Source organism: Silene latifolia, chromosome 4, assembly GCF_048544455.1.
Source record: "Silene latifolia isolate original U9 population chromosome 4, ASM4854445v1, whole genome shotgun sequence".
Lineage (NCBI taxonomy): Eukaryota > Viridiplantae > Streptophyta > Magnoliopsida > Caryophyllales > Caryophyllaceae > Silene > Silene latifolia.
Genome location: NC_133529.1, coordinates 58,693,775 through 58,765,863, shown reverse-complemented (window position 1 = coordinate 58,765,863; position 72,089 = coordinate 58,693,775). Strand labels below are relative to the sequence as shown.

Below are 72,089 nucleotides of genomic sequence, written 5' to 3'. Positions count from 1 at the left end.
CACTGCCGAGTCAAACGCTCGCCCAGGTACCACACAGGTCCCATGGACGTCCTCAGCAACAGCCGACTCAAGCTCCTAAGATGAAGGACCTCGGCCACGAAAGCTGGAGTGTCAGGGTAGTCCTCCTAAGGTCTAGGCACCCACTAAAATAAGGAAACAAGGGGTCATTCCTATGATCGGCTCTAAGTGGGAGGGGGATCACTCCTATGATCACTTCAAAATGAAAGATAGAAAAAGAAAAGCAATCAAATAAGGAACAAAGGCACTTACGTCCTCCAACTTCAGGGTATTCACGCCCCTCCGACAGACGTCGTAAGAAGAACGCTGGCTCTTCCTACGGCACACCACCCAGACCCTCACAACGGGGTACGCCCTCGGCTCGGGCTCCGTCCTCTTGGGTGAGAAGCTGGGAAAGTAGGAGTACACCCACGCCTGCAGACAAGATAATCATTTATTCTCTACGATAATGATCTTTTATAATTCAATAGAAATAAAGAAAGAAAGAAATAATGAATCTTTCATAAATTCAAAGGAGAGGTTCATACCTCCAACAAGAGTCCAAGACCGACAGTAGCAGAAGAAGTCCCCTTCTCCATCAGCTCTGGACGTACCATAGCCCTCATGTAACGAGTGAGGACCGCAAAGCCAGGAGTAACCCAGTCCCACCGACCCAGGCTACTCAAGTCAGACAGGAAAGGAAGAAGCTTCGTCGACAGCCTCTCCCCCTTGTCTCCGAGGTAAATCGAAGACAAGAACCACCACAACCATAAGCGGGCCCTCTGCTCCGCAGTGCAAGGAGGAGGAGGCACCTTCCTCCCATCCATCGTCACCGTCGCCGGGGTCCTACCCGCAAAGTAGTCCCTGACGTAAGATCTCGGCACCAACCCGGGAATGCTGGCAGCACCTGCCGCCAGGTTCCAGCCGATCAACCTCCTCGCCTCGGCCGAGTCCACTCTCAAGGCCGTCAACGGCCACACCAAAGTCTCCTCTCCACATGTCAGACCCGAGATCATGACGTAATCCTCCAAAGTGACCCCGACCTCTCCAAAAGGCATATGGAAAGTCGAGGTCATGTCCCAATACCGATCAAGGAAAGGAAAGATCGAATCAGGCAAAGGTTAGCCCGAATCTTCCTTTCCTTAATCGCCCTCCAAGCTCCGACCAAAGCCCCGAAGGCTCCTAGCTCGACGATGGCCTTCTCCTCCTCCGTCAGTCTCTCGAAAGCCTCCATCATCGTCGTGTAGCCGGAAAAGGACCTCATGTTCCCGGCATCCTGTATCAATTCAATTCAAAAGCTATCTTTAGAACAAGACGAATGAGAAATGAAACGGCAAGGAAATAGGAAAGGTAATAGGAAATGACAAGTTTGAAACTTACCAGACTCCTCGCCGTCCTGTAAGACAAGTGGCTCTCTGCCGCCCAAATGAGATGTTTACTATCCTATTTCTCGGCCCACTCGGGTGCACCCACAAGCTGGCGACCCCCTCGTCCCACGTTGGCCCTCATCGGGACCACCTCAACCTCCTCCTCGAGCACCTCCTCCTCTCTCTCTCTCCCCCTACAAGAGCAAGAGAAGGGTCGAAGTCTACGTCCATGGGAGCCCTCCTCAACGTAGAAGGTATATTACCTGCAAAATCAAGGTAAACCAGGTCGTGTCTAGCCACGACGAGCCTCGGTGAGGTCATTTGAAGCACTTTCAAGCCCTAAAAGTGGCTTTTCTCGCCATCTTTGGCCATTTCTTTCGAAACCCGACCACTCATGTGGTAGGTTGGGGCAAGTCAAGTCTAAATTCAAGCCTAGTTACGGGTTTGAGTCAAAAATTCGGCATCATTTCGCTATAATAGACATTGTGCCCTAGAAAAGTGCCTTGAAAGAGCTGTCACAAATCGAAAATTCGACATGATAGCAAGTTTACCCATTATATAAGGGTTCCAAAACACCAAGTTTCATCAAAAATGGACAATCCTAAGGGCATTTTCGAAGCAATTTTCGAAACAGCTGAGAAACCATCTCATTTTCACTCAAATGCTCAATACTTGACGAAAATGCAAAAAGAATACATGGTTATGTTCCTAATATTGCCAATTATCCATTTCTAATATCAATTTTATCAAACAAATCCATTAAAGGCAAAACCCCCCAATTTTTCGACATTAAAGGGGGGGCCTAATTTTTCGGCCCTAATTCAATCAAAAACGCAAATTAAAAGCAAGAATGTGATACATACCTCGATTAGTCATGATTAAAGGCATGAATTGATCAAGTTTTGACGGATTTTGGTTGGAATTTGAGAGAATTTGAAAGGAAATTGTGTTTTGTTATTATGAAATAAACACACGATTTATCGGGTTTTTACCCAGACAGGGACAAGCCCAAGAAATGACGCAGCAACTGCTGCGCCTTTTCCAAATGCCACAGCTCTTGCTGCGCCTATTCCCCAACGCCTTTCCAGCTCAATTGTGAAAGTTCGTTATAAGTTGGTTATTTGTGGGCCCAAGCTTTGTGCGCCTTTTCTCCAACACCTTATATCATATTTGTTTCTTTTGGGCATTCTGTTTTCGTCTAGACCCGTGTTTTCTAAACGGACCACAAACTGTCACGATGTTTTATCTCCCAGCAAGAATTCTTTTGGAACCTGTTTTGCAAGTTCGTCAGTTTATCGGGATTTCGCTTGCAACAACCGAGCGGATTTTCAGCGGTGCTTAGGAAGCGCCACTACCAGTCAAGCCTCTTTATTTCCCTCGACGGTGTTTAAGACACACCTTTATCGATACATTTATTATCCCCGCGAGAGTTCATGACAGCCGATTGCACTTCTCGAGAGATGGAGTTTGTTTGAAAGCAGATACAAGCAGATTTCCCCAGAAATGATTCAATCCAGACAGAATCATCGAGGTATTCCCCAACGAGAGTTCGCTTGAGACCGACGCAAGCAGATTCCCATAGCAGTTTCTACCGACGTCCTGATACCCTCAATTTTATTGTCTCCCCACGCAGTTCGGCAAAGGTGTCATTCTCCAGAAGTTCTCATACCAACCGTCTCTTTAGGTTCCCAAACTCCCCAAGTTCATACACCTAGCTTCTACCTATAGGATCATAATCCTTTAGGGTCACCTTTTCTTAGGATTCCTACACCCAAACCATGGTTACCCTTAGGCCGCCTTCTCATCGATGTTTTCCTTTAGGGCCCCACACCCTAGCACAACCCTTACATGTTTTTAGGTCTTAACCTTAGCTCTTACGCTTAACCCTCAGCTCCTACGCACCTCTGGAAACATCTCGGGAAAGGTGTCTCAGGTATGATTCCTTCTTATGGCTGGCGAGCTTCCTTACAAAGTCTAATGGACTTTAAACGACCCTCCCTGATAGTCGACAGACTCTAAAATGTTCCCGACGACAGGTCCTTGGTTCAGACCCCTTGAACCGCCTCGCGTCGCCATAGTCATCAGGTTGTAATCTTCGATTGACCTGATGGCTATACTTTGACTTTCACCTTGTCCAAGCCTCAGTCTAAGTGGGGGCTCTGTAGATACCTCATGTAACACCCTCATATACCAAGAAGCCTTAACAAGACCTTCACTAGCATATAAGGGCGTTACCATCTCGGTTGCCTGAGGACAATAATCATCAAAAGTCGATAAAAGAACAATTATAGTTTATTACAAGATTAACAACACAACTGGTGTAAAAGATACAACTCAAAACCACTATGTGAACTACTCTGTCGTGACCCGTGAAGGACTTATCCCGCCAAGACTCCAGCTACCGTCCAAGACATCACCTGCTAAGACTGACTGCTCACCATAAGGGATCACGGCAGACACAACAGAAACAAACAAGGAGACAAACCACACAAGGTCAGTAACTGAGAAAAGACACAACAAAAACAGCCAACACACTACCGACGCAACCAAGCACACACACATGCCACAACTACACCAACCAATCACCGTCACCGACTTTCCACTGGACCAGCCCTGCTAGTAGGGGACCGCAGCCGTACCCACCAAATCCCCGCTCACCAAACCGAGCGATAAACCCATGTCCATTAATGTGCACATCCTCTCCTGTGGCGGGTTCCATAGAGGGCGAACCAAGGGCGTGAAGCCACTCCCGCAAGTGACCTCACTCAGCCAGGGACGCGCCCCGGAGAACACGGACAGCTATACAACAAACACAATCACGTCAATCCAAGACAACACAACATCCACCGATTATCACAATCTACCAATCACACCGACACAACATTAACCAACTCAAATCAAAAGACACACTAGACACCCAACAGTACTGAGTAGGTGAACCTACCTTTAGCCAATCGCAGCGATTCCACGTTCAACCACATGACATCAACCAAGCAAGCAATACACCTATACAATCAGTACATTAACCCATCACAACCTCGACAACCCTAACTGAAAACAACAACGATAATGATGATGACGATGACATACATACGCATAGTTATCCGGCGTCAAGACCGCTACCCTACTCAAACAACCTATACCCAAGGCACAAGCATCCTCAAAGGCTCCAATGGAAGAGGTTATGGTGAAGGGAAAGAGAAAAGGTGACATCTAGGTTTGGAGGAAGGAGGCGGAAATGATTTGCGATTCTACCAAAACACGATTATAAATCGCCGCTGGAAAGACTCAACTCGATCGAGTAACTAACTTACTCGATCGAGTGGCCTCTGCTCGATCAAGCCTCCCCTTTACTCGATCGAGTGGCCTCGACTAGATCGAGTACCACACACCCAACGCTTACCATGACTCAAGATATCTCTCGTAAGGCTTCCCAAAGGCCAAGACATGTCGCTAAGGTCGGTCAACGTCAGTCAACGAGTCCCTAGAAGGACGGGTATTACAGTCTTCCCCCCTTAAAAAGAACTTCGTCTCCGAAGTTCGACTCATCCTCCCCCGAACCACATAACAAGGCACCAAAGTCGATACCACCTTTTACCCGACACCGGTCAACAAAACTGTTTAGAAATATTATCCCACTACGTATGTCTATCAAACATCATCATCGTCAACCACCTAACACACGTCACACACACAAACCTCAACAAACTACTAACTTCCTTTTGAATTACTTGGAACGCATACCATGCACCAATACGATCAACTCGACTATCACTTATACTACTACATCAAATTACTCAGACATGCATCAACACGATTACTAGACTATACTTTCATTCATCACCGGTCAACAATTACCACTTACAAACGGACAATATTATAATTGTAGTATTCGATTAAATCACGACAGATGGTACCCGCATGAAGATTACAAGGTGATACAAATACCACTAAAATGCGTGAAGTGATCAAAATCCATATCCGACTCATGACAGAAACAACATTCTCTTGACATTACTTAACCACGACTCACAGGAGATAGTTAAATATACAAATACGAACTTAAACAACATCACTTGCACACCAAGTTCTTGCAACAACATGTCTTATCGTTCCGACGCACCTATATCGCATACAAGCTCACTCATAACTCGACCACAAGCCAATTCATGACCAACGGTGAATCTAAAACATGTTATTAAACACCAACAACCATGACCAATGTAAAAACATCCAAAACTATGAGGATTCAAATAATTCAAACATCGAAATGTGCCTGTAACAGTGACACTCGATCGAGTTGGTCAGGCACTCGATCGAGCTGGCTCTACTCGATCGAGTTCATCAGCTACTCGATCGAGTAGCCCAAGATCAGAATACTCTTTAAATGACACACCTGCAACTACTCGATCTAGTGAGGGGCACTGAATCGAGTTGCCACAAGTCAAAAATTCCCCAGAACTCCACACAAGGAACATAATCATATAAATACGAGTCGGGATGCTAACCCGGCCCTCAAATCCTGCATAAAAGTGTAACAATATTCAAAATACGGCCTTATGGCCCAACATACAACCCAAGTCCGAAAAGTACCAACCGAAAACGAACTAATATCCACCATAAAATATAAAACATAAAAGAAAGAAATGGAGTATCATCACTCCTGCTACTGCTCATCCATCACTGCATCCTCATCACCACCGCCACCCGAAGTGCCTACTCCCGACGTGCCAAGATCCGCATCACCACCAGCTCTAGCATCTGCTCTCACGTGCCAACGGGTCAAACCACCATAGAGGTACGACTGAGGCTCTCCCCAAGTCGACATGTCCACACCAAAAGAGTGGAAAACTCCACTGCTGTCCCCGACTCCCCTCCACCAAACCGGCTGAGGTCCCGTGGTCCTTATACCCTGAACATAAGTCATCTCATGTAGGTTCCGGAGTATCAAAGTAGAAGACACTCTCTCAGCAAGGTAGCTCTCACGCTTCTCCGGGCTATAAAAAGGAGGGTAACCAGGGAACTGATACTATGGTAGAGCTGGCTGCTCTGGCTGAGTCTCAGCCATCCTCTCCCGCACTCGACGTGGCCCCCTCCCCACTCTAGGTTAGTCCTCCTCTGCTCCCACATTCTCCCCTTTCCTTGGCTCGGGCATAACCTGAAGAATCTCTGAGTCAATGAGGTACGTCTGCCTCGCAGGACGCCCCTCCCCCTCCTCATCCTCGTCAGAGTCGACAGATACCACGGTCGCGGGTAAAGGCTCTGTCACTGGGAGGTGCTCCGGGGCTGGTATCCGCATCCAACTCATACCCCACACCATCCATGCCAAACTACCATTCCCCAAGGTTCTCAACCATTTCTGGTCGAGGAAATAGTCGCGGTCCAAGGTAGGCACTGTGGTGGTCAAAGGAGTATAGGCCGAGGAGGCCTCAAAGGATGTCAGTCTCTCTGCCAACCGAGTGGCAATGGCCCCACAACTAAGGAAGCGGGTGTCGGAAGAAGCCATGAGCGCTAAACTGGCACACACCATGGCAAGGGCAATAAAGGTCACTCTCTGAGACCACTCGGGGTTAAGGTACGCCATCAAAAACATCAACTCATGTGAGTTCAACTTACTCACATCCTTTCTCTCGTAAAGAAGACATGTCAAAGCACGAAGGAAGATCTTCAAAGTGGCATTGTGACACCCCCATACTCCAAGTGCCTTACCAGGACCACTCAGGTATAGGAACGTCACCATCTCGGTTACCCGAGGCAATGATAATCATAAGACAATAAAGAACCATACTTTAAAAGTAAATATAATTTAAGTGATTACATGTCTCAAACCAAAACTGTCAAACGAAATACAACCAATCCAAAACTGTCTACTAACAAAATTGAATAACTAAAGGACATCGTCTGACACAGCGGAAGACTCTTCTAACTGCAAGTGATGACTCATCCCAGCTAGCCCATATGCATCATATCAAACCTGCTCAATAACTGCTCACCACCCCCGAATGGATCACCACAGTTTTTAAAACATTAAACGGGGTCAATACTAATTACACAACACAAAGCCACAACGAAACAAGTACACAACAGCTCCACAACACAACAATCCTCCAAACTCCATAATCAATCTCCACACAACTGACTACACACTAAAAGTGTGTAGTCCTGTCAGAGTACCCATCGCAACAGATACTCCACACCGCCAGTGGGGGACAGCAGCCGTTCCCAACTAAGCCCCGCTCATCTCCATCGAGCGATAAACCCATGTTCATTAATGTGCACATCCCTTCTGTGGCGGATTCCACAGAAGGCGAGTCTAGGGCGTGAAGCCACTCCCGCAAGTGACTCCACTCAGCCAGGGACGCACCCCGAAGATCACAGACAGTTAAACAGTAATCAGAACACAAAATCAACAATCGTCTGAATCAATCAACAATACGAAATCACAACCGTCAGAATCAATCAACAATACGAAATCACAACCGTCTGAATCAATCAACAATCACTAACTACAGTACAATCACCACACATTATGTAATTAATACCGAGTAGGGAAACCCTACCTGGAACAGCAATCACCAAGATCGTCACAATCAGCTAATCAACATCGTCCTTCACTGAAATTATTTCCTATCAAGCATACAATCATACAATCACAATCTAACATCAACAATACTCTCCAAAACCCCCAAATCACCCAATTAGGGTTTAACTAACTTTAACAAAACAGTATAAAAATTATATATAAAGCTTACCCTCGACACAAGGATCACAACGGTGTAAAGAACGATGAAATCCGACACCTCTAGCTCCGGGATTTGATAATAATGCGGCGAGGATGATTCAACGTAACTCCCAATCTTCTCTTGAAGGTTTAGGTTGTAAAAGTGTTTTGAGAAAAGTGACGAAAGCCTTATATACCATTCCCGCATTATTAACAAAACCCGTCAAACTCAGCCCGTAAAACTCATTTACTCGATCGAGTAAGGCACTTAATCGATCGAGTGCCCCCTACTCGATCGAGTACTTAACTTACTCGATCGAGTACCCTACAGGCAGACTACTGTTTTGCGTCAAAAACTACTTACTCGACAGAGTAAGCCCCACTCGATGGAGTACCCAAAAACTCATAAAACCGTAGTATTACAGTCTTCCCTCTTTAAAAAGAACTTCGTCCCCGAAGTTTAACCCATACCCAAAACAAACATACTAACTCGACCAAGACACAACAACGCAACTAAGAACTCAAAACGAAACCCCAACCTATAAAACATGAACTCTTAACATCAACCCCACCAACTATGTCTACTTCCACAACATGACTCACTATATCATATCCACCACATTATAGCCTCTCTCGACACTAACTCCATACACTACCAACTACCATCTACAAACGTCGCTAGCTCCGTTTCACTAACATATTATCCACTAGAAAAAAAAAATCCAATATCAAGACGCTCATAAACATCAAACGGAATGTAACATTCTACCACCCTTAAAAGGAACTTCATCCTCGAAGTTTACTCACACTTATAAACATCATCATCCAACTGCCAAACTATGGAACTTATAATCATCATCATCCAACTGTCAACACTATCAAAATATTCTCCCATTCTTAAACATCGAACTACTACAAGCACGGCCATGACCTTTTAACAAAATCAATCACAACAAAGATCCATCCTTTATGCTACACCAACACTCTACCTCCAAATATACTACAACATGCACAACCATGAAACTCTCTTTTATCGCATCCTACTCCTCTTAAGACAAATGTTACGTCCTCGTAGCTCCCTAATACTAAATCCTTAGCTATATCTTCTCATTATCCTCATCACCATCACATGTCAAAGATAACCGCCTATAATCTAAACACTCACCATTCCTATATCCAAGGCTCTCTTACATAAACAGTTCTCATACCTCAATTCATTCTGCACTCCATCTAACCAATACCACAAGATCCTTAGCATACCCAACACTCCAACTCTTCCACATTACCGCAACACAACATAACTCTCTATATAAAACACTTATCGCCAAAAGCCTAACTCATGATCCACACTTGTTACGTACACTCACACTAGATCCTCAAATTCTTTTCTTTCATTACTGCAAAACTCATACATAACTTAACATGACACTAATTCCCAACACCCTACACTCATTGTCTCAACAAAAGATTATAAATCACTTACAGCTCTCAGATCAGTATAACACATGTTCCATTATTCACTTGCCATTACTATGTTTACCAAAGCCTCATCTTAAAACAAGATCAAACTTACTGTAACAACCTCTCACAACTGTGTCGCATCAACAGAATATCACTATCCGTGACAACAACGGAAACATACACAACTCTCTTCCATATCATACTCTACCCTCACTTCCAAGCTGAAACTGGTAAGAAACATCAATAAACAAAACAACCGTCTATCTGTCCAAACTGAAACTCATAGGAAACAGCAACAGACAAAACAACAACTATGTATAACTGGTATACACTTTCGAAACTCGAATCGTAATCATCCCTCCTACTCTACCACAACCGGTGACGGCATCGCAACACCGCCACCAACAGCCGCACCGCAGCGCGAAAATACCCGCATCACAACATGAAATACCATGCCCGGATCACCACCCGAGGCACAACAACCACATTGATAGACATCACCACTTACACTATTCTCATACACACTTACTCAGGACAACTTTCCGGACAAGAAAACTTACTCAAAACCGCTTTACTAGATCACAACACAACATATTGTATAGAATAAATAGATAAGCACCTCATGAACATCATCCCTACCATTTCACGGAATACACATGTATTATCAATACACATACAATTATAACTAGCCATGCCAGATCAATCAAATTATTACCTTTGTGAATATCATTCAATTAGGTTACCGTACTCAACATATAGAACATTCAAATAACAACTTTATAACTATCACACCATACCACTTCTCATGAGGTCAAAACCTCACACAAACATTTATACACATCATAGACTCGTAATCACATCCAACTAGTCAATCCTGATCACGTAAGTTACCATCTGATAAAGGTTACCTCTCGCCCGAGCTTAACTCGTATGCCCCTCATACACATTCTTCCATTCGCATAACCAGCACCTTCTACCATATATAACCATACCATTACTACTCAACTACTAGGAACCACCTCCTATAGCCACATCTTATACTTCCTCACAACCATACCTATCAATCTGGTCTCTACAAAATCAACCTCTTTAGAATGGCTATCTTTCCTACTCATCATCGCCCTTAACCACTAGTGACAACACCTCAACACCACCATTGTTCGGACATCAAGCCTCCTACACTCATCTCTAAACATCACGGTTTCTTTCCTATCTTTGGTTAACATCCCAAATAACGAACATCAAATCCATCAACCAAAATTACCTCAACATTATTCTCAATACTATCCTTAATTGTATCGTCATCTAACTCTCCACCAAAAATCTCGTATCATGCAAATACTCCACCAACTTCATATGCCCTTAATTCCTCGAAACTCATGATTAATCATGTTGTCCTAAAACTTCTGTATAACCATTAACTCACTTACTCTTGATAGTATCATACATCTCGACGATTCCTTACTTTTATTTCACATAACTCCGGTGAACCTTTTTCTCAGCTTACTTTTATCCTTCTTCTCTCTTTGTACTCAACAATACCATTTAATAGCTCAACTCCGTATTACTTCTACCCAACACTTTAGTGCTCCAATTACCTTCTCATCGCTCCAAAACTCAAATCCCATTATTTCATATCGATATCATCTCACTCTTTCTTACCATGGATCTTCTCTTATTATGCTATCACTCACACTTGTCACTAATCTATCCATAAAATCAATGTTCACTGTTCAAACAATTGCACCTCCCTTGTACATCTCTAGAAATCAAAATTCATTTCATACCGTTAATTGCCCAAGGAAATCACACAGTAGTTTCACCTCTTAATAAACCAAATCTCCCAAACTCACTCACTGTCTACAAATCCACCTCGCGACATGTCTCCATCTAAGTTCACTATAGACCACTCTTCTCCATCCCTCTACAACGACCTTTTATTACATATATTCTTAACCAACACAATCTAACCATCTCCCTCCATAATTCTTACACATCTCAAGTTGCTACTATCCACATCCTTCCTTTCAATCTTTTCATTCTCACGTTCCTTAGACTCACATCATCCCTTCCTCACATTCACTTACTTTTACATTACTCAACACACAATCATATCACTCATCTCATCTCACAAAACATGTTCCATGCCTTAATACGCCTTACCAATCTTCATTTTCTTTTCCACTACCTATCACAACCACATATAACTCATGTCCTCCCCACCGAACTCATACTCACCACAGGTGCCCCTCCTTACATCACAAGATTGGGTAACTTACGCATCAGGACCAACACATACGTAAAACAATGCATAAGGAAGCAAAATAACACCTTTGAATTAAACATAATATGCAACGAAGTCAAAAGATAAGCATATGACCCAAAACAGGGGTCACTAGATCGAGTACGGGCCACTCGATCGAGTAAGGGACTTACTCAATCGAGTAGGTGAAGATCAGAGACACGTATAACAAATTACCAGGGTTACTCGATCGAGTAACAAGAGGTGCACCCGATCGAGTGAGGGCCACTTGATCGAGTACCCTACGCATTTCTCAACACTGTCCAATTTTCGTAAAATGGTCATAACTCACTCGTTTCTTGGTCGTTTTGGGCGTGTGACCTATCGTTAGACTCATAAAAGAACAAGCTATCACCTCCAATTGGAATCACATTAAAATCATATATACATCTCAAGTTATAACAGTTTAAAGACAACCTCTCTATAATCGGAAAAACACAACTACTTGATTTCTACTTCCAAACAACTTAAACGACAACAAGGTAAACAAAAACAGCTCCATACTCATAAAACCAGTATTCCTACTCACATGTTACTACCTTCAAAAGCCAAGCAACAACATTTATCAAGCACATAGATTATTTAACTTGTCAATCATGATTTACCCACATGCTTTTATTATATAACTTTACGTACAACAAAACATACTCATATGTTACAAATCCTATTTCCATGTTACTAATGCAACAATATTACAGATCCACTTCGTCACCTAAACATATTCATAATCAAAAAATTCATATTCTCATGCAATTGACACCCCATCTTTTCCAATCTATTCTTCCCATTTCAACCACATTCTTCATCTAACAAGTGCATATGACACAACAGTAGACAAGTATTTGAACTTATTATTTAATTTTACGCAAACAAAACTATGTAAAATCATATCACATCCCCTAATCACATGTTACTAGTATAGACGCATTATAAATCATTCATCCTGCAACATCATTTTTCATCATTCTCATATATTTTTCCAGCAATTCCAAACAACATTACAAACCAACTATCATGCAACATGCCAATTCACAACACTTTATCATTTACCACTTTCCTCATTCCACCAGAATCATTCTGCAACATTTCTATACAACACATCATTCAACATACGCAATAGAATATTAGCAAATACATAGCGATCCCATGACACCCCTAGTGACCGGTTCAAAATTGTGGGGCGAGTTCGCGACTTTAAGACGTCTCCCAAGTCTTTGCATTAGCTCCTACAACTTCTACCCGGGTTCATTTTAGTTTGACTCCCTATGTTCATTAGGTTCATTGGTTTCAGGTTTCGGGATCGTCGCTCTGATACCACTTTGTGACACCCCCATACTCCAAGTCCCTTACCAGGACCACCCAAGTATAGGAACGTCACCATCTCAGTTACCCGAGGCAATGATAATCTTAAGACAATAAAGAAACATTCTTTAAAAGTAAATATAATTTAAGTGATTACATGTCTCAAACCAAAACTGTCAAACGAAATACAACCAATCCAAAACTGTCTACTAACAAAACTGAATAACTAAAGGACATCGTCTGACACAGCGGAAGACTCTTCTAACTGCAAGTGATGACTCATCCCAGCTAGCCCATATGCATCATATCAAACCTGCTGAATAACTGCTCAATCTAATTCGTTCCTTCGTCATAATTAAACCTAACTCAATCTAATTCGTTCTTAATTCGTTTTAACTCGTTTTAATTAGTTTAAATCCGTGTTTATCGCCTTTATGACCATGTTGGATGTAATTAATATGCTAAATCACTTTCATTCGAGTTTAACATCAATAATCAATCGTAAAACATACCAAAAAGCATTAACTACCCGCTGTTCTGACTTCACAGCCACAGCTCAGCTCAAGAACATACCTAGGAATAGCTGCGCCTCTTCTAAGGGACGCAGCAGATGCTGCGCCTGTTCTGAGTTGATTTCTGTCCCTGAATTTCCGTTCTCGCTTTGACGTAGCCTCTAATTACATAATTAATTGACTATTAATCGTAATATCACCCTTTAATCTGTCCTATTTAGTAACTTTAATTTTTACCTTTTTTATTTTCCCTTCTTTTTCTTCAAATTTCCGTATTAAGTGTATTTTTGACGTAAATCAATTATCCATTGTAATTCATTGCAATTTCAGTTATCGTTATTTATTTATTATTCATTGTATGATTTATCTACTTGCTCTTCACATGCAATCAATCCTAAATCCCGCTTCGACATTAATAATTGTTAAATTGTTTGTCAACCGACGTAGTTTAATTCACATGCTAGGATTAATCTATTGTTTCTTGTATTGCATGCATATAATCGACAACATATCAAGTATGAATAACTTCCCTAATCATTAGTAGAGGCCGCTATCTAGGCGGGCGGGATTAGGTGTTCAGTAAAAAGGACTTCCTAATACGTACCCTCACCCCTTACTCCAGATCTCTATGAAAATCCGTGTGCATTGGCATCCGTGAGAGTCATTCTAGACATAGAATGCTAAGGGTAACGAGTTCTTAGTGTTCATATCACTACTTTGTGTCTTGACATGACACGAGGTATTCGAACGGTTCCAATTTCCCATAAAAATTGGTGGCGACTCCACAAATACACGCTTATTTCAAGCGCCTCTGCGTGCGTTGTGGTGTTGCCCATGTCCACAATAAGACAAAGAGGAAAGGGTGAGATTTCTACTTACAAAGGTAGATCGGGGCATAGGAGACATGTTCCACCATTAATCCGAGCTTGAAGGCCAAGGGAAAGTCATTTGAGAGTATTTTAGAGATAAGAGAGAGGGTTTTAGTGTAAGAATAAAGAAGGAGAAGAATGAATGGAATAGGGTTGGATAGAATGGAAATCCCGAAATATCATTTCTCAGGTACAGCTCAGCTCAATCGGCCGAGTGACCGGTTCACTCGACCGAGTGGCTCTCACTCAGTCGAGTGTGCCCTTACTCGACCGAGTGCCGACTCACTTGGTCCACTTGAGGTTCTACTCGGTCCACTGGTAGTCTACTATATCTAGTTTAGGTCTTACTTGGTCTCGTAAGAGGATCATCCTTTACTTCTGAGTGCACGTGGGTTCCCTCATGCGTCTCTAGGTCTAAGTACGGATCCCACGAATGGCGGGTATTACAATCTTCCCCCTTAAAATAAACTTTGTCCCCGAAGTTCACCACTCACTCCCTTTTCCAATTATTCCTCGGTCTTCTCTCAAGCCTCATTCTCGGTCCTCGTGTGTTTTCTTGCCCTTATCACTCTTATTGTTACACACGTGTGTCCTATCTATCCTAAGTTTCTTGTTAACTCTCATTACTCTCCTACGTACGTATTGCGCTCTTTCTTTCTAAATTTCTCAGAGGTCTTACATTCACTCCCCCTAAAACGAAACTTCGTCCCGAAGTTCGCTATAAGTCTCACATGACACTCTTCCGGTAACCTACCATTATTACCATAAGTTGTGTATGATTACTATATGTATGTGTGGGATTTATCTGTATGCATCCCTTTAATTTAAGGATTATAACGAATCATAAAGTGATGAATACTAGTCATAAAATTAAATTGCATAAACAAAAACATAAAGGATTAAGAAATAACCTTCGGTCCTAGCAAAAACGGCCTAAGAACAATATCAAAGTTGATATTCGCCTATCAGTTGCACCCAAGACGATATGAGAAATGCCCTTTGATTATGCTAGAATCGATCCAAAAATTAACTGATTAATTTTTAGGTTTTTTTGTGTTTTTTTGTAGAGATGAGAGGCAAGAGTGAGATAGAAAAATTAGGTTAAAAATTTACTCCTATCTCTCCCTTTAACCGTGTATGAGAGAGAGATTAGGGTAGAATTTTTTTACTAATTACTCGGCCCATAATCCGAAATTAGGAGAGTTATTTCTCTTATTTTCGGTTATTCCAAAAATGTATAAAATGTGTAAATTGTCATCTAGTGAGGATCGAACCCATGACCTCTTGGTTTGAGTACCCTCACTATTACCACTATGACACATTCATCTTGTTGATATTAAATATAACCGATTACATTTAATTACGAATTAACAGATTAATTCGTCCAAGCTAACATTACATACATTTAATTAAATATAACTTATTATATTCAATTTACGAATTTACAGTTAATTCGTCTCAACTAATATTATTTAATCTTCATTAAATAATTGTCTCATCAACACATTGACTAACTGTTTAGTCATATAAGGCATCAATGTGATTATATTTCTATAACCACATCTCTCAAACACATCCTATAGGTGTGACCTTTAGGGACCAGTTGATCACCACCATCTGTATGATAATAACGTCAAACTTTCTAGCAAGCCAATCGTTATTAGGTAATCGTTAATCAACTGATTAAAATACGAAGTATACCCTTGTGAACCTGTAAGAGATTTACAAATGTTATCACACTAATTAGTGGAGGACACAAGCTCCAACAAACTCCCACTTGTCCTCACAAGTGTATGTGCGATAACCGATTCTCATATCCTAAAATTTCTCCCACTCAATGTAAAACAATTTGCAAATCCGTATTCACAAAGGTCGTATTTTACAAGCGATCATCATCAAGAGTGGTTTCCTCGAATAGAGAGTAACTTAACTGATAAACGAATCATCATTCGAGCATGGCCATGCATTTCAGTTACAACTCCTCGAGTGGCCCTGAGAAATAACTATACCTGATAAGGGTTGAATGTTTTCCTCAACTCGAATCCTGCAGATGTAAGCACAGTATGAAATGACCCAGAAAAAATCTACTTAGCCTCCATTCTACAGCACCGTGAGAAAGAAACCAAAGTCACCCAAAAACTGCCTTAATCTCAAGAGACAGTCGATAGTCAAAAGAATCGACTCTAGGAACACAATGGATGTCCTATCCACGACCTGGCACCGAATGTTTTTAAACATTTAGGACTCCATTATGTTGTCACAAAAATTTGTCCTACGAGGTATCGTTATAATCTTGCATTTGTGATCGATCAGTCAACAGTTTGACTTATGGCTCGTTGAACCCACCATCAATCGACTGCACAATATAATAGCCGGAGTTATCAGCTCACATGGGCGATTACGGACCAAACAAATATAATGTAATTCAGTTCACTTTGTGGCATTCAATGTTGTCAGTACAATCCACATGAAAAACAAAATATTATAATAAAATGATGAAGTTATAAATAGTATATGAAAAAGATAATGTATCAAATCCATAATCAAGTACTACAACTCAGAAACACGTTTAATTCCCATGGAAATAACGTGCCCTACATGCTTATCATAATTCAACGGTTTAGCGAGAGGATCCGCGATGTTATCATCCGTCGCAATCTTGTCTATCACTATCTCCTCTTGCTCCACGTAATCACGGATCAGGTGAGCTTTCCGATGTACATGTCTAGATTTGTTGCTAGACTTTGGCTCCTTAGCCTGGAAGATGGCACCTCTATTGTCACAATAGATGGTGATCGGGTCATTCGAACTAGGAACTACCGTAAGTCCTTGTAAGAATTGACGCATCCATATCGCTTCCTTTGCTGCCTCCGAAGCGGCATAGTACTAGGATTCAGTAGTAGAATCTGCTACAACACTCTGTTTGGAACTCTTCCAGCTGACCGCAACACCATTAAGAGTGAAGACGAACCCGGACTGAGATTTTGAGTCATCTCGATCCGTTTGGAAGCTAGCATCTGCGTAACCGATTGCGCATAGCTTAGTATCGCCTCCATAAGTCAATACCCAATCCTTTGTCCTCCGTAGGTACTTGAGGATGTTTTTAACAGCTATCCAGTGTGTTTCACCTGGAGTCTTTTGGTACCGACTCGTTATACTCAATGCATATGCCACGTCTGGACGTGTGCATATCATGGCATACATGATCGATCCTATTGCAGATGCATAAGGAACACGACTCATGCGCTCAATCCCTTCAGGCGTCGTGGGTGACTGAGACTTGCTCAACTGCATCCCAGTCGTAATTGGAAGGTTCCCTTTCTTGGAGTTGGTCATGCTGAACTTCTCAAGAATCTTATCCAAATAAGACTCCTGACTAAGTGATAACGTCCGTCGTGATCTATCTCGGTAGATACGGATTCCCAAAATGCGCTGTGCCTCACCCAGATCTTTCATCTGGAAATGGTTCTTCAACCATTCTTTAACCGAAGATAGGAGAGGAATGTCATTCCCAATCAGGAGTATGTCATCAACATACAATATCAAGAATACAATCTTGCTCCCACTCGACTTGATATATAAGCATGGTTCTTCGACCGATCGAGTGAAACCATACTCTTTTATCACCTGGTCGAAACGATGATTCCAACTCCGAGAAGCTTGCTTAAGTCCATAAATGGAATGCTTAAGCTTGCATACTTTCTTAGGATGTTCAGGATTTATGAAACCTTCGGGTTGCACCATGTACAACTCTTCCTCCAAATAACCGTTTAAGAAGGCGGTTTTCACATCCATTTGCCAAATTTCATAATCATGAAAAGCGGCAATCGCTAAGATTATCCGAATGGAACGTAGCATGACTACAGGTGCAAAAATCTCATCATAATGCAATCCGTGCACTTGAGTGAAACCTTTTGCCACTAGTCGTGCCTTATAGGTATCTGGTTGCGCGTCTACAGAACGCTTTATTTTGTAAAGCCACTTGCACTGTAGAGGTTTTACCTTATTAGGTAAATCAACTAGATCCCATACGTCATTCTCATACATGGAGTCCATCTCGGATTGCATGGCTTTGAACCATAGCTTTGAGTTGGAACAGGCCATAGCACCTTTATAGGTAGCGGGTTCATTACTCTCTAGGAGTAAAACGTCATTCTCCTCAACCATACCAATGTATCTGTCCGGAGGATGAGAGACTCTACCCGACCTCCTAGGTTCCTAAGGAATATTAACCGTATCATCAGTTGGAGGAACAACTTCCTCCATCCGTTCCTCGGTTGTTGGTTCTTGAATCTCCGACAGCTCGAAGGTTCTATTACTCGTCTTGTTCTCGAGAAATTCTTTCTCTAAGAACGTCGCACTAGCCGCAACAAAAACTCGATGTTCGGTAGGCGAATAGAAGTAATGACCAAATGTTCCTTTTGGATAACCTATAAAGTATGTCTTGACCGATCGCGGGCCGAGCTTATCCTCGTGTCTCCACTTGACATAAGCCTCGCAGCCCCAAACCCGAATAAAGGACAAGTTAGGGACCGTTCCCTTCCACATTTCATATGGAGTCTTGTCGACAGCTTTAGTCGGACTTCGGTTAAGTATAAGAGCAGCTGACAAAAGAGCAAAATCCCATAATGAATCAGGCACTACCGTGTGACTCATCATGGATCGAACCATATCAAGTAAGATTCGATTTCTCCGTTCGGACACACCATTTAATTGAGGTGTTCCAGGTGGAGTTAACTGTAGAACGATTCCACAGTCTTTAAGGTGTTGATCAAACTCATTTGAAAGATATTCGCCACCCCGATCTGAACGGAGTGCTTTAACCTTTCTACCCAGTTGGTTATGTACCCTGTTCTGGTATTCCTTGAATTTCTCAAAGGACTCACTTTTATGCTTCATTAAGTAGACATATCCGTATCTACTTAAATCGTTCGTGAAAGTGATAAAATATCTATAGCCATCTCTAGCGGTAATTGACATAGGTCCACATACGTCAGTCTGTATGAATCCTAATAGGTCATTAGCGCGCATTCCAACACCTTTGAAGGAAATTCGAGTTATCTTGCCAATGAGACATGATTCACACGTGCCATATGTAGAAAAATCGAATGCGGGAATAGTCCCATTATCGACGAGTTTCTTCACGCGTTTCTCATTTATGTGTCCCATTCGACAATGCCATAGATAGGTTTGATCTTTGTCACCAACCTTTAACTTCTTATTATTCATGTGTAATACTTCCGTGGTTTGATATAAGATGTAAATTCCATTCATGGAAACTGCTTTACCATAAATCATTTCATTGAAAGAGAAAATACAGCTATTATCCTTTATTGAAAATGCAAAACCGTCTTTAGCAAGTACGGAAACAGAAATAATGTTCTTAGACAAACTGGGTACATAGTAACAATTATTTAAAAATAACTCAAAACCACTAGGGAGTTGGATTACATATGTTCCCTTCGAGACAAAGAAAGAACTCGTGCTCCATTCCCGACTCGCAAGTCCACATCACCTTTTTCGAGAGGTATGATGTTCTTTAGGCCCCGCAAATGATTACACGATGAGAAACACAACCAAGATATCAAGTACCCAAGTTCCGAAACTTGCATGGTTAATCTCAATCATATGAATATAAGATGACATACCAACAGAACGACGCGGCCGCTTTGATGTCCTCACGGTACACGGGACAGTTCCTCCTCCAATGTCCAGTCTTGTGACAATGGTGGCACTCAATGTCACCGCCCTTGCTCTTTGCCTTGCCCTGTGAGCCACTAGTCTCACCAGGCGCACTCTTACCGTTTCCTGGCTTTTTAAACTTTAGCTTACCTACAGCTAGGTAGCCATGAGCCTTGCCCTTACCTTTACCCTTGTTGGAAATCGTGAGAACATCCTGCTTCATGCTCCCACTCAATTTCATATCCTTCTCGGTCTGTACGAGAAGGGAGTGTAGCTCATGAGGACTCTTTTTCAAGTCATTCATATAGTAGTTCGCCCTGAAAAGGGCAAAACCATCGTGAAGAGAATGAAGCATTCGGTCAATGACAATGCTCTCACTGATTTTGCAATCAAGTGCCTCCAGCTTCTCGACATTCTCAATCATGTGAAGAATGTGTGGGCTAACCGGTTGGCCCTTCTGGAGTTTCGCATCAAAGAAGCGACATGTATGCTCATATGTAACGATTCTCGGTGCTTTAGAGAACTCGTTAGTGAGCGTGGTGAAAATCTTGTTCGCACCTTGGGCAATGAAGCGTCTCTGCAAATTGGTTTCCATTGCAAAGATGAGTACGTTCTTTATCGCACCCGCTTCCATAACGAAGTCACTATAAGCGAGTGACTCGTTGACTCTTGCATTGGGGCCTGGGTTGACCGGTATTGGCTCGATTAAGTACTTGAGCTTACCGTCGAATGGCGACATTCCGTAGTCTTGCCTCCCGATCCGCAAAGTTGGACCCGTCGTTTTTCGACGTGTGAACTGATTCATCTGGTCCATGAATATTTTCAGCCAGGACTCGCGTCCAAGTGTGGCACTAAGCATTTGGATTGCGTTATTTCCAGACATTTTGTTGTAACAGTGTTATCAAAATAAACGTGTTCTACACTGCGAGAAGAAGAATAAAAATAATAAGCATGTCCATCGTTTATATTTTTAAGTCTAATGAACTACTGTCATAACGCGAAGACTCAAAACATTTATACAATTGATCTCCCTCAATAATTATATAAATGATCCCAAGACTCAATTCTCTGTAAATTGATAAGCTAACCTTTTAGCTAATTCTACCGTTAGAATTCTTGGTCGATAAATTTCTGTAAATTCTATCTTTAGTCCATCATAATCACGAGAAACTCTTCGGACTATGATGTTGAGGTAAACTAAGTCAACACAACTACTTACCCAACGTAGAAGGGGTCATATTATGCCTACCGACGAAGAAGGGATTCATAGTTGTTTGCCCTTATAAAGACTAATCTCAATTTCCGTTTTAGAGGAAGATCCCATCAACTTTATTTTAATTCATTTTAAGTGAACTAATATCTAGCATGCGAGAATGAATAAACTAAGGTGATGGCTTAATAAGTCTGTGACATCTGTATGTCCATGAAAACTAACATACAACCTATATGAGTCAATTTTCATGCATTTTAGTAGTAGATGGTTTGGTTTTAGGCGGAATATGATGCATAAACTATCATGTGAATGAAAAACAATAGGAATGAAAAACGTAAAAGCAATAATAAAGTCCTAGTGTGGCCTATCCTATCAAAATGAACATTAAATACAAGTTTGGAATCCATCCTTGGACCCGAGAAGCTTGTCTCGATGTTCCATCTTGATCCATGTAGCGGGAGTGAGCTCCAATCTCCATCTTTAGTCCTCTTCGAAAATTACAATAAATAAATTTACATAATAAACCTATTTATTACATTCTAATTTCAAAACCCAAAAACTAAAGAAAAATAAAAGAGATTCGAGATCTCATAATTACATAAAAAATCATGTTTCCTTCATTACGAAAACATAATTTGACTAAGGTCACACTAAGTATTACAAATTACAACCGATTGCAAAAAAAATACGTAAATAAATTCATTCAACGATTCATTCAACAAAAATAAAATGCATCAACTAAAAATAAATTAAACATACATGACACAATTCCTTAATTATGTTGATTAATTTATCCAAACCACCTATTTAAATTAAATTAAGTGACAATTCCTCAATTAATCACATTAATTTCAATCTTAATTCATATTAAACTTGTAATATGAATTTAATCCATCAATATTTTAAACTGCTTTAAAATAATTAGGTATCTATTAATTATGAACCGCTTCACAATAATCAATTGGCCAAAATCAAAACAAAAAAAACAAAATCCTTTTTTTTATAAGTCTCGGCTAAAACAAGGAAAAATAAAACAAGCCTTTTTTTGGCAATAACAGCAAGAACCAAAAGAAAACAGCCTGTTTCATATATTGTACACGGTTTTATCTGTAAAAACCGAAACAAGACAAAAAAAAAATTAAATCTGTCCTCTGTGAACAGTAACCACGTGAACAATAACAGGAAAAAAAAATTTTCTTTTCTCGGATGCTTTTCAAATCGGCATAAACAAAAACAGCCACAAAGAAAACTTTAATCGGTTTTTCAGGAGAAACCGAAAGAAAAAAAAACAGAAAATAATTTTTTTTTTTTTAATAATACTATTCATCCGTGAACAGTGACGGAAACGAAAAAAAAAATTCCACGGCTCAAAAAAAAATCCAGCCGATTATATTTTTTTTCTCGCAAACCCTAATTATTGTTTACAAACAATTTTATGAAAATCATCAAAATTAAAATTCGTGGCCTTGGCTCTGATACCACTTGTGGGATTTATCTGTATGCATCCCTTTAATTAAAGGATTATAACGAATCATAAAGTGACGAATACTAGTCATAAAATTAAATTGCATAAACAAAAACATAAAGGATTATAACGAATCATAAAGTGATGAATACTAGTCATAAAATTAAATTGCATAAACAAAAACATAAAGGATTAAGAAATAACCTTCGGTCCTAGCAAAAACGGCCTAAGAACAATATTAAAGTTGATATTCGCCTATCAGTTGCACCCAAGACGATATGAGAAATGCCCTTTGATTATGCTAGAATCGATCCAAAAATTAACTGATTAATTTTTAGGTTTTTTTGTGTTTTTTTGTAGAGATGAGAGGCAAGAGTGAGATAGAAAAATTAGGTTAAAAATTTACTCCTATCTCTCCCTTTAACCGTGTATGAGAGAGAGATTAGGGTAGAATTTTTTTACTAATTACTCGGCCCATAATCCGAAATTAGGAGAGTTATTTCTCTTATCTTCGGTTATTCCAAAAATGTATAAAATGTGTAAATTGTCATCTAGTGAGGATCGAACCCATGACCTCTTGGTTTGAGTACCCTCACTATTACCACTATGACACATTCATCTTGTTGATATTAAATATAACCGATTATATTTAATTACGAATTAACAGATTAATTCGTCCAAGCTAACATTACATACATTTAATTAAATATAACTTATTATATTCAATTTACGAATTTACAGTTAATTCGTCTCAACTAATATTATTTAATCTTCATTAAATAATTGTCTCATCAACACATTGACTAACTGTTTAGTCATATAATGCATCAATGTGATTATATTTCTATAACCACATCTCTCAAACACATCCTATAGGTGTGACCTTTAGGGACCAGTTGATCACCGTCATCTGTATGATAATAACGTCAAACTTTCTAGCAAGCCAACCGTTATTAGGTAATCGTTAATCAACTGATTAAAATACGAAGTATACCCTTGTGAACCTGTAAGAGATTTACAAATGTTATCACACTAATTTGTGGAGGACACAAGCTCCAACAGTATGTATATATGTATATGAGTGCTCTTTATGACTGGACACAACCACTTTTAATATTCAACATATCATTCACATATCATATTGGACCGCCACAACACGTACTAGTGTTACCAACTCGTCACGTGGTGTGTACTCACTACTATTATTTACTTTTTCACTATTATTACGGAATGTCTACATATTTTCATGTACTTTATGCCATCGTATAATCATTTGTAGTTCGATTATTTTTTTATACCGTTCAAACAACTGACAAGGTCAAGAGTAAACAATTCATAAGGGTCTATCGTGTGGGTTTTCTATGGTCAATCGACTCTTAGTAGGTCGGAATAGTTCAAAATCAAGGTCAAATGCATCGTAGGTGGTCTAAAATTCCCAAAAAGGGTGAAATTCCACTGTACTCGGTCGAATTCAGAAGTTACTAGACCGAGTCAGAGTCACTCGGTTGAGTGGTCATGCCACTCGGTCAAGTGGGGGTATTTACAGGAGGTTTTTTAGGCCTGTCTTTCGGCTTACTCGGTTGAGTGAAGCTGTCCTTTGGTCGAGTGGACCGCCACTCAGTCGAGTAAGTAGGGTACTCGGCCGAGTGTTACTGGGTAGTCCAAATTTTCGGCCACTAATGGCCTCCAAGTTCCCTTATGGTCGAGTATACATGCAATGGAGTCCAAGCGGTGTTTACCACACCATTCAATCATACAAGGTCTACTAGTATTGGCCTTATGGCCGGCTTACAACGCGAGAATTAAAGTGTTCAACGTTCCAAATGATAATTAAAAGTCTCAAGGGATCCCGAATTATAAGGTCACTAGTACTTGGAGGACTTCCTCTTCTTGCCAATGCTAGGCATCCACCTTGCCCATGTGGAGCGACTCTTCACCGTCTTGCTTCCTCCATCTGCTTGTTCCTCCTCCTGCTTGTTCTTCCTCCTCTTCTTCATTTTCCTCTTCCTCTTTCGGTCCCTTGCGAGTCGCCGCCTCCCACACTTCATCAAGGACTATGGCCTCCACCGCCGCGGATGTTCCCGCCTCACTTCCACTCCCTTGGTAGATATAGATAGGATAGATCCCGGCATCACCCATGTATGGGTCACGCAAGTGTCCTACGCCGAAAGGAAAGTTGATCTCCCAATCCGATGGTTGGATACCATAGGCCTTGAAGACTCCGGAAGTGTCTCCGTGTCCGGACCAAAAGCTAGGGCGGTGGGCGGGGCGTACTCCTTGATTATAGGCTGCCTCGTGCATGTCTCTCAACACAAGGTTGGTGTTCACTCGGTGTATGAGGTACGACATGGGATAGTTGGAGTCAAAGGTGGGTGGGGCTTGGCCAAAATTCCCGGCATAAGGTTGGGGCATCATAGTTGTAGGCATGGAGTGGGGAAAAGATGTGGGAGCTTGCTCGACGGGAGCACGAGGTGAGGGAGGCAACGGGGGTGCCTCCCGTTTCTCGGTGGCATCCTCAAGGTCAAAGGTGAGGCTACTAGGGATGGTATACGTTTGGGCCTCGGGGCGGGGTGATCTCGCTCTCTCTAAAGGGGAAGTCGGGGGTAGGTCCTCACCGGCGGGAAGCTTCATATACCACTCATCATCAACCCTCCAAGAATAGGTGTCGTCCTCCTCTCCATCTACTACCCAAGACTTAGCTTTCAACCAATCAAGATCAAAATAAACCACTTCTTTAGACATGGGTGCATCCACTGCCCCCGGTTCGTAAGCTAACAAGTTCTTGGCCAATCGAGTCACCAAGGCTCCACAATCTAAGGAGCATTGGTCCACCTCAGCCATCCTCGCAAGGGCAAGACACGCCAAAGACACGGCATTGAAGTGGAGACGGTTTCGTGGCGGGGGTTAAGGTAGGAGCTCAAGATCAATACCTACATGGAGTTAAGCTTGCTCGGGTCCCTCCTCTCATAGAGGAGGTTGGTCAAGGAGCGCAAGAAAATCTTTAGGACGGGGTGCTCAATGTCACTAGTCTTCATGTTACTTACACTAACCTTTTCCTTGCTTGTGTAAAGTTGGTAATACTTTGAAGCTTTCATGTCCTTCTAAATCTTGTCATGGTGACCTACAACTCGCTTACCCACCCCTAGATGGTCGGCAAAAGTATCACTACTTAGGTTGAAAAGGGCATTTTTGATCGTAAAACTCACCTTATGGGTCCCCTTGTCATAGGTGAAGGAGCTCAAAAACTCGAGGGTGAGGTTGTGGCAATTTATCTCCTCCAAGGTGTACAAACCCTCCAATCCAAGAACCTTGAAGATGTTATGCACCTCCTTCTCTATTCCTAGGGCTTCCAAGGCACTTACCGACATGCACTTGGTCGGGGCCATCCTCCTAGTGGCTAGGACCTCACACTTGTCCCGGTGCTCCTCACTCTCAAAAGCTATGGACGGGTAGTCCGGGAGGGTGATAGCGGGCGGTGCTTCTTGTTGAGGTTGGCGAGCATTCCTTCCACGACCGGTTCTAGCGTTCCTTGCCATGCTACAAGAGGAGATCGCACAAGATATGGAATGAGAAAGGTAAGAATTTGGAGCAAATTTTGAATATGGATAGAATTTTCGCAACTTCTCAATTTTATAGACACCAAATAAAAGGGGATTTATATTATAGTTTTCTTGTAATTTAATTGACCTCTCCAAAAAAATTTTATGTTAAAAAAATTATTTTCCGGAATTTAAAGATCCTTGTGACATAACACGAGTTAAGCATGACCTTAATTACATGTATTATCCCAACTCATCACCCGACTTGTCAAATTTCGACTCAACTATGACACACTACACTTTAAATTTTCACTTAAGAAATTACATGACATCACCATCAACAATTCTTTTTTTTTTTTTTTGAAGTTGGTGGAAATAAAAATTTTGCTTGTCGAAATTTAAAAGGAATTCGGGTGACTAAAATGCTTCTTTGTCATAAGAAATTCTTCAAGTTGAACAAATACGTAATAACACAAGTAGTGAGTATAAATTAGAATTTGATATGGTTAGTGTCGACTTTTCAAGACTTTGAGACAAAATTTCTTTTAATCCCTCTTATAAGGTGGCAGTAACCACAAAATCCTCAATACTACAACATAGGAAAATCATCATTAAGGCACAAAAATGCATTATTCATGGGAATTTTAGAAAAACTTAGAAGAGTTTTCACCCAAGTTTTAAGACAAAATTGATTTCATCTTGGTTTACATAATACATTATCAACCAAGATAGTAGTCCTACAAAGTAATTAAACTAAGTTATGCTCATGAAAAATCAAAATTTGGGCATGACTTGTCTAAAATTCGAAAATTTAAGACGGAGTTTTAAGACGAAATTTACACATATTACACAAGATCCATTCATGACAACAAAAGTTAAGCCTTTGTTGTCCAACTATACACAATAACAATCACCAAAAATCCAACCATTGACTCAAGAACACCCAATTCGAGTTCTACAATGGTGAACGAAAATTTTCTACAAAAATTTGATTTTTATCCACAACAATGGTATTAAAAGCTTACTAGTACCATGAATTAAGCAAAAGGAACAATTAATTAACAAAACTTGAAGGATTTAGAAGTAGATCTAAGAAATTCAAATTTGGGGAAAAAGATGGAAGAAGATGAATAAGCTTACCTTGACCAAATTAGTGAGATTAGATGAGAAAGGTGGAGAAATAGGATGAATTCCAAGCAAGTTAGAGCAACAATAGAGATTTTTGGGAGAATTTGGTGATGGAAGGGATGAAGATATGAAGGTATGAAGATGAGAATGGGGAATTGGGGAAAATAAGGGCTTTAAGCCGAGTAACTCAACCCGTGTGAACCCACTCGGTCGAGTGCCGAGTGCACTCGGTTGAGTATAAGCCCACTCGGTCAAGTGGATGACCCACTCGGTCGAGTTACGAGTTTTCCAGAGCCCCATGGAACCAAGTCCACTCGGTCGAGTGCTCGCTTACTCGGCCGAGTTGGCACTCGCACTTGGTCAAGTGACCCCGTTGGGTTTCAAATTCTCACTAAGAGCTAATCGACGGATTTCCTGCAAGACAATACAAGGTTCAGAAATCCGCCACTTATCAGTGACTCGTCCCGAGTTAGCTCATGCGACACCAAGGTTGTCGATCCTTACTCCCTACATCCACACTCACACTTACTTTGCCGAAATGTTGCCATTTATATACTAACAATAACTCTATCAAGCATTAGATAATCAAATGATATGCATCAAGGAAATGGGATTATCACTTTCCAAGAGATGTCAAGACATATAAATTCATCCCTACACATGTGAAATTTCATAGAAGAGTCTAGAACCAACCATATCATTCATGCCATCATACCACATTGTCAATATCGTTCACCCTTACTTGTAACCACCCACGTAGTGACCAACCGAGGCAATATGCACTAGTTTTGATATGAGGTCGCCCTCTCATACAAAACCGATCTCCCATTGGACTCATGTCGGGTTCATTTTTAATAGACACACCTAGTTCATTTTGGTTCATTCGTTTAGGTTCCAAAATCGTCGCTCTAATACCACTTTGTAACACCCCAACTATCCGGCCAAGATAATTGAGGCGTTACCGTCTCGGTTTCCCGGGGTAGTGAAATTGGAGATACGATCTAAGAAAAATATTATAAATAGCATGTTTAATGGTTTACAACGAATAAATGAATAATGAAGAATTACAAGTCACGACCTCTAAGCTAATCTAATCAAACAAGTCCGACTCGGAGATCACCCAGCCTCATCCCTTCTCCCGCATGCTACCAAAGCTAACCTGTAAACAACTGCTCCCCATATGATCGGAAATATCATATGGATCAACACAGGCTACCCCGAAAATAGGTGACATTTACACGGACACAACAAACGTTAGTTTCAATGATAAATGCAAGACATGACATAATAAGGGAATATGCAACATATTGATTATATGAATGAGACACGGATAAATCAACATCAAACCGGTACTGGGACACGCCCAGACATACTCCTAACCTCTACTCCGGTACCGGTATACGCCCAGGCATAGCGATCCTCACACTAGGTACCGGGACACGCCCAGGCGTACCTGTAACACCCCAATACTCCAAGTGCCTTACCAGGACCACTTAAGGCATGGAAGTGCTACCATCTCGGTTTCCCGAGGCAATGATAATCAAAGGACAATAAGGAAACATACTTAAAAGTAAATAATGTTTAAAGTGATTACATGCTAACTCCAAAACTGTTAAAACGAAATACAAGGTTCTCAAAACTGTCTACTATTAAAACTATAAAATGACTGACACAGCGGAAGACTTCTAAACTGCAACGTGGTGACTCATCCCAGCTATCCCATACGCATCGTCTCATACCTGCTCAATAACTGCTCACCAACCCCGAAAAACGGGGTTAATACTAATTACACAAAATCAACAGCTGCAATAAAACGATAATACAAAAAACTCAATTCCAACATCTCAGTCACCACAACTCCACCCTATCTCCACATATCTGACTACACACTGAAGTGTGTAGTCCTGCCAGAGTACGCGTCGCAACAAGAACTCCTCCCGCCAGTGGGGGACCGCAGCCGTTCCCGCCTAAGCCCCGCTCATCTTATCCAAGCGATAAACCCATGTCCATTAATGTGCACATCCCTTCTGTGGCGGGTTCCACAGAAGGCAAATCAAGGGCGTGAAGCCACTCCCGCAAGTGACTCTACTCAGCCAAGGACGCACCCCAAAGATCACAGACAAATATACGATAATCACAATACTTCTACTAACAATCACCAAATCAGAATCCAATACGATAATTACTCAATCAACAACAACAACATTACCAACATCAACACCACAAGCCATGTAACTAATACTGAGTAGGGAAACCCTACCTGAAATGCAACACCACAGACGGTCTTAGCACCTAATCAGAATCTTTCCTCTATGAAACCTCCTCCTATAACAAACATACATACAATTACCACCACATGCATACTAATCACCCAAAACCCCCCAAAATCACCCAATTAGGGTTTTAAAGAAACTCAACGAAACCCAACATAAAAGGTACAAGGAACTTACCCTCGACACGACGATCGCAACGATATAAAGAACAAGATGATCCGACACTCCTAGCCTTGGGGATTTGCTAATAATGAGATGAAAGCAACTTACGTAATTCCTTTCTTCTCAAGTAGGTTTTTAGAATGTTAAAAAGATTAAGAAAAGTGACGGTCATCATTATATATTAATCTCGCATCATTAACAAAACCCGTCAAAACTCAGCCCGTAAACTCACTTACTCGATCGAGTAAGGCACTTACACGATCGAGCGCCCCTTACTCGATCGAGTACCCTACAGGCAGTCTACTTTTTTGCGTCAAAAACTACTTACTCGACAGAGTAAGCCCCACTCGATAAAGTACCCAAAGACTCATAAAACCGTAGTATTACAGTACCGGGTCTGGAAGCCAACCGGATCCCCTGCCAGACGTCGTGTCTCAACCATACGATGATCCCTCACATGACACTGGTATCTGCTCAACTGTCGCACTCTCCATACGATGATCCCTCACATGACACAAGATCAACGGACACCCCTTCCTCAGATAAGACTTCAAGGTCACTGCTGCAATCAACTTAACTTTGGGTTTGACAACAAACCCACGATAAGACACACTAATCCCCTTAGGACCTCTCAAAGAAACCCTCTTTTGATGATAATTTATCTTAGCCTTGTACTTTCCCAACCAATCCATCCCAACTATCATCTCAAAACCATCTAAAGGAAACTCTAACAAGTCTACAGGTAGATCAACTTGCCCAACTATCATAGACACACCTCTATACAACCGCCCACAAGATACAGACTCACCCGACGGTAAAAAAAACTTCCTCTTTTACAGACTCATACTCTCTCAAACCCAACAGCTTAGCATGACTCGAAGATACAAGCGACTGTGACGCTCCCAAATCAAATAAAACAAAGGTAAAGACTCCATTAACAAAAAAAGTACCGGTGATAACGTGAGCATCATCCTCAGCTGCTTTCTTCTCCATCATAAACAGCTTACCACTGGTCTTCTGCCCACCTCCCTGAACAGTACTAGCTGAAGTAGTCGCTTAATCAGACCCCGGTTGTTGTTCGTTCACTCAAGTTTCGATATGAACTACCGCCATTGCGGTTAGCCCCACCATTGTTGTTACTGCGACCACCCCGGTTATTCCACGATCCAGCCGATCTGTTACTAGCATAACTCTGCGAAGGACCCCGAGAAAAACTCCCTGTGACGGTCTCTGGAAACTCCCACCCACAGCACTGGTGCACTCATGCCTCTTATGGCCCATACCGCCACAGTTAAAATAAGCTATCCCCCAATTGTTGCTACTACCCCCACGGCCACGCCCGTAAGAAGCTTCAGTACTAAACCCTGAACCTGAAGAGTACTCTCTCACCTCGTTATGACCACCCCTCTTATAACTGGAGTGACCACCACCCCCACTCTCAGCCTTTCTCTTTTCAGAAACTCTCTCCTTGGTCATCTTTACCATCCTCTCAGCCCTCCCAGCTCGCTCATATACCTCCTTAACATCTGTAAGGACCCCTACCGGTAACTTCTCCATAATCTTGGGTGTCAACCCCTTCTCAAACCTCAATGCCAAGTTCTCTTGGTTCAGCCCCATATCCTCAGCATACCTCGATTTCTCATTAAACTTATGGTAATACTCACCAACGGTCATGTCAGATGTCATTTTAAAATCATCGAATTCCTCCCTTTGCTTACTGCGCACATGCTTCGGTACAAACTCTCTCCTCATAGATTTCTTAGACTCATCCCACGGTATAGCAGAGAACCCCTGCTTCACATACAACTCCAAAGCACTCACCTTAACCTTATCCCACCACTCACCGGCAGCTTCCCTCAGGTAGAACGCAGCTTGTTCCACTTTCAACTCCTCCGGGCAATGAACTAGATTGAGAATATTCTCCATCTCTCTTTACCAATTATCCAGCAGAATCGGCGCCCCTGTTCCCAAGTACTCCTTAGGGTTAAACCTCGCAATATGCACATTGATCTTAGAGTGATCAGGTTTCTCTTCCTTATCCTTTCCAACCCTCTTCAAAGCCTCAGTGAGAGCATCTTGATGCTCCAACATCTTTACTATCTCATCAATGCTCATGTTTTCAACCCTAGCATACAAAGCGGTTCTTTTCGGCGGCATCTTGTAACTATATAAGAAAAGATAAACATAAACACACAGCCCATATCTCAAAACACGAATCTGACCTGTACAGCACCTACTCGATCGAGTGTCACCACCCACTCGATCGAGTTCCCTGCCTTACTCGATCGAGTGCCACAAAAACAGAATCTGACCAGAAAGCTCCCTAAGACGTACTCGATCGAGCCAATCACCCACTCGATCGAGCTGACCCCACTCGATCGAGTTGCCTATCGTACTCGATCGAGTGCCACAAAAACAAACTACTGTCCAAAAATCACAAAACCACCTACTCGATCGAATTGACCCCACTCGATCGAGTGCCCCACCTACTCGATCGAGTGCCCCACCTACTCGATCGAGTGCCCCCCCCCCCCCCCCTGATCGAGTCATGCAGACTCGTACACTACCCGCATGCTCTTACTCAAACTTTCAGCTATTATACTTTCATACAAACGACAACAAACAACACAGATATATATATATATATATATATATATACATAACTCTTTTTATACTCAAACAAGGACAACTTCCTTCCGTATTTCTAAAATGCCACATCATAAATCAGTTATCATGCTTTCATGCTTTCAACCAACAACATATAAAATCACATCATCACCATCTTTCTCTGCACATTCCCCATTCTCCTCACACATACCTCCACCGATTCATACCACACATTACTATATAGATACACAATTCACAAGATAAACACATAGCGATCCCGACTCATATCCCTTGGTGATCGGTTCAAAATTGTAGGGCGAGTTCGCGACTTTAGGACGTCTCCCAAGTCTTTGCATTAGCTCCTACAACCTCTACCCCGGGTTCATTTTAGTTTGAGTCTCTATGTTCATTAGGTTCATTGGTTACAGGTTTCAAGATCGTCGCTCTGATACCACTTTGTAACACCCTCATACTCCAAGTGCCTTACCATGACCACTTAAGGCATGAAAGTGCTACCATCTCGGTTTCCCGAGGCAATGATAATCAAAAGACAATAAGGAAACATACTTAAAAGTAAATAACGTTTAAAGTGATTACATGCCAACTCCAAAACTGTTAAAATGAAATACATGGTTCTTAAAACTGTCTACTATCAAAACTATAAAATGTCTGACACAGCGGAAGACTTCTAAACTGCAATGTGGTGACTCATCCCAGCTATCCCATACGCATCGTCTTATACCTGCTCAATAACTGCTCACCACCTCCGAATGGATCACCACAGTTTTTAAAACATTTAAACGGGGTCAGTACAAATTACACAAAATTAACAGCTGCAATAAAACGATAATACAAACAACTCAATTCCAACATCTCAGTCACCACAACTCCACCCTATCTCCACATATCTGACTACACACTGAAGTGTGTAGTCCTGCTAGAGTACCCGTTGCAACAAGTACTCCTCACCGCCAGTGGGGGACCGCAGCCGTTCCCACCTAAGCCCCGCTCATCTTATCCGAGCGATAAACCCATGTCCATTAATGTGCACATCCCTTCTGTGGCGGGTTCCACAGAAGGCGAATCAAGGGCGTGAAGTCACTCCCGCAAGTGACTCCACTCAGCCAAGGACGCACCCCAAAGATCACAGACAAATATACGATAATCACAATACTTCTACTAACAATCACCAAATCAGAATCCAATACGATAATTACTCAATCAACAACAACAACATTACCAACATCAACACCACAAGCCATGTAACTAATACTGAGTAGGGAAACCCTACCTGAAATGCAACACCACATACGGTCTTAGCACCTAATCAGAATCTTTCCTCTATGAAACCTCCTCCTATAACAAACATACATACAATTACCACCACATGCATACTAATCACCCAAAACCCCCCAAAATCACCCAATTAAGGTTTTAAAGAAACTCAACGAAACCCAACATAAAAGGTACAAGGAACTTACCCTCGACACGACGATCGCAACGATATAAAGAACAAGATGATCCGACACTCCTAGCCTTGGGGATTTGCTAATAATGAGATGAAAGCAACTTACGTAACTCCTTTCTTCTCAAGTAGGTTTTTAGAATGTTAAAAAGATTAAGAAAAGTGACGGTCATCATTATATATTAATCTCGCATCATTAACAAAACCCGTCAAAACTCAGCCCGTAAACTCACTTACTCGATCGAGTAAGGCACTTACTCGATCGAGTGCCCCTTACTCGATCGAGTACCCAACTTACTCGATCGAGTACCCTACAGGCAGTCTACTGTTTTGCGTCAAAAACTACTTACTCGACAGAGTAAGCCCCACTCGATAAAGTACCCAAAGACTCATAAAACCGTAGTATTACAGTACCGGGTCCGGAAGCCAACCGGATCCCCTGCCAGACGTCGTGTCTCAACCACACACGTCCCTCCGTCGTGTCTCAACCACACACGTCCCTCCGTACTCAAGCTCCAAGGGGCGACCCGAGCGTAAGACGGTTTCCCAACCGTCTTACGTCTCCTCAACAATCAAATACCACCATCAAAGATCTCCAACACAATTCATTCACCACTATACATAGAAAATGGAAGAGCCACATTAAGCATATGACCAATTCATGAATTACATCCCACATGTTATGAATAACAACCCTTCCAATACCCACATGACATACTAGCCAATTCATGAATGCATGTGACAAAGAAAGACATACAAACATGCTTATACAACATTGAAACCGAGTAGGATAACCTACCTTTAAGCATAATCTTCGAGTTAATCGAAATCACCAAGTATCCATCTCATAAAACCGTCTCATCCTACATAAACCATGTAATAACTATCACGATTCACTCTATACTAAATTACAACATAAAATCCTTCATTATAAGTTACTAATAATTCATTTTACCTAACTAAATACTAATTAACCTCTCTTAGTAAACCCAAACTCGAATTTACTCATAAGACAAAGAGGAAAGGGTGAGATTTCTACTTACAAAGGTAGATCAGGGCATAGGAGACATGTTCCGCCATTAATCCAAGCTTGAAGACCAAGGGAAATGCATTTGAGGGTATTTTAGAGAGAAGGGAGAAGGTTTTAGTGTAAGAAGGAAGAAGGAGAAGAATGAATGGAATAGGGTTGGATAGAATGGAAATCCCGAACTATCATTTCTCGGGTACAGCTCAGCTCACTCGGCCGAGTGACCGGTTCACTCGACCGAGTGGCTCCCACTCGGTCGAGTGTGCCCTTACTCGACCGAGTGCCGACTCACTTGGTCCACTTGAGGTTCCATTTGGTCCACTAGAAGTCTACTAGGTCTAGTTTAGGTCTTACTTGGTCTCGTAAGAGGATCATCCTTTACTTCCGAGTGCACGTGGGTTGCCTCACGCGTCTCGAAGTCTAAGTACGGGTCCTACGAATGGCGGGTATTACATCCTATATTTGTGGGATTTTGGTTTGTGTTTGAGATGAAAATAGATCTCACCATTTATATCTTCATTATCTCTCCATTTTACCTCATTTGTTAATAAAACTCGAAATAAGCAATGCAAGACACTATAGTTGCAATTTTTCTTAGTAACTTTTCTTAGTACGACCTTCAGATAAATATACTTATTTACCTGTTCTAATATTACGTCACCATATCAATTTTTCACGTGCATTCACCCTTCATACCCAACCAACCAACCTAACCCTTCCTACCGAACCCCATCTTTATCCACGAACAATTCCCCCTATCGATATCTACTTATATTCCCTAAATTACACTCTTAAACGTGAGATTAACCCTACCCCTCGAGAAACTCACCCCCTCCCCCAAAACCCGCCATTCCCCTACCCCTACCTCTCACAAAATATACACGCACAGTGAAGTCATCTCTCGCCGTATAAGATTCATGTCCTACCCATAATGAACAAGACAATTTTAAATAGGTTTATATTTAATTGATTGATATTGATCTTAGATTAAACTTTAGAAATTATAATTTTTAAAATTTTCTTTTGTCATTCCGTACTTGTCTCATTTAGTTAAAAGCCTAAAGAAAGAGAGAATAATAATTATTGTGTGCAACTGTATGTGCAAAAGATTAAAAAAAAAATGATTATTTTATGATAGACAGTTATAGTTATATGTTAAAATGAGGTAATTTTATAATAATTTAGAAGTGGTAACTTTATAATAATGAAAAGTGGTTAATTTTTAACATAAATTAATATATATTTTTTTTTAATAAAATGGGTTTTAATTGAAAAAATTATAAATAATTAATTTATGTTTTTTTAATTTATGTTAATAATAAGTGTATGATTTTATAATTTTATTAGGAAAATTTTTAAATATTTAATTATTTCCTAATTTTTTATAAAGTAGAAACTTTTCGAGCGATATTAGAGAGTCCAATTTTTTTAAAAATCTTATAATTTAAAGAAAAATTTAATAAATTATCCTAATAAGAGTAGATTTCTAAAAAAATATTAAATTTATAAAATTAAAAATTTTAATAAATTATCCTAATAAGAGTAGATTTCTAAAAAAAATATTAAATTTATAAAATTATCCTAATAAGACTAGATTTCTTAAAACAAAAATTAATTAGTTTTATATCCTAATATAAGTAGATTCAATTTATTAAATCACACACATATATATAGATTTTAGTGATTATAAATTTATATGTAATTGTGAGTAACAACTTCTCATTTTATCTTAAGTTGAAAATAAATTAAAATGCCATTCAATGTATCCTAATAAAAGTAGATTTATAAAAAAAACAAAAAAAACAAAAAAAAAATTATCCTTATAAAAGTAAATTTCTTAAGAACAAAGCAAATTTTATTTAATTTTATCCTAATATAAGTAGAAAACAAATTTCATTTAATTTTATCTTTATATAAGTAGATTAAATTTATTAAATCGCACACATATATATAGAGTTTAGTGAGTATAAAGTTATAAGTAATGGTAACTTTAACTTCTTTTTCTATCTTAAGTTGAAAATGAACTAAAGTGTTATAGGAGGCAGTTTAGTACTTTATATTCCACGAGTATTTGTGATATTGGCATAGTGTTTTCCGAGTGGATTTCTTTTGTAGGAGAAAATAATATATGGAGAGGATTTGTATGATTAACAATATTGAAAACACCTTTAAATTTTGAGTTTCTAAAACGTTTATTTGACTACTATACGTTGTTTTATGTTAAGACTGGTAAAGCAAGGACCAGTTGTTGTATCAATAGGACCCACATTATCATTATCATATACGGAGTACTATAAAATGCAATTGTTCCTTCAAAGTACCAAATATATATTGATGAAACAAGTGTGTAAATGAGTAATAAAGTATGCCGACAATTGTTCTTATTTAGAGTCTACAAAAATGAGTATTAGCTTGAAATAATTTTGTATATCTAGGTTATAGGTACAAGATTCATGTTAATAATTACATACTAAAGTTAGTTCATTTTAAAAATTACACAAATTCTCAATTAAGATGGACACTATCCATCTTAAGCTTAAAACGGGTCAAATATATACCAAATCACATGACAAATTGCCTAGAAAATGTCAAATTTTTTGTCTTTATTACCACTATGTGGTAGTCTTTGACCCGTTTTAAGATTTAAGACGGATATTTCATCTTAAACAAGATGTACTTTTTCAATCTTAAATATTCCGTAAGTAATCGTACAGTGACACAAATTTTTATCTGGTCTTGAACTACTATAATATGATGGCTTGAGCTTCAAAATTAATTTTCACTAGAACGTCCAAATCAAATAGTTACCTTATCTAAGCAATAAAAAATTAGAGTATACTTAGTGTAAAATAATAGTTTATTCATTCCATTTTTATTGTTTTATTTTTACTTTGAAAAATTTAAGAAATATAGGTGATATTACTACTCTATCCCTTAATTAAGAAGAAGGGGAAGAATGTCATCTTAATAGAATGAGTAATAGTATACGATTAGGGGTAATAGTAATAGTCCATCGATTTTATCGTTATCAGGGGATGGTTGATTTGGGATAAATTTTGGAGAAAAAAGGTCAATACAAATAGAATGAGTGGATTATTTAATGCTCCGTATGAGACTATAGTGACGTTTATGTGCATAACATCCCACTTTTGCCGACCATTTTCAAGTTATGTTAGGAAATCCAATATCTGCAAACTACTTAAACATAAATGACAGTATAAAACTATAAATAAATACCCCGTATATCTGTTTTGGGTAGAGGTATGATTTTTGAAGTGCCCTAACCATGTTAGACGTTGATCTGATCCTAATACTAAGTCGGGACTTATTACTACTACGTATATAATTTAGTTTAAGTGGACTATAATACAAATTTGACTCCTAATTATATAAATAATCTTTTATTACATTATTGATGTATACCAATAAGGTAATTATATTAGTGCATTAAAATAGTATACCAAATGCATAATTCGCTTAAAATTTCGAAAGATAAACTATTAAGTACGGTGCATATAATAGAAGAGGAGAACCAGAGTGAGTTCTAATGTTTAAAAGAATTGATACGATTCGATAATTTTTGGCCAACCTTAAATTTGTAACCAAAAATAATATATTCAGCAAGTCACAGAAAAAATAAATCAGCATTTGGCAGGGTATAACAAAATTTTGGTAAATAATTAAGATAGTAGGGGAAAAAATGTTTAAATACGAAGTACTTTAGTTTATTGGAAACGAGAGAAATGTTTAATAATTTTTGACAAAAAACGCTTATAAAAGCAAAGTCAAAATCAAAACCAATTAGACATTGTATATTTTCTAAAAAAAATGGGCATAATTATGGTGGTAAACATTATTAGTAGATTAATACAGAGGAACATATGTATATACTTCATAATTGTGATGAATATAATAAATAAGCAATTGGTTCATAATAAATGTTAACATTTATCGTAAATATAAGAATAGTTAGCACTACAATAAGAAAATCACTTTTATTAGAAAGTAAACTCTATTAAAAGTGTTCAATTATATCAGTGCATTTGTTTTGGTTGGAGTGAATGTAAATGACGATTTATTAAGCCGGTATTAAATTGTACATCGTGTCAACTATGGGCGTTAAGACATACATAAAGCTAATATTTACATCTTTATAACTCTTGAGGCAGTTATGGTTTCCACCATCGTTCATGCCCCTTCTCCATATGACATCCTTGCTTTTAAATGAGTCATTTTTTACTTTCATTATGCGCGACTTTGACTAGGTATTTGAGTTGGACTCGGCAAGATAAATTATTTACCAAAATGAACTTAAATCATATACCCGAGATGTGAGAACGACACCTTTAAAAATGCAATGCAAATCCTCTATGTCTCATTTTTTGTTTCATCTCATGTCCCATTACTTCTCCTTACAAGAGTTACAACATATCATCAATTTAATAAATCATCACTATTTTTAATACTTCAAACATGATGTGTCACTAGATTAAGATGGCGGGACATAAGATGAGACCAAATATAGGATAGGTGACCTCAGCGATAATCTTCAATTGTACATTTACAGGCCTTTTATTAGTATCAACTTTTCTATTTTCTTGAAAACATATTTCTTGGAAATATCCTACAATAAGAGTATAAGACCATCCCTTAAGAGATAGACAAATTATAAAATACCTATATTGTAAGATGGTCCATTTTTATACAATACCTATTCATTTATTGCTATAAATAAGAGTTGTCTTTTATACAATAGGATCGTATGACTTTCCGGGATACAAAGATCCCTTTCATGAGCGAAGACAATAACCATTAAGGCTAAGTCTAACCAAGTATGAGCAAACATCTGAGCCCAAGTCTTAAGACTTATACCTACATCATTTTATGGAAAACCCAAATGGACGGTAGCAAAATCTTAGCGTGGGTCCTATGTATTGTTGATAATTTTGATAGGTTTGAAGGATAAAGTGGAAAAAAGATTAGAGTATAAGTTAAGTCTTAATGATAAAATAATAATATTTTTACTATTGTTAGAACTTATATTTAATATATGGATAACTTAGTTTAAGCATATATGGATAACTTAGTTTAAACTTATGTTACGCCATGAGCAAAAATAAGAGTCCTGAATAGTCACTTAATCATGATGGAGTTTATTTGCCGAATGTAGTTTTTAGGAGTGGAGATAATCTGTCCCACTTTTGTGTTCCATCGCCCGTCCCATTGGCTTTATCCTACGACACAACATCGATCACATAATAAAAATGGCAATAATTTTTATTGAACTAATGATGTGTCACAAGTAGGGATAATTGGATAAATGATGGAACACAAAATGGGACAGAGAATCCTTTCTCAGTTTTTAGTCACGGTGAGCTTTAGGTGTTATATTATATGCTCCTTTTGTCCTTCATTCCATTTTTATTATCCACTTTCTATTTTGGAAAGTTTTAAGGAAAAGTGACGAACTACCAACTTTATTCCTTAAATTAAAGAAGACTGAAGACTTGAGATATTAATTCTATGGTGGTTATGGTGGTAGTTAGATATGTAGGGGCATTATTGGATAGTTAAAGTTGTTCTTACTAAATTTATAAAAGGGACAATTATTTTGGAATAAGTTTTAGAGAAAAGGGGACACAATAAAATTTAAATGGAGGGAGTATTTGCTAAAACTTTACAAAGAACAAGTAATCTTAATTGTAAATAGTTCTATTGTTAGATAAGTGACATTTTCTCTATAATAATAGTACGTTGTTTTACGTACAATCTTTCATGTTTTCCACCGTCGTATGGTTAGAGTTTTCAATATATTGATAGTTATTGTAGGTTAATCTAATTTGTAAATCTCATAAAGGCCTGTCTAGGTTATTAAGGGTTTATTTTTAAGAATACACCATGGTCACGAAAATAGCGTTTTATATTAATTACAAATTGTTAGTATGTGCAACAATGAAAAAACCAACTACTTAATACAGCTGTCACTGGATGTTATAAAATTGATATAATAAACACCGAATGACAAATCTTTTATGCTAAAATAGGCTCGCAATTCATCAGTCATCAACTACTGAAATACATCAATTACTGAACTACATCAACCCCTGAAATTTTGTTTCATCTCGAGTTCAACATAGTTGGACTACTTTTTTTATCCAAGTTAGGTATATATTGACATATTGTTACAAAGATCCTACTGGGAGCCCCGTGCATCGCACGGGCTTTCCATCTAGTTTACTTAATAATAAGTGTATAATTTTCTAATTCTAATCGGAAAACATAAAAAAAGCCTTTACTTAATAATAAGTGTATAATATTCTAATTCTAATAGAAAAACATCGAAAAACCTGAAATAGATACATATATTGATTGATTGATTTGTGAACTAGCAAAAACAAACATAAACCCCATAAATCAATACATATATATAAAGCGGAAACTTTTCGAACGATATTAGAGAGTCCAATTTTTTTAGAAATCCTATAATTTAAAGAAAAATTAAATAAATTATCCTAATAAGAGTAGATTTCTAAAAAAAAAATATTAAATTTATAAAATTTTCCTAATAAGACTAGATTTCTTAAAAAAAACAAATTTTATTTAATTTTATATCCTAATATAAGTAGATTGAATTTATTAAATCACACACATATATAGTGATTGAATTTATATGTAATTGTGAGTAACAACTTCTCATTTTATCTTAAGTTGAAAATAAACTAAAATGACATTCAATGTATCCTAATAAAAGTAGATTTATAAAAAGAACAAAAAAATTATCCATATAAAAGTAAATTTCTTAAGAACAAAGCAAATTTTATTTAATTTTATCTTAATATAAGTACAAAATAAATGAACTAAAGTGTTATAGGAGGCAGTTTAGTACTTTATATTCCACGAGTATTTGTGATATTGGCATAGTGTTTTCCGAGTGGTAAAGCAAGAACCAGTTGTTGTATCAATAGGACCCACGCGATCATTATCATATACGGAGTACTATAAAATGCAATTGTTCCTTCGAAGTACCAAATATATATTGATGAAACAAGCGTGTAAATGAGTAATAATGTATGCCGACAATTGTTCTTATTTAGAGTACAAAAATGAGTATTAGCTTGAAATAATTTCATATATCTAGGTTATAGGTACAAGATTCATGTTAATAATTACATACTAAAGTTTAGTTCATTTAAAAAATTACACAAATTCTCAATTAAGATGGACACTATCCATCTTAAGTTTAAAATGGGTCAAATATATACCAAATCACATGACAAATTGCCTAAAAAATGTCAAATTTTTTGTCTTTATTACCACTATGTGGTAGTCTTTGACCCGTTTTTAAGATTTAAGACTTGATATTCCATCTTAAACAAGACGTACTTTTTCAATCTTAAATATTCCGTAAGTAATCGTACGGTGACACAAATTTTTATCTGGTCTTGAACTGCTATAATATGATGGCTTGAGCTTCAAAATTAATTTTCACTAGAACGTCCAAAGAAAATCAAACAGTTACCTTATCTAAGCAATAAAAAATTAGAGTATACTTAGTGTAAGATAATAGTTATTCATTCCATTTTTATTGTTTTATTTCATTTTGAAAAATTTAAGAAATATAGGTGATATTACTACTCTATCCCTTAATTAAGAAGAAGGGGGAGAATGTCATCTTAATAGAATGAATAATAGTATAAGATTAGGGGTAATAGTAATAGTCCATCGATTTTATCATTATCAGAGGATGGTTGATTTGGGATAAATTTTGGAGAAAAAAGGTCAATAAAAATAGAATTAGTGGATTATTTAATGCTCCGTATGAGACTATAGTGACGTTTATGTGCATAACATCCCACTTTTGCCGACCATTTTCAAGTTATGTTAGCAAATTCAATATCTGCAAACTACTTAAACATAAACTAGGTTTGTGACCCGTGATATTCACATGTTTATCTGTTTTAGTTTTGATATTTTTATCGTATTGTTAATATTTGTTCGAGTAATTAGTTGTTGATCCATTTAAAAATATACAGTCTTGAAATACATAGAAATTAGTTAGTTGATACCTTATTTCTTTGAAAACTTTGGTTTATTTTTTTAAATCGAATCCTGCAAGTGACAATATGGTAGCTACTAATTTTGAGAAACTTGACAACGGAGCAATGACAAAGACGACTCATTATATATACGTGTGTTTTACTCCGCAATGTAATAGGGTGAGTTTTTTAAATATTAAAAGTTGAAACCATCCGTATATAATAAATTCCGTATGGAAAAATATGCAATGACGCCTTATAAGGTTGTAAACTCAATACCTCAGTATAGGCATCTCCAAATTATGTCCAGACCTCTTCATCAACCCTTCCATAGAAATATCTTTGTAGTCTTATCACCACGTGCATGCTTCAAATATTATTTACATCCGAAAAACATTTATTATCGATAGAAAAATATTAGATACGATTCAACGGTATGGTCGGTATCTACTTTATGTATTACGAATTAAATTTTCATTTCAATTGCTCAATAATCTAAAAAACAATATTCCCTAAATCCGAATTCTAAAAGGTTCATAAAATTTTCTAAGTTCCTTATTACTATTTCAAGAATTTGATCCATCTCTTGCTATACTTATGTCCACGATCCTATATAAAAATAAAAATAGTATTAAAGACTATAAAATAATCTATTCCGGTTTTGAAAAAAAACACATAAACTTAAAAATATACGGATTAGAATTTAGAAACCATGCATACTATTTAATATTTATCTGAAGGTTTACTTTCGCTTCCTTTTAGTACGCTTTCTTTTAGTACATGCCTTGATAATAGTTCCTATAAAATGAAAAAGAAAAATATATGTTAGAGATAATTATACTCATGAATACAAAAATACAAATTCAAATAGGTTGATCGATAAAGCATAATAGTAAAATTACACAACAATATACGCTTAATAACAAATTTAAAGAAATATTATAAGAACTCCATTTTGAGATCAACGATCATCTTATAATGGTTAAAAAAGAATAAACTACTTAAAAAAGTAAAGTAAATTTTATAGAAAAACAATCAAAAGGTGGGAGTTGGAGAAAACTTAAATTCGAAGAAGAAATGACATAATTAAAATGATTAATTATTGTCATGATGGTTCGAAAAGTAAATTGTGAAATTTTAAAGATTTTTCATTCAATTATTTGTACTTATTTATTTACCATTAATTATGTGAGTAGTTTTTTTTTAAAGAAATTATGAGAGTAAGTTTATGTATTATTCCTGTTTTGACAAAAAAAACACATAAACTTAACAACATACGAAGTAGAATTTAGAAATCATACTATATAATATTTATCCGATGGTTCACTTTCGCTTCTTTTTATTACATGCCTTGATAATAGTTCATATGAAATGAAAAAGAAAAATATATGTTAGAGATGATTATACTCGTGAATACAAAAATACAAAATCAAATAGGTTGATCGGGAAAGCATAATAGTAAAATTACACAATAATATACACTTAATAACAAATTTAAAGAAATATTATAAGATCTCAATTTTGAGATCAACAATCATCCATTACTTATCAGTCTCTACCTTACGTTTTTTTACCTTTAATTTTACCTCAGTTTCGTGCCTTTTGTATTTCTTCCCTCTTCAGATTACCCACGTGATGGTAACGTCTTATCTTCATCCGCATACGTTTCATGGTATTTTAAAGTTATATAAAAAAATACATTGACCAAAAGATAAAACATCAACCTCGCAAAAACTTGTCAAACGAATCAAAACATTGTCACATGTAAGTCACTTAAACTAAACCAACTGGAAAACATGAATTCAAATATAAAGCAAACGATTCATAAACCAACAACATAACAAATTAAAATACACAACAACAACAACACCACCACCACCACCACCACCAACAACAACAACAATACTCAACAATAATACTCAACAATAATACTCAGTATAATCAAATAAATAAATTAAATCATAAAATACAATCCACAACTTAGAAACTCTTGACAAATGGGCATATTTTAAATAAATAAAGTGAATAGAAACCACACATGTTTATTTTGGTAGAATTAAACCACATTTGGCAATACCGTTTTATGTTAACTAAAAACTGATGGTACTTACAACAATAAAAATAGGTAACTACATAAGTGAATAATACAACTGTCCATTTGGATGTTATACAACTGATATAATTAATACCAAAGAGAGTAACTTTTACGTTACTGGGGCCAAGATCCAAAGATAATCAACTAAATCAACCAGAAGTTTTATGCGTTCCAATTTTTAACATATTTGGACTTTTTTTTTTTATATATTTAGTTTAGTTGACTTATGCTACCAAACATGGCAATGTAAACCAACGTTTACAATATGTTGTTCAACAAATTCTTGGAACATTCAACATGCACATTGTTAAAGATAATTCTAATTGGAGTCCCGTGCATCGCACGGGCTTTCCAACTAGTAAAAGAGTAAATTACAAATAACTCTCTTATTTATTCATATTTTTTAAATAACTCCCTTTTATAATTTTTTATTCAAATAACTCCCTTATAAAACTTGTTTTTCAACAAATCAATGCCTCTTCACCGGAACTATAACGTAATACCTACTTCGCTAATATGTTTTCATAACTTATAACCAATTCCAAATCTCTCTCAAATATAATACACTCAAATCATGCACTCTGAACGAAGAAGAATTAAGTGTAAATTCATCATTGTCTTATTTTAAAGAATAACATAGTAAGAAAATGGGCAGAATAATAATTTAATATCTTATATAAGTGAAAAATGAAGGAAAGAATGAATTTTTGGCCGAAAAATTCAAAAATAAGTCTTATTCTGGTGAATAGGCATTGATTTCTATAAAAACATGTTTTAAAAGGGAGTTATTTGAATAAAAAATTATAAAAAAGGTTATTTCAAAAAAGTCGATTATATAAGGGAGTTATTTATAATTTATTCTAAATAAAAACACATAAAAAACCGGATTTATTATTTTTGTTAGAAAAATTTCGGCTAATATTTCTTCTTCGAGCACAATAATAACTCCTCTCTCTAGACTTTCTCTCTCTTGATGCGATCAAATTCTCCGCACAATTTCTGATCTGTAAGTTTCAATTTCATGCTTAATCAGTTGATGTATCAGTTAATTTCATCAGCTTAATTTCATGATTTTACTTGCATTTGTGTTATTTTCTGCATAAATTGATTTTCGTCAGTTTATGATTTCATCAGCTTGTGTTCGAAATTAGGGATTGAATTTGTTAATTGGGGGATTTTGGATCTCGGATTTTGGTGGAAGTTAGGTGATTGTAAGTTTGGGTATAGTTTTGTTAGGGTTTTGAGAGAATTTAGGTGTGGTGGTGATTTGGGTGGAATTTGCTATTTAGGGTTTGGTAATTGATGGCGTCGAATCCTCCGTTCGAGTTGGAGGATCAGACGGATGAGGATTTCTTTGATAAGCTTGTGGATGATGATGATGATGATGGCGTTGTTAGTGGCAGTGGTGTTGGGGTTGGTGTAGTGAAAGCATTCACGAATTTGAGTGTAAGTGTGGTTGATCTTGGAAATGTGGGTTTGGCGACGGAGGTGGGGTCAAGTGTTGAGGAGAATGGCGGTTTGGAGAGTGTGGATGCGGTAGAGGAACAGGTTTTTGATCGAGAGGTGAGTTCTTCATTGCCATTGTCGGGATCATTTTCTTTTGACAATGGATTGCTGGAGGAAGATAAGGTTAGGGTTTTAGAGGAAGAGAAGGGTGTAGCAGAGGAGAGTAGTGGCTCGCCTGGTGGTGTGAAGCAGGTTCAGTGGAGCGCTTTTGCTGGTTCAGATGATCATGATAGTGGTGGGTTTGGGTCGTTCAATGATTTTCTTACAGACTTTGGACAAGGGGAAGTAGAGAATGTTCAAAGCAATGGTAGTGGTATGTTTGGAAATGAAACAATTGTCAATGCAGCTACTGGAAACGTTCATGGTCATGCCGAACAAATCGCCAATGCAGCTACTGGAAATGCTCATGGTCATACCGAACAAATAGCCAATGGTATGGACCCTAATAGCGTGGGGTATTATGAAACGCAATACCCGGGGTGGAAATTTGATCCTAACGCTGGGCAATGGTATCAGTTAGATGTTAACGGTGGAAATGCTACTGGACAGGAGAGTTTGGGATCCAGTGACGGAAATATGCAGGGAAACTTTGGTACGACTAAAGAAAGTCAATGGGCTGTTTCCGATGTAAATTCATCACAGGGTATATATTCTCAGCAAAATGCCCAAACTACTGTCAAAACTGTAAGTCAGGTAAGTACTGGTACAACGGAGCATGTGTCTGATTGGAATAGTACTTCGCAGCAGAATTGGGGATATCAGTATCCAGCTCATATGGTTTTTGATCCCCAGTACCCTGGTTGGTATTATGATACATTAGCGCAAGAGTGGTGTTCGTTGGACGCATATCATTCATCAAGTCAGTCAAAAGAGCTGACATATAATCAGCAGAATCAAGATGGTGTGTCGGCAGCAACTTATTTTGATGGTGGTAATGGTCAGGTCATCAATGGTAGTAATGAGCTTCAAGTTCCTAGCAATGAAAGCCTGAATGTAAATCAGAATTATGCCACATTCGTAGGACAGTATAATCAACAGGGTTCAAATGATAGGCAGTCTAATAGTGAGTCTGATGGCAGTTATAGTGTGGGTCAGTCATGGCCTAATTGTGATTCTAATGTCTACAATAATAGCCAAGTGAGCCCACAGGCGTTTCCCAATTCTAGGGAAACCGTACCATCATACAATAAAACAAACCAAAGTTTGGATAGTTCAACCTGGGCTGGTTCTACCGGCAATGGTTTGCAGCCTCTTAGCCATGCTACACAGTTAATGCAAAATGGCGCAGTTCAGTATTCGACTGAATTTTATGGTAATCAAAACGCATTTAAGGTATCCCAACCCGTATATCCCAATGGCCATAATGCCTCTTATACACCGAGTGAGACAAGTTCACTTACAGGACGTCCTCCTCACGCTTTAGTCTCATTTGGGTTTGGAGGAAAGATTTTAGTAATGAAAGATACGACCACTGCTGGTTTCTCACTGCATGGAAGCAAGGTATAGCCACTTCCCAAATCTTTTGAACACGTAAAAACTACCTGTTTCTTTTTCCTTGATTGATAAGAAACTCGCACCTTTCCACGTCATTATTGTTATTTTTTTTTTATGTGTTGCCTTATCCTTTTTGCACAGGGTGATGAGGGAAACTCTATCTCGATTCTTAACTTGATGGAAGTTGTAGGTGTGAATCGCGGTCCATCAGATACCGCTGCATGTACTTCTAGCTATTTCCAATCTTTATGTCACCAATCGTTCCCTGGTCCTTTAGTTGGTGGAAATACGGGAAGTAGAGAGCTAAATAGATGGATCGATGAAAGGATCGCTAATTATGAATCAAGGAGTGGTAGTGATGGTAAAAGTGAAGCTCCTAAACTGCTTCTTTCCTTGCTAAAAATTTCGTGCCAACACTATGGAAAGCTTCGATCCTTTGGTGCAGATGCGGGATTAAAGGTAATTTTATGTTCTCATCTGGTATCTCTTATCCCTTAAAGTTTCGCACGTCTACTGATTGTGAGAATTTGAGCCTCTCCCTACAGTAGATGCGACTGTGTTAGGCTATTTGGCATTTCGGCCTCAGTTTAGATTAGCAGGGAACCTGGAGTACTTTGGATATAAGAACTCATACTAATGTTTCCTTCACAACTGTTTAATTTTGAAAATCATATGCTCCAGCTTTTTAAGTCACCCTGAGGATCAGCTTATGGATCCGTTTTTATTATATTTTGTATACGCACATGCGTGCATTGAGGGATGGATGTTGTTCATACATTGCTTAATTATGAATTTAAATGATAATGCTAAGTAGTTTTGGCCTGTCGCATTTACCGAATGTTACACTGACCATCCGTGATGATTATTGTTATAACTCAGAAGCAGATCTTCTAACTATTCGGTTGTCAGACTCACTGGTACTATCTAGACCTGGCAAACTGTCAATCAGGTCAGGTTTAGGTCGGGGTCAATTCAGGTTCAGGTTGTTCGGGTTTGCAAGAATGTGGGTCGGGTTGGGTCATTTTCAAGTTATTTGGGGATAACAATCAATTTGCGATAATAAACATTCAGGTCGGGTTGAATAGGGTTGGGTCGATTCGAGTTTTGGGTCTGATTCGGATCCTCAATTCAGGTTCGGGTCGGGGTTCAGTCCGGGTCATTTGGGTTGGGTCAGTTTTGCCAGGTGAAGACTACTACCATCATTGATACCATTTCTTACCTCGTCTCACATTTTTATTGTGTCTAGTTAGTAGTTACTGATGATTTTTAAAGCGCTACTCAAATTTCTATTATTAATGTTCCAGGACGATGACCTTCCAGAGTCAGCGGTTGCCAGTCTTTTTGCCTCTGCCAAGAGGAACAGTAACCAGTTTAGCCAGCACAGTGCCATCACAAGTTGTTTGATGACCTTGCCATCTGAAGCACACATTCAGGTATTTTAACCTTTCTATGATGGACATGTGGTAAACTGCAGGGTTTATGTGGAATACTGAGATTTCTTTGTCTTAGGCAACTGCTTCTGAGGTACAACACCTTCTCATTTCTGGTAAAAAGAGAGAGGCTTTACAGCGTGCTCAAGAAGGTCAATTCTGGGGATTTGCACTAATTCTTGCCCGAGAACTTGGCGACCAGGTTAATTCTCCTGCTTACTTTCATTTTTTCGCAATCAGAATTCAGTCTATGGTTATTTCTGACACATTTTTTTGTTGGTTTGTCTTTTGGATCTTTGCAGTTTTATGCTGATACTGTGAAGCAGATGGCAGTCAGCCAATTAGTGACCGGTTCTCCTTTGAGAACCTTGTGCCTTTTAATAGCAAAGAAACCGGAAGAGGTCTTTTCCATACCTGCTGGTAATCTTCCTGATGCAGCGGCCATGTCACAACAGACTGCGCAGGTAAATGACTTGTAAATATTATTGTTCTTTATTTTACCAAGGAAGAATCTCAATCCTGGATTTGTGTAGTCATAATCTTAGAAGCAAAAATTGGAGGAATTAGAGTTCTGTGTTCTTTATATGCTCTTAGAGTCTTAGTTTATGTTTAGCTGAGTGGTCATTGCGCTGATCAGTTCTTCCATAGTTTCCTACTTTCCTTCATTCTGGGGAGGGGATGGGGTCAGATGGAGGTTGTGTTGTGCTCTTTATCCTAGGAAGAGAAAAAAGAGAGAAAAAATTAATTTGATTTTCCTAATACTTGCATTTGACTTTGTATCTTCAATTGTTGTGAACCAGAGTGCAGGGTTTAGCATGCTGGCCAACTGGGAGGAGAACTTGGCTGTAATAACTGCAAACAGAACTGAGAATGATAATCTAGTGATCATCCACTTAGGAGATTGCCTATGGAAGGAAAGAAATGATGTATGTCTTCCAATCTATTTTCATCAGCTGAGGGATGTCGCTCACTTTTAATTTTCCAAACTTGCAGCCTTTTGGTTTGTCAATTGTCATACATTGCATCATTCTCACACGGTAATGATTGTGCAGGTCACTGCTGCACATATCTGCTACTTGATTGCAGAGGCTGATTTTGAGTTATATTCAGACACTTCAAGATTGTGTCTTATTGGCGCAGACCACTGGAATTTTCCTAGGACATATGCTAGTCCGGAGGCTATTCAGGTAATTTTCACACTCCTTGGTTTCTAAAATTTCATCTCTCTCATTGTTCCTGTGCACTGTTATTTAGCTTCTTTAAACTGTTTTTACTTGATGATTTCATTGTCCTATATTATTTCTCAAGTGAATTAGAGCGGTAGACATCTTTTTCTTTTTCTTTTTATTTATGCGCTAACTGTGAACTACAATTTGCTGGCTGGCAAAATTGCCCCGGCCCTGAATGACCTGAGTACCTGACCCGACATCCAAACTAATGACCCTTAGCTTGACCTGTAACCCGAATTGACCCGAACCAATATGACCCGACCGGAATGTTTACTATTGCAAACTGACCATTATCTCTAAATAACTTGATAATAACATACCCGAAATGACCCGAACTCTTCTTGCAAACCAAAACTGACTCGGCCGAGCTGATCCGACCTGAACCCGACCCAGTTGACCAGTTTGTCAGGTCTACCTAGACTAAGGAGTCGTTTGGTTCGCTAAGGGAATTGAAGTTCCAAGGAAGTAAGAGTTCCCATATTTTTGGAAGAATGATGTTTGGTTGGAATGTGGGCAGTGAATTCCATAGGAATTCCCACTTACCTAGGGGGGCCTAGGTAAGCAACTTCCCTCATCATGGAGGAATTGGAGTTCCTATGGAACATCAATTCATGTGATTTGGGGCAAACAAACAACTCACCCATTTTGCAAATCCCATGAATTGCGTTTCATGTGTTTTAGAATGGGTAACCAAACATCCCCTACCTAAATATGTGATGCCTCATCTGTTTTGTTGGGTAGAAGTGTGACGGATAAACATGTCACGTGTTTGCTGCAAAAAGTAGTGCTTAGCCCTGATAAAGTTTTTTTTTTCCCCATTCTATCTAAAAAATACCATTTCTAACATCATGATCCATGTAAGCATGATTTTGTCGTATAAATCCCTGCTAATGAAGGTTTCTTGATATTGATGAGTTATGTTACTATTTTTTTACCATTGCCTTTTGTTGTGATGTTATCTTCTGCTTACTATGCTGTAATGCTCTATCCAGACTTAGTTAGATCCAGATTCTGACAATTTTGTATTCTCCCCTATTTTTTTTTTTTTTTTTTTTTTTTTTTTTTTGGAATTGCTACATTTTTCTATATTCTCCTCATACATTCTGAAAAATTTTGAAATTCTGTAGAAAAGGAGCAAATACTATTTATATCTGTAACATACTATGTACAGGTATGCGCTTCGTGACATAAAATCTTCCCTCTTTTAGCAACTTTAGGATTTGAACCTTAACAGATCATGATTGCAACTTGTCACAATTTACCATCACTCTCTTAGATCTGTGTCTCCAATGGTAAGCTAGTGCCAGCACTACAATACAATTGATGTCAAGTTGTGCACTTGAATGTTTTCTCAAGATCTAGAAGTGCCTTTGAGTTTGATCTCTCTTTTTTCCGTTGCGTTGCAGAGAACAGAGCTGTTTGAGTATGCAAAGGTTACTGGGAATTCCCAGTTTGTTCTGCTTCCCCTTCAATCATATAAACTCATCTATGCACATATGCTAGCAGAAGTTGGAAGGGTGTCCGATTCATTAAAGTACGGACATTGTTCTTCTTATTTAATATTTTAAAGTTCATTTTCTATTTGCTTAACGTGATGAATCAATTCAGGTACTGCCAAGCTGTTCACAAAGCTTTGAAAACTGCGAGATCACCTGAGGTGGACATGTTGAAACAGTTGTTATCATCTCTTGAAGAGCGGATTCGGGCCCACCAACAGGTTTGTGTTTTGACCGTTCTTAATTTTACCTGTCCTGCTTTATTGGCTTGGTGATCTGAGTGTTAAATCTTTCATGTTGCCAGAGTGGATATGCGGCTAACTTAGCTCCAGCGAAGATAGTAGGCAAATTGCTTAATCTATTTGATAGTACAGCTCATCGTGTTGTTGGGGGACTGCCTCCACCTGTTCCATCGACTACGCTGAGCAATGGACAACAATATCAATCGCCAGGCTCTAAGGTAAGAAGCAGTCAGTCGACCATGGTTATGTCCTCATTGATGCCATCAGCAGCCACGGAGCCAACAAGCCAATGGGCTGGAGATGGAAATAAAATGACAATGCAAAATAGAAGCATTTCAGAGCCAGATATGGGTAGATCACCAAGGCCGGTATTGTCACCATCTAATCTCTTGAATTTGGTCTTGTATCATTGTATGCGTCTTCGATCATGTACTATATGCGTTTAGCTGATCACAGGTTCTCTGATTTGTTCTTATATATAACTGTCTTTGATCAGTCGCCATTTTGCTTTTGCCGAGTTTTGCAATTTACCAACTATTCATTGCATTACTGTATTTTTGTGGGTGTGCATAGGATCAAGTGGATAACTCGAATGAAGCAACTTCTTCCAGTGCAAACAGTAAAAATTCTGGCTCAACTGGAACATCGCGCTTTGGTCGTTTTAACTTTGGTGCCCAGATATTGCAAAAGACTGTTGGATTGGTCTTGAAGCCTCGTCAAGGCCGCCAGGTAAGACAATACATGCATATTTGCATTGTTGCGGCTTATTAGTAGTTGAATATATGCAAATTTTAATTACTATTTGCCCTACATCGTCAAGGCTAAATTGGGAGACACCAATAAGTTCTATTACGATGAAAAGCTAAAGAGATGGGTAGAGGAGGGTGCAGAACCACCGGCTGAAGAACCAGCACTTGCACCACCTCCGACAACAACAGCCTTCCAAATTGAGAAATCTGATAACTATCCAAGGAATGCATTTAGTGATGGGGTCAATTCAAGTGGTGGTAGTCCCGAGCCTGCTAGTTTAACTCCTCCTGGAAGTAGTTTTGGGATCCCAGCCATTCCACAAAGTTCGAATCAGTTTTCAGCGCGTGGCCGGATGGGTGTACGGTCAAGGTATGTGAGCATTTTGTTGATTGTTTTCAGTCTTCAATGGAGAATTTTCAGGAGAACCTATTCAGAAAGTGATTGCTGTAAAAATAGTAGTATGGGTCAGGTAAAAAGTTGTAGCACCATTATGAGAAGGCAGCCACCCTCATTGGGTATTTTCCAGTGAGAGTTTATTGGCATAGAAGAACCTTATTTTCTTATCTTTCTCTTATAGACCTCAATCTCATTATCACTTATGAATGATACGACCCCTATCCTAAACTGTAGACCCATTTGACGTTGGTGGCCAATTGATATGAATTTTGACTACTAGTTTCTCCTGATACAAGTAAATATAAAATGTGAAGTTTGTCATAGTTGTTTGATTTATCAAAACCAACTATTTCGTTGTCATTTTTGAAAAAATTGTAATTATTGTATATCCTAATTCCTAAGAAAATATCGGTCAAAGTCAATGTTATTTGACCAGGGAACAATATAATGGGTATGAAGAGTTACTTCCTCTTGGTTTGTATGCGCTGTGCCTATCTTGAATATATTACCTTCCGTGCTCTCCCCTTCCAGGAAGATCTTTTTTTTTTTTCTAAAACATAATGTGCAACCTTAACTAAGATGTTTGGTTGATGTTTTTTGCTGTGTTTAGGTATGTGGATACTTTCAACAAAGGTGGTGGCACGCCCACAAATGTGTTCCAAACACCCTCAATTCCATCAGCTCAGCCTGCTGGTTTTTCGAGTGCCAAGTTTTTCATTCCCGCTGCAACTTCACAAAACCAAGGAAATGATGTTTCCGAAAGTGAAAATCAGAACGCTTCCATATCCGCAAACGACCCCTTCCAAAACCTAGCACCTTCACCCGGTGGGACTATGCAGAGGTTCCCGAGTGTTGGTAACATTCCAAACAAGGGGGCAATGAGAAGCGGGTTTAGCCCCGAAGGGCCTCACTCGCGTCGTACAGCTTCATGGAGTGATATCCATAGTGATAAGCACTCTTTGGCAGCCGAGGTAAAAGCTTCTCCACTTTCATTTATGCCTAGTAACCATTCGTCAGGTAGTCTACACAATAGTGGAGGCAGTTTGGGAGATGATCTCCATGAAGTTGAACTTTGACCAAAAAGGGTGCTGTAAATATCAAGTTTTGCATCTCATGTTCGGTATGAAACCAGAAGACATGAAGAACCCGATCAGCGCAAGTTTAGGAAGCGGTGTTTGTCAACAAGATTTTAATTTATTTTTCCTTTTTTTCCGATATACTTCTTCCCACATCTTCCCTTCAGCAGCAAATGTATGTTGAGAAGCTGGAAATCCTTTTTTCTTTTTCTTCTAATGTAAGCATAGAGCTAGGTTGTTGACTTGTTGCAGGCAAATTGTATAATTTCATTTGGTTTATTATAAATGTACTATAAGTATATTTATCACAACATATTCTTCTACTCCAGTTACTTGTTCACCTTTTTCTATTCTTTTTAATCAAAGTAAACAAATAATTGGAATGAAAGAAATGTAAATGATTCAGTGATACTAACCAAAATTTGTCAACAGACTGCTTTTATTAAATGAGATTCTCATTACTTTAAAAAATCATACAGCATTATAAAATGTACCAACTTTTTTACACAAAAACAGATAAAAAATAGCATTCGGGATTGGAATGCTTTCTACTTGCATCTCCAGCTTTTCTCTCTTTAACAGTATGAAGGAAAGACACCTATATGAATTTGGAACAAAACAATAGGACATTGCTAATTTGCGATTAAAAAAATTCAAGATGTTGAGCTTAAGAATCAGAATTCAGCAGAGCCAGGTGAGCGGGGAAACGGTATTGCATCTCTTATGTTATCAATCCCCGTTGCAAACTGAACGAGCCTCTCAAAACCGAGTCCGAATCCGGCATGAGGTACTGCAGATCATAGAATTTGTGTATCAAATATGACTCTAAACACGCAACTCATAGCAATTAACATACCACAAAGTTTTAGGCCGACCATCTTCATCAACAATCTTTCATTCTTTTTTTTTTTTTGAAAGTAAACAATCTTTCATTCTTGGGTTGTTGATTAAGAAATTATTCTACCATTTTAACATATTTTTATATACTAACCATCAATCAATTTATTTTTATTTGGCCACTACTGACTAGCCAAAACATTCACAGTCAAGGTCGTCACAACCCTGGATTTTTTTTACATTTTCCTCACAACCCTTGGCATTAATATGCCAATAGGTCTCATCGACAAATCCATTTCTTTGACATTTGAATGTTATGTACTGTGTATCTGAGTAGTAAACAAAACACTGGAAGCTAACCTGACCCATAACGACGTAGATCAAGGTACCACCAGTAGCTTTCCTTGTTAAGGTTCAGTTCATCCAAACGGTTTTCAAGGAAATCAAGTCGCTCTTCTCTTTGACTTCCACCAATAAGCTCCCCTACCTGTCGTACACATGTATTTCAAAGTCAAAAGACTGATCCATTTATGACCATCGACTACAAGTATCGGAGGAACTGCCAAATGGGGGCCTAATAGGATCCTAATGTGACAGGGAAGAAAAATCACAAATTCTAGTTTAAAACGGGCATTATCCGTTTAAACTTAAAACAGGTCAGATGAGACAAAAGTAGAATGCCTAGGACTAGCAAAAAGCTTGTCCCATCAATCTAAATGGGGTACAATTTGACCCGTTTTAAGGTTAAATCAGATATGCCCGTCTTATGAAATACCAACTGAAAAAAAATCTCACAGCCTGAACCCTCTCTCTCCCGGTTCAAAACAACCTCAAAACTCAACCTCAAGGATTCAAACTTATGGTGGAGAGAGGTACGCGGCTTTACCATTGAACTCCCACTAGATTATCTTTAGTGACGACCTTATAAATATATGCCTTATTTATCTCCAGGATTCTCCACTATATTCAAAAGTTCAAAGGATGTTCCATTTTCAGAAAGCAGAATTCACAAATAACTATGTTGGAGAACGTTTTACCTGGCCAAGACTACTCAACACCATCAAATAATTTAAAATATACAGATTATGTAGTAGTAGGTGAGTAAAAGACCCCAACCACTACGAACTTTGATATGACATTGAATTGAAGTAGTTATCATCTACGGATCTACGTCATTCTTCATGTTCTTGAATTTGCTATCAGGATGGTTAAAGTGTAGTGTATATTACTCAGACTTTAGAACTATGAGCAGGTTCGAGTGTGCATAACTGTAAATCCAAGTGTAAGACTCAACTATGTATGAAACTCTACATGTGATTTTTTCTTGAATTGAAATGTCCAAGTGTCATAGCCATGTGACGATAAGGTGACGTAGCTTACGGTATGTTAGTGTAATAAATAAAATTAGACAGGTATAGAGAATTACCCTTGGAACCAACATATCCATAGCCGCAACAGTCTTCCCATCATCATTTTCCCGCATATAGAATGCCTTTATATTCTGAATGCCGCATTTTAAACCGTTTTCAGCTTCATCATAAACTAACAGGCACAAAACACAATCAACCAACTGCTCAACAAGTATCCTTACCTTAGGATAGTCTCTAATTATTACAGGACAGCCACCAAAGGCTTTCTCAGTAATATAACGCTCGTGTTCACTTTGAAGATCGCAACCCCACTTGACCTATAGAGATAACATACACGATTAAGCAAAACTAAATGGCATAACAAATCCTATTTTTTACTGAAGTCAGACATACAATAGTCTAGAAAATAAAGGTTTGTGTATGGCAAACAAGTACTCCCTCTGTCCCGGTCATTTGTTGTCCTATTCCATTTTGGGGTGTCCAAGTCAATTGTTGTCCTTTCTATTTTAAGAATGAACTTGATGAGCAATTTGATCATTCACACACAATTTGGTCCACTTGTCATTTAGTAATTGGCCCCATCTTCTTTCCTTGGTCTTTGTGCCAACACCAAAGGACAACAATTGACCGGGATGGAGGGAGTATCCTTTTACAATAGTGTAAAATAGCACTTCATGGAGCCGATTTAGAGAAGCGAAAAAATCTGATTGAAAATCATCAACACAAGAGAATGTAGCCTTTTCAATGAGAGCTTATAAGAGCTTCAAATGAAACAACTCCAAGAGAATGGGGAAAACAAAATAACGGAAAGATAACAAAGAAGAGATTCAATTAAAAATGTTGGAAAAATCAGCGAAAGAAAGGTAAAAGAAACAAAAAAAAGACAAAAGACAAAAGAAAAGTACAGTCAAACTTCATCATCCCAATGGATCCTCCCCCTCCCCCTCCACTCCATTCTCTCCAACCACAGAGACAAATCAGATTCATTGAAAAATTATGTAGTGAAAATGCGCACCGGGAATTCAAATTTTGTGTTAGCTTTTAGAAGGAGGTCAACAGCATCTGTATAAGTTAGATGGACAAAATCTCTCTCAGCAACATCCTGCAGATGACAAATAGTTTCAGAAATGTTAGGCTGTAACATACATCAAATTCAAAAGTATCTAACAGGAAATTCATAACACACGCAAAGAAGGTAATACTCCCTTGGTTTTATTCTTATCATGCTCATGTACATATCAAGATGACCAAAATTTTAAGTGCCTCTCTTAACTTTAATAAATCAAATCACTAATATTCATATTTAAACAGCCTACACACTCTCTAGCTTGATTGAACAAACTCCTAAAATATGAAGTCAAGGCCAATATGATACTTTGACATATTTTCTTAAAATGACCCTTGTCAAATGGGCTTATAAAATTGAAATGGAGTGATATATAATTATAATCAGCCTAATGTCCCACAAAAATAACTTTTTTGCATGGTTCAGCAAGATATCTTACATTCAATCGCTTGATAATGCCTTTTTCAATCCACGTGTTAAAAAAATTCATATCTTCCTTGCAGTTTTCAAGTATGTACCTCACCTTCACAAGAAATAAGAAATAAACTACACGTTCATCTGTATTTCACAATATCACATCCAAAATCCATGTATTAGTGAAATGTGATCACAAGGGGTGCGCACGATAACATACTACATACTGGAGGTAAGCAGTGGCACAAGCCATGTCAACATTGAGATCCGCAAAAGCTAGTTCTGGTTCAATCATCTAAAACCAATGAATCAAACATCAGAACGGAAAATCATAACAGGCAGCTGCAAGATGTTATGAAATTTTCAGATAAATTACCCAAAATTCAGCTAAATGTCTAGAAGTGTTTGAATTTTCAGCTCGAAACGTAGGGCCAAACGTATATACCTGGCAGAATGGCAACAACATATCAAATATGCAAGATGGGGATATGCAGAGCAAACATGAGGAGCAGCTCAGAGGAAGTCATTACATCAGAAAGAGCTGTAGCATATGTTTCAGCATTAAGTTGGCCTGAGACTGTCAGAAATGCTGGCTTCCCAAAAAAATCCTGACACATAAACGAAGTACTTGCTAGATTTAAATTAATAGTTCTTGACATATTAGATGAACATCATTGGTAGGATACTGAAAGCATATAGGAGATATCAAATCTATAAATAATATAAAAAGGGTAAACTTGAACGCCACGTGTCAACGTCTAAATCTAACAAACATCCTACTCCTTAGACATCACGTTAGATTTTGGGGTCGGGACTTCCAAGCGGCAGCGGGTCAATTAAGACAGGAACAAAACTTTCCCTCTTCCCAAAACGGCTGTCACCATTAATGGAGTACTTTCCACCTTCATCTTTAAAAAAACGATCCCAACATTAATAACAATTCAATTAACTCACATCATTTGTATATTATTACTCTTCATCATAGTATATTTTTACTCTTTATCTATCTCCTCAATTTTTTCAACCGTTTCTACGCATATTGATCATCTACAATATTTGGACGGAATCCGCATTACGACCTTGATATTGTGCTACGGTCCAGGTTAACAAACGGGTATGATTCTATTCATTTTATTTGATTCATCTCATGTTTTTGCATAATTTAATTTAATAGCTATTGTTTGATTGATTTTACATATTTGATGATTGTAGCCTTCCTCTGATCGCTATACGCAACGCTTATTATCGTCCTAACTGCTCCTTATTTCACTAATTTGCACTGTCAAGAAACTAATGACATAGGACTGATTTTGGGATGCACTAAATTTGTTACATTTCTATTTAATAATTTTAGTATATTTACACTTTACATTTTTGTATTTTGGATGCACTTAATTAATTATAATTCTATTTTCCTTTTGTGTGCTCCCTTTTGCAGGACAAATACCCTCCTTTTTTCCACCAATAAACAAAACCTAAGTCCCCCTTAAGACGGCACAACCCGCCTTAAGCTTAAGACGGTTCAAGTTGTTAAAAATGCATATGTTTAAGCTTGATAGTCTTGATTATGAGTTATGACGTGAAATTCGTCGGCTATTATTATGTCATTTACAGTGAACCATATATACTCCTAATCCAATGAATAACTTTAGGTCAGTGAAATAACTACTTTGCCATCTTCTCAAGGTAAATTTAGATCTACCAGTGTTTCAAATTTTGATTTTGTTAGAATCATTGCATTTGAGTAGTCTTTTTAATTTTTTAATCTATATAATGTTTCGCGGTTTTGTAATTGACAATAATTATTTCTCCTAATTAGATATTCAAGAATCCGATATCGATAACCATCTACAAGGTAATAACTTTTGTATATGTGGGGTTAGCATTGAGGATTTTAATGTCCAAATTCATGTTTAGTTGTGAGTAATTGTGTTTGTAGATTGCTTGGAGTTTTAGATTTAAAAGATTTCAATTGTGAATATGTTAATGTCCTAATCGTGGTTCATCTTTGAATTTGTAGGCCGATCATCAAGGGATGTGTAATCACTCTTCTGTGTGTTAAGGTACACTTAATTGTGTTTGCGCGTCCATATTATTAGTCTTTTAATTTGTGAGTCCGTCTTAACCTTTATTTAACAAAAAAAAAAATGATTTTTGGACAAATTACACCATTTTAAAATACAATTGTTATGATTCTCTAGGTACCTCGGCTAAGCATCAGTTATATCGTCATTGGAACATTTGAAGATAAAGTAGTATTCAAGGCGTAGTGATGTACAAAAACATGTTTATCTGTAAATGAGATTGTAGAGGTAATGCATGTGCGTTGTTTTTTTTTTTTGTCTTTGTTTCATAGTAAATGAAGTTGAAATATTGAAAGACACTGTATAATTCATGAAAACAAAGAAAAGCGGTGACTTATTTTATGTCGAAAGCTTCAAAAGTATTCAACTGACATATATTTGAATTGTAGTTTGTTTACTATCAGAGTTTATAACTTTGAATTTTTTTAGATCTTTACTTTTAATAACTGGTCTTTGGCCGGTGGAATTTTATCCTCTTAATTGTGTTAAATGCTAATAGTATCCTTTTGACCGTTACAAATAAAGAGAGCCTTCAACTCTAAATTTAGGTGAATTGATGGAGTAGATGAATTTGACAAATAGTCTGTGCTACACAATGGATTACTCCTTAAGATGGAGTGTTTTCAGTTTCACCTAATTTTTCATCTGATTTGTCCTTCACTTAGTTGTTATAGGCTTAATTGCTGCTTACATACATAGAAAAAGTTGTTTGTGTAAGGAAAAGCGAACCAAGTACAACTACAACTGATTCACCTAATATAGTTTTTCGAGTAACAACGTAATTAGACATGTAACAAATGTAGCAAGACTAAATTAAGGGACAAAGATGTTAAGGTGGAGGAAACCACCAGAGATGAGACCATAATTTCAATAGGGACGACAACAAAAACAACACTATTTACCTACTAGACTAAATCTGTGTTACTTCGACACGGCAGGTCAGTGGCGTGTCGCGTGTCGGACACGACACGGTGGCCGACACGACACGTGACACGTGTCTGACACGTCCTTGATAGACACGACACTGACACGGACTAGGTTACCTGGTTCGGTGTTCGGACCCACGAAACACGAACTGGTTCGATCGAAACAGAACTGGGTTCGTTCGCGGCCTGGTTCGTTGGGATGGGCGAGCTCAGTGATAGTGTGTCATAGTGAAGAGGATTGATTACCTGGGCGCCATTGAAGAAGCTTGAAGGAGCGGAGGGGATGACGATGACTTTTTATCTTTAATTTATGTTTACGAGGGAAGGGAATTGCTTTTACTAGAACTTTACTTGCATGGGGAACTGTTAATTTGACTGAGTGAATGACACATAGTAACTTCTCTTTTAAAAAATACTCCGTATAATATAGGTAGTGGGCCCAATATGTGTGTCTTTTTAATTTCTTACTTTTTTTTATTAGTTTGACAAGTGTGAACAATAGGCAATACCTCTTGGACTTCTCTCCCACCAAGAACTATTAAATAGGCTACGACTATTAAATATGGGCCCAATGTGTATGTCTTTTTATTCTTATTTTATTTTCTTTATAAAAAAGTTGTAGGACTAGAAACAAATTTTGCCGTGTCGTGTCGTGTCTATTATGTTGGTCAAGACACACCGTTGACCGTGTCGGCGTGTCCTAAAAATTCAGGAATTTCGTCGGCGTGTCTGAGTAACACAAGACTAAATGAAGCATTTTTAGATTTAAGAGATTGTACTAAACTCCATCACACACGTAAAAAGATATTTTGAGACATGATAAAAACTATTGAAAATATTATTATTGTAATGACCACGAATATAGTAATGGGTTTTTCTTAAAACGTACCAAATAATGTTGGCGATGAAAGTTGAAAAATACAAAAAGTTCAAAAAAACAAGCACACGCTAAAACCCGCTACACCCTACCAAAATATGGAAAAAAAAAACAACACATGAAAGCAATCAAGCCGCAACAAACACAAACAAACAAAAGTGTCCCGTGAATTTCACGGTTCATGCCGCAACAAACGCAATCAGACAAAAGTATCCCGTGAATTTCACGGGCAATAGAACTAGTTAGAGAGATAAAAACTCAATTTTCACAATTTTGAAAGCATTTAAATGAACAACTCCCATTATAGTTTGAACTTTGAAGGTTCATTGGCATGCCACCATAACAAGTAACTCATTCGTCTAGCGTTTGAGCATTATAATTTATAAGGTTCATTATAGTTTGAAGGTTATAGCAACAGAAATTCTTACAGACTTGAACACAATTGTAACAAATGAACAAGCTGGCATTATCCACTTATTCATCATAAATCAATGTTCTAAACTGTGTTACCCCGACTCTCCGACACGTGTCAAGTGTCGAATACAGCTATTTTGTGCAAATTTTTCAATTTTTCGGTCTAAAGTGAAATGTCGAAGTGTCGGTATCGTGTCGGACACGATAGGTGTCCGACACGCGACACGGCAGCTAAGTGAAGTGCTAGAGTAACACTTTAAGAGGCCTGATTTCGTGTACACATCGGTTCTAAATCAATCAAAAACTATAATTTTCAATTTCAAGTATATATAACACTTCGAGATAGAGGCCTGATTTCATGCGCAATACATTAGGGAGACTACTTAGTAACATCGCTACTGGACTTTTTTTTTCAGATAAGAGCCTTTAAATTCTGTCAATCAATTGCAAAACAAATATAGATTTTACTCACTTGGGACCAATCAATCAACCCCTCTTTTGTTTTAGGGATTGTAGCTTCAGAAGAACCCACAGCTTCAGGGGAGGTTGGAATCTGTAGATAAAACATTGTTAATCCCTTGCAGCAACATTTCACAGCTTACAACTTTACAAGAAAGAATAGAAGATCCTGTTTCACTTCAGAAGAGAATACTAGTGAGATAAATAGATTATGAATGAATCTTGAGGCTGAAAAGCTGGAAAATAATTTTGCTGCAACATTTTGACATGAAGCTTTGGAATCAGCCTTTTTGGAATCTCGATAGTGTAAGATAAGAGGCAATGTGCCGACTATCTAGTCAACGATAGCCCCTCAAAGATATACAGATAACAAGCTCAAGCACATTTCAAAGGTGATTCTCCAAATCAACTTAAAACCCTCAGGTCTCCAGTAAATTGAATTGAAATCCAATTAAACGTCATGCACCAAAACAAGAGGTATACAATGCATACCAAAGTAGTCACACAGAACTGTTCACCAGCACCTTCACAATCTGAAGCAGTGATAATGGGACTTGCGATCCAAACAAACCCATTTTCTTGGAAAAACTTATGCGTTGCATACGCTAGAGCATTCCTCACTCTTGCAACCTAAACCAGCTTGCAATCAAAAAATAATTGTCATTGAGACGCCAAAACTGCATTCTTTATCAAATGTGAGATTAAAAAGTGAGCCACATCAAGCTCTCTAACAAATCAGTGGAATAGTACGCACAGCATCATGAAGTAAAATTACAACATATAAAGTGAACGCTACAATATCATATATATTTTGATATTCTTTTACATGTTTCATATTGGAAAATAATACCCCGTAACAAGTACTCCCAAGTGATGACTATGCAACAACATAGCCTTCTTCCCAAAATGAATTAGGGTCAGCTGACATGAATCATCATGAATTTGCAAAGTAACTTCTGTAATGTCGCAAAACCATGAAAAAAATGCTAAATTTGTATGCAATTTCATTCAATTTATAAAAATACTGCAATTAATTGTTAAGTTCAGCTGACCGCCGTACGCCCGTACCAAAAAAACATGGGCGTTATAATTTACACTCCCCTTTTTCTACCACATACTCTGTACTCCATACCCCATTTCCATATAAACAAAGGCAACTTTAGAGTCATGAGCAACTTTCTTCAACTTTGCAAGGCTTAGCAGAATATTTTGTCCACAATACTTAGCACAAGTAAATGACAACTGAAGATGGGATATCTCCCTTCTAGTGAAACATAAGGCGAGTCCATACCGCACCAAAAGTATTGGTTCTAGGGCGAAGATGAGCTTTGGTCCGCAAAAATTCTCTGGTGACGCTTTTCTTCTGAATGGGAAATGAAAAATCACTCTTACCAACCTGACACAACCAAACAAGGTGTCAACATCAATAACTTTTGCATGTAGAAGTAGACAAGTCTTCATGACAAAAATATCCCCATTCCTTAATGGAGATGACAGATACTGCTCTCACAAGTAGAAGTTACTATCCCCAAATTGTGTACAAATTGGGACTACTTAACTAAAGAAGAAAAGCCAGCACATGTTATGATACGAGTACGGATACGGCCCAAAGGAGCTGATGGCACACGGTCCAAGGCAGCCACATTTGAAGCTAATAAAATGATCCATCTTTTATTTATTTATTGCAAATAATGTATACAATAAGTTTGTAATTACTTTAGACCTTTCATTTTACTAGCTTTATGATTGTAATTAGTGAGGGAGTAATGACAACTCCTCACTTAGCTATGTTTTTCAAGCCTTGGCTGCCTATATAAGGCCATGAGCTTTCAACAATAAGGAAATTCAGAAATATATGAAAGATTAAGAAAAGAAAACACTTGTGTTTTTGTTGTTTTTGAGTATGTAATTTACATACCAAAAATCCGTTAGTTTTCAACGCGTTTCGAGTCTAACTAGATCGTAACTCAATAGGTCTTGAGTTCGATCACCCATTACTCGTGTTATAGGTCTAGCACCGAGTAAATATCCCATTGACTTGAATTCTACCCATGAATTCAAGGCAAATATCCTTTTTGTTGTATTTCATCTGTTATTCCGCTGCCCATTTCGCATCATGTTAAGAAATATAATTTCTGTAGCATAGCCAGATGCATAAGACCAATTTTAAGAACTTTCCCGCACATAGTCGTGTACAAAGTCTTGCACAAAGAAAAAACCAAGAGCAAAGTAAAAGAACAATGGACCCAAATTCTCTCCAACTATTAACATTTTGGATTGTCGAATGATTTTAACTATAGTATCCTGAATAGAAAGTTCGGTAAATTCACCACAATGGTTCAGTTTCCTCCCATTAATCTTTAACTATATCAAAGCTCTCTAAGGACAGCTGCCTTCTAATTTATAGACCTAGGTATTTTCAATATTTAGAGCTTCCTCCACCCATTACCAAAAAATTGTTTTAAACTCAAGATTTTCCTGCAATAACTTCGAAGTGCAATAACTTCGAAGTAGAACATAACCAAGTACTATGACGAACAAGTAACAACATAAAGCAAGAGAAAATCTATTATAGTAGGCATACAAAGACCAGTTAGCACGTATTTAATTCACTGACGAAGTTTGTAACTAGTGCTTATCCAGAATCGAGGAACTTATTATTTATTACTATATATTAAATGAAGATGTCTAATTGGCACCGGCAGCACAGATAAATAAAACAGTGGCAATCGAATATTCCTTACCGTCTCAACTCTATCAACTTTTAACTCAATTTTCTGCTTAGATCCCGGGCTTCCAACTATGACGCCTTCGACCAAAATTGATGCACCTGTGGCAATGCAACCGGCTTCGACCTAAAAATCGAAACAAACTATCAGACTGTATACTTAACTTCTTCCCTCTACTCATCTGTTCTTTAAGAATATTGACTCAAGTTTCACTTTAGCTCAGCTCAAACATGAAAACCAGAGCTCGGATACTTAACTTCTCACCTCAACTTATAACCACCCTAGTCAGAAAATTGTAATACCTTCCCATAAACAAACCCTCTACAGCCGACAAATTTTCACTCAAATTAATCATCCATTCTCCACAAATCCACAAAGTTGTATACTTTTCACCTTCTCGTGCAAGTATTCCACCCACAATTACACAATATTCTACCCAGAAGCAACCTCATTTTGACATTGAAAAAAAATAGAATAGTGTTATCATTTATCAGTAGTGGGACCAGGATTTACATCTAGAGGGCGAACTAATAATGTAAGGTAAATCATGAAAAGAGTGCGGAAATTTCAAATTTTTCATTAGGAAGTGAGTGACCCTACTAGCCTCCCTCACTTCCAACACTGGCTGATACACTGATTTATCAATCAAGAACACTGCAATGAATCAACAACCAAGCTAATAAACATTCATTCAACAACACAAAAATTTACCTGATCATAACCTTGAGCATCAGAACTAACCACACATTGCATATTCGACAAACACGAACCGTCATTAACCTAATCAAAATTCACAAAAGTCAACTCAATAAACATTCAACAACCAAATTTCCTCATTAATGACAAAAAATGCACCATAGTCATAATATCTCAATCAAAAATCAAAACCTCGATAAAAGTAACACTACTTTGGACCCGAATAGTCCGAACCCATCCACGAACCACCAACCTCTCCCCAATCCGACCCAAACCCTCATCCGACCCGCCTTTAATATCCGAAATTTTCAATCTTTTTCGAAACTCGCCGACTTTCGAGGTTTCCGGCAGCTTTACGGCGGCGGATATTAGGGAACACAAGCGGCGGCGAGGAGGAGGAGATAGAAGAGGGGAAATTAGAGTTGGAGAAATTAGGGTTTGGGGTGAGTTGGGGAAAAATGGTTTAATGGGGAGGAGCGAGAGAATGCGAAGAGTTGAGAAGGGTTTAAGGCGGAGAGAAGAGGCGGGAGATATGAAGGCCGCCATTTTTGTGGAGAGCTCTTTTCTTAGTGATGAAGATGACGATGATGTTGGCCACTTGACTGAATTCAAGATGTTAAGGTTTTTAGCTAAGCGGGCTTTGCAAATGGGTCAATTGAGTCGGGTGTGGGTCAGGGTCACGTCATTTCGGTTTGAAATAACACGATTTGTATTAAGCCGGGTTATGTGATTATGTCCGAGTCAAGCCGGGTTATGTCAGATCAAATTGGGTCAATTTATATGTTCGGGTGCGGGTATGTAATTGAGACCGGGTTGTTTAATTTGTCAATTTAGCCAAGACAACTCTTTTTTGGTTCCTATTTCTCATCCGAAAACCTAGAAGCCATTAATTTGTGGGGGAGTGGTATTGACCCCCATAACTTTGTACAATTGTGAAATTAACTCCCGTAACTTTCAATTGGAGTGATTAAGCCCCATAACTTACATAATAAGTGAAATTAAATCCCTTTATCAAAATATCACGAGAGATTCAATTATTCATATCACAAAAGTAAAAATGGTTATCTTTTTATGAAAAATGCGAAATAAAAGTTTTAAAAATTTAATCAAATTTTTTTAGCATAAATTAGATAAAATTAAATTAAAAATATTTTACGAAAATCAAACAATTTATTATTTTTATATAAAGTACAGATTTTTCAATTTTTTGTAAAAAAATTTCAATTGCAAAATATTTTGTTAGGTAGTTGTGTTAAAATCAGAAGTCGGAATAAAAGATTTTCATGACAAAAAAAATATAAAAAAAGGGTAAAAAAAGATTCAAATATTTCTATTTTTCGACAATTAAAAAAAGTTTACACATAAAATTGTTAATTATTTTTTTTTTCAAAAAAATCATACCGAATTACATACGTATGTAAAAAAATGGTTTTAGTATGTGAAACATATGATTTTAGTATGTTATATGTACACGTGTTGTTATAGCTGTTGGTATATAATGATATTTTGGTGAGAGTTTTGATTAATTTTTTAAAATTTTTATTTCGTATTTTTCATAAGAACATAACCATTTTTACTTTTGTGATATGATAAATTGAATTTCTCGTGAGATTTTGATAAATGGGTTTAATTTCACTTATTATGTAAGTTATAGGGCCTAATCACTCCAAGTAAAAGTTATGGGGGTTAATTTCACAATTGCACAAGTTATGGAGATTTGTCTATGATAATAGTAGTATTAAAATGTTATAATCATTCTGTCAATTGAACTTGTCCATCTAACTTGTGGATAAGGGGACAGAACAATGAATTTATCTATAGAAATTTACAAAGCCATGCTCTAGTAATTCCTCCGCATTCACTAGCTCACTTATTCGCGACCAAAATATTACGCAATTGCTAAATCTCGCACAACATTTGACTATATCCCACACACTTTACTCTATTATTCCAATACTACCCTTCATTTAAAAAAAAATAACACCAACCCTCTATCCTACTCACCATCTCCGACCACCCATTCTCATCCCTGACCACCAGGCGGCACCAGCCCCTAGCCTCGACCACCCTCATCCCTGACCACCCATGACCCAGCCCGACGACCTATCCCCAATCCCGACAACCACAAGCCGTCCACCACCCATCTCAAGTTAAAATCGTTACAAATCGTCGACCATAATGCCGATCACCCTCATCCTTTTCCCTGCGCCGTCGATCCATCTTTTAGCCAGCCATAATGTCGACCAACCCCCTCCCTCGCGCATCGTCGACCACCCATTCACATCTCATAATTTGTGATATTATTCTCTTCCCCCTTCCTTTAGTCGCTTTAATTGATGTTCGGCGTCGAGTGGTAGTAGGTTGCAGGCGCGTGTCGTTGAGTGCGGCGATGGCTGTAGGTGTAAGCGCAGGTGGGAGCAGGGATTGATGGTCGGCTTCGGGGAAGGGGTTGTCGACTCAGGGATACGCGCAGAGAGGGGTGGTCGACGCGGGTACGGGGGTGGAGGGATGGTCGGCGCGTGGATGGGGGTGTGGAGGGGCGATTGGCGGTGCTGGGAGGGTGGCGGGGGAGGATGTCGGTGCAGGGAGGGTGGTGAGGGATGCCGGGTGAAATTGATAATTGGGTTTTTTCATTTTTCTTGTTTCTCTCTGGTTGGAGATGAGAAATGGGAGGGGTACACTTGGAAGAAGGGGGAAAAAGTGCGGGATTAAGTAAAATGATGTGCGGGCGTTGGACCTTTAGTCCTAATTAGTTGTTTTGATAATGACAGTAATGATTTGTATGTGGACTTAATATTATAAACATATGCGTGTAATTGTGTGCTCAAGTCTTAATATAGAAAGGAACAATTACAATGACGTAAGCTAACCAAGTGATGTTAGTCCAGTGGTAGCCGGGTTAAACCTTGAAACTTGCAGAAATGCAGGAGTTGAGAGGTCCCGGGTTCGACTACCAGCTGGGGCGATGATCACTTGGCCACTGCAGCCTCCGAAAGGGGTGGCTTACATGGTCCATGTGGTGGTGCGGGAATGCATGGGCCCGGGGGGATTCAACCCCCTCGTCATCAAAAAAAAAAAAATAAAAAAAAATAATGACGCAAGCTTGAAGTTTGGCCCAAGGAGGTATAACTTCAAAAAGAAGCAAACTTGAAGTTTGGACCAAGGAGGTACAACTTCAAAGACATTTGATCGTAATATTCAAGATCAAGATCAAATAACAACCACAAGACTCAAGATGAGAGACTTGTGAAGAGACGATTCGTTTACTAAAGATCTTCTGAAGATTAGATAGTATAGGTCGTCATTCGGTAATGGTTTTACTTTGTTTGATTTAAAGGTTAGTAAAGTTATGACCTCATAGCCATAATTTTACTGCTAGACAAAAATGATGCGTTAATTTTTGGAAAATATATTTTTAATGTTTTATAAGAATAAGAGAGTATTTATATAATTGGAATTATTTAATTAAAATTTATGTTGGATGTATTATTGATTTGTAACACGATATTTATGTCGTCATGCAACCTAGGGTTTCAACTAAATTCTATCTCGATTTGTTGTGAACAAGTGGAGGCCAAATTGGACTCATGAGAGCCCAATGATGAGGCCGGCCGAAACCCTAGAGGCCGAAACTGTAATACTACGGTTTTATGAGTCTTTGGGTACTCTATCGAGTGGGCCTTTCTCTGTCGAGTAAGGGTGTTTTGGTTTTTAAAACAGTATTCTGCCTGTAGGGTACTCGATCGAGTAGCCTGGGCACTCAATCGAGTAAGTGGCACTCGATCGAGTACGTCAGTTACTCGATCGAGTAGCTCGGTTTTCGGGTAATGTTTTGTCGGGTTTTGTTAATAACACGGATTAATATATAAATCTTTCCGTCATCTTTATAATACACTTTTACAAACCTAATCATTGAAAAGAGATTCAAGTTACGTTCTTCGCATTCATCCGTGTTATTGACAAATCCCGGAGCTTGAGAGGTCGGATTTCATCGTTCTTTGCATCCTTGTGATCCTTGCGTCGAGGGTAATATCTACGTACCGATTTTATAGTATTTAGTCAAGTTTGTTTAAACCCTAATTTGGGGGATTGGGGATTTGTGTTAGTTTTTGTATGGTTAGTGATTATGTGATGATGTGTTAGGAGGAGGATTCGTAGAAGAGGCTTTTTGATACAGCTGTTGAGATCGTCTGCGTGTGTTGCATTCCAGGTAGGGTTTTCCTACTCAGTATTAGTCACATAATGTGTTGATTGTTGGTTGTGATTGTTGTATAATATCATACTCGTATTGCGACGGTTGTTGGAATTGGTTACTGTTGATGGTTGTGATTGATTGTATCTGTTGTGTTCTTCGGGGTGCGTCCCTGGCTGAGTGGAGTCACTTGCGGGAGTGGCTTCACGCCCATTATTCGCCTTCTGTGGAACCCGCCATAGAAGGGATGTGCACATTAATGGATTTGGGTTATTCGCTCTATGGTATGAGCGGGGCTTAGGTGGGAACGGTTGCGGTCCCTCACTGGCGGTGTGGAGTAACCTATTGCGATGGGTACTCTGGCAGGACTGCACACTTTAGTGTGTAGTCAGTGATGAGAGTTGATTATGAAGTTTGGGTTATGTGACGATTGAGATGTGTTGGTTTCTGTTTTATAGTAATTATATATGATTGTGTGATTAGTACTGACCCCGTCTTTGTTTTGAAAAACAGTGGTGATCCATTCAGGGATGGTGAGCAGTTGTTGAACTGGTATGAGTCGAGACATGTGGGCTAGCTGGGATGTGTCACCACGAGATTATAGAGTCTTCCGCTGTAGTTTTGCGTAGTTGTCGGACATTTTGATTAGTTGTTAGACTTTTGGTTTGAGAACATGTAACCGTATTTTATCAGTTGGTTTGGTTTGTATTCACTGAACTTTATACTATTTAAATGTTGTTTCTTTATTGTCTTTTGATTATCATTGCCTCGGGAAACCGAGATGATGACATCTTTATACCTGAGTGGTTCTGGTAAGGCACTTGGAGTATGAGGGTGTCACAGAAACCTCCAAACCCTAGCCTCCTACTTGTTCGTCAAGTTATTTAGGGTTTCACACCTTCCAGAATTTTCCAAACCCTAATCTAAAAACTATAAATACCTCTCTTCATTCAACAATTAATGGTGACACACATCTACAACTTTCAAGAGAAAAATATTTAAGCAAAAATTCTTCGAGCTTTAATTCTTATTTTACAAATTGCTTATACAAAAGTTGCGCATCATATTTGTCAATCACTCAAAGGAAATTGTTATAGGATACTAAGTACACAAAGATATTATACTCACTCGCATAACATGAGATTAGTATTTATCGTTGTACTTTTCTTATTAACGTAAGAGC

General features: G+C 38.3%; 2 protein-coding genes across 3 annotated transcripts; one reads left to right on the top strand and one right to left on the bottom strand.

Moving 5' to 3' along the window:
- The first annotated feature begins 46,080 nt into the window (after positions 1-46,080).
- LOC141653516 (protein transport protein SEC16B homolog) lies at positions 46,081-55,170 on the top strand. Of its 2 annotated transcripts, XM_074461301.1 has the most exons (14): positions 46,117-46,229; positions 46,358-48,229; positions 48,365-48,682; positions 49,528-49,656; positions 49,733-49,855; positions 49,956-50,117; positions 50,454-50,579; positions 50,706-50,840; positions 52,289-52,416; positions 52,491-52,599; positions 52,683-52,988; positions 53,194-53,349; positions 53,441-53,739; positions 54,377-55,170. In XM_074461301.1, the coding sequence occupies exons 2-14, from the start codon at positions 46,526-46,528 to the stop codon at positions 54,840-54,842; spliced, it is 4,161 nt and encodes a 1,386-aa protein (XP_074317402.1). In that variant the 5' UTR covers positions 46,117-46,229; positions 46,358-46,525; the 3' UTR covers positions 54,843-55,170. The 2 variants fall into 2 exon arrangements, with proteins under 2 accessions (XP_074317401.1, XP_074317402.1); XM_074461300.1 differs by having other exon boundaries at positions 46,081-48,229.
- A 109-nt stretch (positions 55,171-55,279) lies between these two features.
- On the bottom strand, positions 55,280-67,330 carry LOC141653517 (asparagine--tRNA ligase, chloroplastic/mitochondrial-like). Its single transcript, XM_074461302.1, has 15 exons — positions 66,907-67,330; positions 66,730-66,798; positions 66,034-66,144; positions 64,581-64,685; positions 63,782-63,919; positions 63,303-63,383; positions 59,060-59,137; positions 58,906-58,974; positions 58,750-58,824; positions 58,555-58,638; positions 58,065-58,151; positions 57,271-57,366; positions 57,106-57,180; positions 56,040-56,166; positions 55,280-55,632 (listed from the first exon to the last, which is right to left on the bottom strand). Exons 1-15 carry the CDS (start codon positions 67,258-67,260, stop codon positions 55,517-55,519), a joined length of 1,665 nt encoding a protein of 554 aa, XP_074317403.1. The 5' UTR covers positions 67,261-67,330; the 3' UTR covers positions 55,280-55,516.
- Between the last annotated feature and the right edge of the window lie 4,759 nt (positions 67,331-72,089).

Excerpts from the sequence above, each read along its gene's own strand:
- LOC141653516 (XM_074461300.1), top strand. The coding sequence starts at position 46,526 with ATGGCGTCGAATCCTCCGTTCGAGTTGGAGGATCAGACGGATGAGGAT. Across the intron at positions 50,841-52,288 it reads CTAGTCCGGAGGCTATTCAG|AGAACAGAGCTGTTTGAGTA; the intron begins GTAATTTTCACA and ends GTTGCGTTGCAG. Across the intron at positions 52,989-53,193 it reads TGGGTAGATCACCAAGGCCG|GATCAAGTGGATAACTCGAA; the intron begins GTATTGTCACCA and ends GGGTGTGCATAG.
- LOC141653517 (XM_074461302.1), bottom strand. The coding sequence starts at position 67,260 with ATGGCGGCCTTCATATCTCCCGCCTCTTCTCTCCGCCTTAAACCCTTC. Across the intron at positions 58,639-58,749 it reads CTGCTTACCTCCAGTATGTA|GTGAGGTACATACTTGAAAA; the intron begins GTATGTTATCGT and ends TTTCTTGTGAAG. Across the intron at positions 57,181-57,270 it reads TAATTAGAGACTATCCTAAG|AATATAAAGGCATTCTATAT; the intron begins GTAAGGATACTT and ends TGCGGCATTCAG.